Below are 72,089 nucleotides of genomic sequence, written 5' to 3'. Positions count from 1 at the left end.
TTGAGATCGCCTTAGTGACTTGCAAGCAACTTACTGTGCTTTGGTACTGGACTAACTGAATTTATAATTCAGGGACGGAAGGCTCTTGGGCACAGTCAAGTACTTGCGAAGTCAGTGTGTGATCGAGATGGGATTGACCACTTCAAGAGTTGGAGAAGAATGAGTCGCTGTATTTCAATTTAGCAAAACCTTGGCCAGGGTAATCCATCAGATAGATTTGATATTTTAAAATACAATGTAGACAACCTGATCAGAGTTGACAGTTGAACTCTGGGGTGTCCTATGATCATTTTGGTCAAGGGGATGAATTATATGAAAATTATATCCGCATGGATTCTAAGGATGTTGTTCTACACATTCAACCTATCCGGTCGTCGGGTACCATTGCTAGATGGTCACTTCGATTGGTACAAAAATTTATTTCTGTGCTACCGACTTAGGTTCGGACCTATGAGGTCACACACATTAGAGTTCATGATCCGATCGGATGGTTGATCAACGATTAAGAATCATTCTAGGGTTAAATGATCAATACGATTGATATTTAACCCAGTGCAAGTATTGCAGGAGGATCGATTAGCAATTCGATCGCTAATTGGCTTAATTTGATTAATCCAATGGACTGAGATTAAGTCTAATTAAATATAATTTAATTAGATTTATTTTGGGCTTGATTGGATCAAGTCCAATTAGTTTATTGGATAAGCCAAATGCAAGGAAAAACTAGTCCTAGTTCAACTAGGACTTGGGTCAATCTAATTTCTAATTTGATTAAAAAAATAAATTAGATTTAAATATAATTTAATCTGATTAAATTAGGTTCTTAATTGGATTAAGACCTATTTTAATTAGGTTGATCTAATTTTGGTTTGATTTGGTTTGGGAAACCAAATTAAAACAAGTCATAAGATAGAATCCTAGTAAGACTAGGATTCCACCTTGCGCCACATAAGCCTTCCCCACGCCCTCTCTCTTATTCAACGCCAATCTCCACTTAATTTGTGTGACAAAATCCCTCTCTCAGGTCTCTCCCACGTTCACAAAAGGTTTCCTCTCTTCTTTCTTACATGGAAGGTGGTTTGGATCAAATCAAAAAGGAATAAGTTTGGATTTCAAATTCTATGAGATAGAGTTTTAGAAATCTAAAACTCTTTCAATTTTGCACCGAATTTATCCAAATTTTTTTCTTAGAATTTTCATGGATTTTAGGGTATACATTTTGCATCCTTTTCTGGTAATCCATACATAAAAATATGGAGGAGGTGCTCAAGAGTTGGGCGCCCCTTAACTTGCCATGTTTGGATAAGCCTTGACTAGGTATTTGACTGAGACAAGGATTCTATCATATCTCTCTATATAAAATGATTTTCTTCATGAAATTTTAGGAAAAGATAGATTTTTGAGAGTCCTTTGTTTCATCCAAACATCAGAGATAAATACCTTTGGGTCATGGAGATATAAAAGATGCAAGTTAGGGTGTCTACAGAGAAAAACGTGAAGAAGAAGAGGGTCTTCTTCTAGGGTTTTTTGTTTTCATATCTTTCCTCCCTCCATCTTGAGTTTCCTGAGAGTGTCTCAGATTTGAAACTCCTCCTTTTACTTTCCTTCTTTGGAAGAGTCCAAATCAAAAAGAAGGAGGCACCTGATCAACCATCAAAGAAGGATCAGCGCAGTACTAGCATACTGTGCTGATTTTCTGAAGCAGGACTTCTGATCGAGATTCGTGGGCTCGTGTGGATGACTCCTAGAGGCCAGATGCATGTGCGGCTTGCAACATCATCCTCAAGCCTGGATCAGCGAGGTTAGAATGTCTAACCTACAAGGTAATAGATCTGATCTATTGTTTAATACATACATTAGATGTAGTATAGAAACATGTTGATATGATCAACATGTAGTTCATGCTGTATATATATATATTTTAATTTTTGATTTAATACTATATAATAATCATGTAATAGGATCTTAGATCTAGAGATTTTCTAATTTTAAAAAATAAATTTTGATTTATTTTAGTCTTCCGTTGTATGATCTTGAAAAAGTTTCAAGATCTAACCCTGAAATCCTATATCTGGTTCCAACAGTATCCTCCTCTGATACTTATGTTGATTAGTCCCATACATCAGTATGTATTAGACCTAGGACATCGTTGGCTCTTTCACTTTTTTTCTTAAAAGATGACTTAGTCATCTTACCAAGTAAACAAGATTCGCAGGTTTGTAATGATTCACAATCATCTATTTCAAGGACACATTTCTTGATTGACTTGTTAATCTTATTTTTATTCACATGACCAAGCCTACAATGCCAAAGATAGGATTCACTGACATTATCTAATCTAGGGCATTTGCTGTTGTGTACATTATACTAACTGATCGTGATATTATGTATATGCCATGTTTTAATTGTCTACACATAATTATAGTATCATTCATCATGATATCATAAAAATTATCCTTTATTATAAACTTGAAACCAAGTTTGGTCAAAAAACCTACAGAGATGACATTCATCAAAAAGGAGGAACAATAATAACAATCATCTAACATGATACTATTGGACTTAAAGACAAGCTGCAAAGTTCTTAAGGCCAGAATTGGAACAAAGCTTCCATCTCCAATGTTAAGGAATTGCTCGTCCTCTTGAAACTTTTTATTTACCTGTAGTCCCTGCAACGAATTGCATATATTAATCAGACTTTCGATATCTAATACCCAGATAGTAGTATCATAAATAGAAAAACTACAAGGAGTTATCATATAAGTACCTTATAATGTAACTACTTGCTTCTTTTTCTTATTCTTAGGCCTGTTTGGGTCAAGGGTGGCTATATAAGCAGGATAATTCTTCTTCCAATGAACCAGCTTCTTACAGAAGAAGCATTCTACCTATCTCTTATCAACTTTTGATGATTTCTCTGTTTAGAATCGATGGCATGAGATTTCTACACCTTTTTCTTTCCTCTCTTAGAGGATCGATGCTCTGTAGATGAACCTCCCACTAAATTCACTGACTTTATATGGAGCTGGTAATCCTTCTCAAAAATCTGCAGTATCCTAGCAAACCATGGTAGTTTACTGCAGGCTTCGTTATTTTATAATGACTGAGAAACGGTAGGTAGGATTTTGATAGCGAATTGAGGATAGCATCCTTGTCTAACTGTTCATGCAATAGAAAGTCAAGTTTGCTAAGGCATTCAATCTACTCAATCATGTGTAGTACATGATCGATAACTGAAACCCTCTCTCACGTTTGGGTATTGAACACTGTGCAGAAAGTTTTGTGTCTCTCCATATCCTCAGAGGTATTGAAGGACTTATTCAACATTTGAATGATCTCCTTTGGCTGTGCATCCTTGAACTTATAGCTAAGCTCATCGTTCATAGCTACTCTCATCATACAACGCACAGTCGTGCGGTCATTGAGCCAGTTCACGTAAGTACCTCTCATAGCACGAGGAGTGTTGGCTGTAGGTTCTTTAGGTGCCTTATCCATAAGGATGTATAAAATTCTCTCGTGCTCCAAAATGATCTTCAACTTTCGATCCGATGAGCTCGTCGCTGTCCAACAGTGTACGGATGGATAATGTGTTGGCCATAACTGAAAGAAAAATATAAGCCTATTAGTATATGAATTATTTTTAATTTCAAAGATATAGACTTTAGTTTAAAGGTTCTTCTACTATTTTTAATGAATTGGTAGCCTCTACCTTCAACTCGAGAAATTACACTAATTCTTTAGTAGGTACTAGAATCCACACAGACTGCATTCAAGCCCGAGTGTGGCTCAGCCAACCCTAGTGCATCCATAGATAGGTTCATAATCAATTATTTCTCTAAATAACTTCTAGCAATTAGGTTTTGCTTCAGACATCCCTTCAGCAGGTGTGTGGCACCTTCACTAAAAATTTTGGTTAGATCCAACCATTAACATGACAACACCAAGTGCATCCAACAAATGGATGTCCAGGCCCGAGTGTGGCTCAGCCAATCTGAGCATTGATCTGAAGGCTTATCATGATGGTCATATGATGAAAGATAATTTTAATATATAATAGACATCAGGTGCGTGGCACCTCTAATGCCTATTTGAAATATTGGACTCATTATCACATACCTTAATGTGAGGCTATGATCAAGTTATCTCAAACTCTATTATTTTATGGACCTAATAATTTAGAGGATTTGATTTCATTGATCTTAGAATAAGAGAAGAAGATGATCTGCAAGTTGCAAATCCTCCCACTGACTTCACCAAGTCATATAGAGGTTTAAACAAAAGCTGGTCTAAAGATACCTAAATCTGTCACACTGATTCACCTTAATGGCATGGGTCTGTACGAATTGACTAGTGACCTAATCAAAATATAATCTACCATATCGGCCAGATAAGTGAGATCAATGAGATCAGTGAGAGGGATGTGCCCTTAGCTCACCGTAGATGCATCTAGGTAAATAACTCTCAATTAAAAATCACTTGATCGAATCTATCAAACTTATCTTAGATACCAACTAGTTAATTAGTTTCGATTTGGTCCATCAAAAGATTTGGGCTCAACCATAGAGCCATAATCATAGTCCATTTATTAGGGTCAAACATATGGACTTGATCAAATTTTAACTATTAAGATTGATTTAGAAAAATTCTAACCTAATCTAATTCAACACTTGATTAGATTTAATCAATTTCTCTGCTTGGTCCATATGTATTTCTAACCCTAGATCTAACCCATTAGAAGGACTTGACTCAAGCTAACCCATTGTCCATCAATTTATGTGGTGTCTTAATGATCTTCAATTCTCAAATCTAGATCATTCAAACTTAATTCAAAATTAAGTGTATGAAACGTGTGTTTCAGTCTGTAGAACTATTCTACCAAGATTTCAGGTGAAGCATACCATAAATTTCAATTCATGAAAATAAATTTTTATAATATATTTAATAATTAAACATACATAGGTATGATCTAAATTTCATACATACATCTCATGCATTATGATAATTTTTGGATCTATACCAATTACATCATATGTAATATGCTATTCAAATTTAAAATAATTTTATATCTAAATTTAAATTTTATTATAAAATATTATAAATCACTTTAGATCTAATCTAAATATATTTATGATCAAAATAATTCATAAGAATCTGTTTGCTTTTTTTCTTCATAAAATCGGATCACAATGACACCCCTACATATCATAAGAGAATCCATCGAATAGGTAAAAGAGAGATTAATCTCTTCAATCTCCTATGACCAGATGGTCTGGTGATCTCATCAATCTAAGTACTAGGCTACTAAGATCTAAAATCTAATTTTATATATAATTACATCAATATATAATTATTGACAAAACTATTTTAGATCATGAACATATCCTTGATCTTATCAATCATATTTTTTATCTAATCTAATTAGATTTGATGCATCATATACATCATATCAGATCTGAAATATATCTTATACTGATTATAAAATATTAATCTCAAATTTGATATCATATAAAAAATTAATTAGATGTAAATATGAATGCATAAGGATTGAATTTCTAATAAAATCTATTTTTGTATAGTACTCAATTCCAATAGGATTCAAATCTAAATATGAAAGGAATATGCCCTATAAGCCAATCAAAATTTATATTTTGATGAATTTTTCTTGTAATCTTTCAGACTCATGTATTGACTCTTTAAATAATAAAAGATATTTTTCATCATATGTTGCATTCTATTTTTGTAATGATTATGATGAAATCCATAAATCAGGATAATGGGTTTAGGGTTATGATAAGATCATATCTATGAGATCTAAAATCTTAAAAACTCTGATTTAGAATATTCTTAGTCATAAGAGCATTGAATAGGAGATCATTGTTTCGGATAGACTAGCACTTCCTATGTATGCTCGATAGAGAGGGTGGCTGATCTCATAAGCCGCTTGTGTGAGACACTAATACAAGAAAGTGGGTGCTTATTAGAGAATGAGTTCATGGAATTGATCCAATCTAAGAAACATCTTATGAAATTTACTTATCTGTCAAAAGATATTTTCTTATAGTGGGAGTTGTGCATATAATCCTTTGATTTGAGACTACCATAGAACCTTGCATACATGAATTCATATTTTTGGTTCATACTCATTCATGACTTAGTCATGTATAGGGTGTTCTGGATATGGTGGAATGTGCATAGAGATTATGAGTAGGTTAACATATAATTGGTCACTCCTGGTAAGAGGAGATTGCATCCTACTTGCTCTGATCGATTGATGATTCAGGAAACCTTTGATCAAAGTAGAATAAAAATTAAAAAGAGTTTCTAATATTTTATTAATTGAATCATCATTTAAGATTAAAAGAAATATGAGTATGATATTGGATTTGATATCATTCCATATCCAAAGTTATATTCGGAGTGCAGGGAGATCGTAGGATCGAATTGCACAGTAACTTTTCACTGAAGGATATTTTTGATATTTTTATCAAAATTTTATATCTTCTAGGTAGACATGATATGTTGCTAGATGTCAATCTTATCTTGTGAGTTTGATCAAATTAAAGATTTTAATTCAATCATCAATTAGAAAGAGTTCTAATTGCAAAAATCGGATTAGTTCGATTGGATCTAGATCGGTTAGATTAAATTCTAATCAAATCAGATCAACTTGCACTTGAGCTCACTACTAGCTAGAAAGAAACTCAATGGGTCACAAACAAATATAATTGATCAGGGGTCTAATTGGATTAGATCATGTTTGCAAAATAGACATGCTAGCACATGTTGCAAAAATTAGCTCTCTATTTCGAATTGGGTTTCAAATTGATTCCAGATTGGGCTAATTAAAGCTAAATTAATTCAAATGAATTTTAAGATTGAGTTGTATCAGCCTAAAGGCTACATGTACCATAGGGCCAAGAAACTAGGTCCCCACGCATCAAGAATTTTTCTTGCATGTGGGTGCAATTTTTGTGTGTAGAAATAGGTTTCATGTTTCATGAGATGGGATGCCCCTTCCTTGAGCTTATCCAATGTTCCATGATGAAATAAATTTTTTGATGATTTATGACTTGATTTTGAGCATAAATAATTTTTTTAAAGTTAAAATACCTTCTGGTTTAATTGTAGAAATTTATTGAATTTGAAAATCCTGCCAATCTAATCCATGCACCTGACCAAGAGTCCAACATATGAAGGACTCTAACCCAAGTGTCACGCCACATTTTAATTTCAGATTTTTCCCACACCATCAAGAAGTTAACACCTTCATTTTGGTTCATTGGATGGATAAAAGTCATTGATGGGTGGTGGAGAAAAATTACGCCAAGAGAAGTTGTGAGATGCATCAGAGAAATATCGAGAAAAAAGTTTCGAAGAGTCCTTCTATGTGAAGCATCTCTCAAATTTTTTTCTAAATGCTTGCCATATGTCATGAGACTCCTGATGGGCATGAAAAATTGGCTAGGGGTGTGAGAAATCTTTTGGGGCATGAGATGGTGCATGGAATGGGTGCGAATCATTCCCGAAGGCAACCCATCGTAAAGTATTTAAAGGGGGTGCGCCAGGGATTGGATTCATTCAGATTTTCAATTTCTTTTTTCTTTCTAACATCCTTTTCCCATTGTCCAATTAGTCTCTTCCTTCTCTTTTAAGATAAATCCAAAAATAGTAAGGACAAATCCGATTTTAGGATAAGAGTCTAGGAAGAGAATTAAGGAAGATAAGGAGAGAAGAAAGGTAGGGATAGGAAGGCTAGAAAAAGAGGATGAGGGTCTTGATGTTCTAGTGCCCAAGAAAATTTTTAGATTAAAAATTTTGGAGGAGGAATCATCTCAAGAAGTTGGTATCCTGGTCATGGCCCTGTGTGGATCATCGTTGGAGGGTGAACACTTGGGCATCTGGTGGAGGTTCTGTCAGAATTTGGATTAAGCGCTGTAGGTATTCTTCTATAGTTTGAATTTAATTTTTGAATATATGTTATATATGATTATTAATCATCAAAGAGATGTTGGTTTAAGAATTTAATATTTAAGATTTTTTAATTTAAATTTTGAAATTCATAATACTTTTGATGTGCATGTCCATCCTAAAATCATACAGTGGTATCAGAGCCAGTCTTGTTTGGTTCTATCATATATACATAATATTTATGTGATGCATAGTATAATTTATCTTATAAAATAATTTATATTATATATTATGCTTTCATATGATGATATGAATTGATGCATATATGATGCACCACTTCATCATCCTGACATAAGGTTGTCCTAGCATAACGGGGTTATGCTGCAAGGTTGTCCTAGGATGATGAAAGTCTATATGTTACACTTGCATATATAGAATATTTTAATACTGATATATAAATTAATATTATATAGTTAGAATGTGCATGAGACCAAATAAAAGATCTCATTAAAAATTATATTAAGTTGTAGTGATATACAACTAGGGGTTAACCAATTCTTGATCAATTGATCAATTGGTGTCTAGAAAAGTACTACAGATGGTTCTTTAATTGATTCTGTTGTCTGACCTGACTAATTTATTGATGTTTAAGAAAAGTAATGGGGGGACCCCCACCTTACTTACCAGGCCAATTTGATTAAGCGATCTTGATATTGAAAAACCCTAATATTGAAAACACTACTGGGGGCCTTCCTTCATACTAGATTAATGTTACATCATGAACTATGGCTAGCTTGTTGTGTTACCATAAGGCTTATCATAAAGATTGATATAACATAATCCTGGTGCATAGAAGATGCTTACGGCAATTTTGGATGTACTGCTTTGTTGTGTTAACACAAGGATAGTTATATTCAAATTTGACTGTATTGAAATGAAGGGTCTAACTTAACTAAAATATTATAACTTGTTATGTTAATACAAGGCTAATAATATTTTAGAAGCCAAGATATGATATTGAGAATTGCATGAGATGAAATTGAGAAAAATTTTCTACCTATGAACTCATGAGGGTTTGTTATGTTAACACAAGATCATTATGAAGAATTAGGATCTCAATCCTATTAAGATTAATATGTAATATATCTCGTTCGTCATACTAGAGGGTTATGATGTTCGATAAAATAGTGGGAGGCACAATTAAATCTAAAGACCTAATTTAATTATATCAATCAACATGAGTTGTTTGCTTATATAATATTCTTTATTCATTATAGATTAAATTCTATAAATGACATCTTCACTATCATTGTGAAAAATTTTAGATTTCAATAAATTGATCAATCCCAATTATGTAGACTGGTTGAGAAATTTAAAGATCGTACTCACTCAGAAGAAGCTCTTCTATATTCTTGATATCTCCAAACCACAAGAGGTTGGGGATGAGGCCACAGAGGAGGAGTTATCTACATATAAGATGTAGAAGAATGACAGTTTGATTGTCAAGTACATCATACTAGCTTCTTTGAACAATGAATTACAGAGACAGCATGAGAGCATGGATACTCAATCCATACTCCTCAATCTTAAAGAGTTGTATGGAGAACAGAGTAGGACTGCTAGATATGAGATATCTAAGCAGTTATTCCATACTAGAATGACTGAGGGGTCATCCATACAAGATCATATCCTAAAGGTCATTGATCTGATCACTAGATTGGGTCAACTAGGTTTTGTGACAAATGGAGAATTAAGTCAGAATTTGATCCTGCAATCTCTCCCCGAGTCGTTCGCTCAGTTTGTCATGAGCTATCATATGAACAAACAGAATACCTTCTTGTTTGAGCTGTTAAATATGCTCAAGACAGCTGAGAACCATATTAAGAAAGAAAAAGCTCCACTTCTTGTTGTGGATAAAATCTCTAAGAAGAGTCAGATTTTAAAGGTTCAAAGAAAGCACTGAATCCTAAGGGTGGCAAGATGAAGAAAAAGGAGAAGAAAATCTCCGGACAGAGTACCTGCTTTCACTACGGTAAGGCAGGATACTGAAAAAAAAATTGCAAGTTATATCTTGCAACTGTAAAGGCTGGTGGTGCAAGCGACGCACCAAAAGATATGTATAAGATACATACAATTTTGTCATTAAGTTCTTCTAATTCAGACTCTTGGGTATTGGATACTACCTGCGGTTCTCATATCTGCAAGTCATTATAGGGGCTGCAGAATATTAGAGTGCTGAAGAAGGGTGACTTTGAGCTCTACGACATTGGAGGAGAATCCATCCAAGCAGAGGCTATAGGGACATATATGTTGAAATTGCCTTTTGGAAAGATTTTAGAGCTAAAAAACTGTTATTATATGCCTAAGATCATTAGAAATATTATTTCTGTACCATTACTATTACAATGAGGTTATGAAATAGATGGAAAGAGTAATAGTTGCTCAATTTCTTTTTCTAATAAAATTTTTTATCATGACATTATTAATAATGATCTTCTGATTCTATCTAATGATAATATTTTTTATATTAATGAAAGTAAAAAGCAAAAGAGAGAAGAGTTGAATAATACTTTCCTTTGGCATTGTCGACTTAGTCATATAAGTGAGGCAAGGATTAACAAGTTATATAAAAAAGAGTTTTTTGAACCATATGATTATGAATCATTAGGTACTTATGAATCTTATCTTATGAAAAAAATAACTAAGACTCCATTTAGTGGACATGGAGAAAGGACAAGTGAGTTATTAGGACTTGTACATATTGATGTATGTGACCCTATGACAATAGAAGTCAAAGGAGGATACTCTTATTTTGTAACATTCACTGATGATTTATCTAGATTTAGATATGTGTATCATATTAAACACAAATCTGAAGTCTTTGATAAATTTAAAGAGTATCAAAGTATGGTCGAGAAACAAACTGAAAAAAATATTAAAATCCTTTGATATGATCGAGGAAGAGAATACTTATCCAATGAGTTTTTAGATCATCTTAAAAAAAATAAAATTCTCTTTGAATGGATCTCTCCCTATATACCACAGCTAAATGGTATAACAGAAAGGAGGAATCGCACTTTATTAGATATGGTGCGATCTAGGATGTGCCTTATAGATTTGTCTGTTTTCTTTTGGGGATATGTCCTAAAAATTGTTGTCTGTATCCTAAATATAGTACCTTCAAAATCTGTGCCAAGCACTCTATATGAAATATGGAGAGAAAAGAAGCCTAATCTTAAGTATCTTAAGATATGGGGCTATCCAACTTATGTTAAAAAAAATTTTGGACATAAGCTGAATGCTAGAGCAGATAAATACTTATTTGTAGGTTATCCTAAAGAGAGTATAGGATACCTTTTTTACCACCCTACTGATCAAAAAATTTTTGTTAGTAAACATGCCACTTTTATGGAAAAAGAGTTTATCCTAGAAAGAGACAGTGGGAAGAAAATTGAACTTGGAGAAGTTCAAAACCTACAAATGCAAGTACAAGATGATCCTCAACCAAAAATATCTATTAATGAAGTACAACCACAAAATACACCTCCTCTCCAAAGATGGATAGAGTGTAGAATGCATCTATAAGGTATGGGTTTATTGTTGAGAATAATAAAGCCCACATCATTGAGAATTATGAACCTTTGACCTATACGGAAGCCATCATAAGTAGAGACTCAGACAAATGGCTAAAGACTATGAAACCTGAAATGGACTCTATGTAGTCCAACTAAGTGTGGACTTTGGTTGATGCACCAGAGAGTGTGACCCCTATTGGATGCAAATAGGTCTATAAGAAAAAGATTGGAGTAGATGGCCAAGTTGAAACCTATAAAGTTAGATTGGTAGCTAAAGGTTTCAGGCAAAAATAGGATATTGATTATGATGAAACATTTTCACCTGTTGCCATACTCAAATCTATACAGATTATGCTTGTAATAGCAGCATACCATGATTATGAGATTTGGCAAATAGATGTAAAGATCGTCTTCTTTAATGGTTATCTTGAAGAAGAGTTTTACATATCTCAGCCAAAAGGATTTGTCTCAAAAGAGAGAGCAAATCAGGTATGCAGGCTAAAAAAAACTATTTATGGATTAAAGCAAGCCTCGAGGAGTTGGAACATCCACTTTGATGTTACAGTCAAAGAGTTTGGCTTTATAAAATATATAGATGAACCTTATGTATACAAGAAGACTAGTGGGAGTGCCATTGTCTTCTTAATTTTATATATGGATGATATACTTCTTATTGAGAATGATATCCCAATGTTACAATCGATCAAGACATGGCTATCAAGTAAATTTTTCATGAAGGATTTGGATGAAGCATCCTATATACTGGTATAACGATCTATAGGGATAGATCTAAGAGGATATTAGGCTTGTACCAATTCAGGTATATAGACTTAGTGCTAAAGAGATTTAGCATGGATGGAAGTAAAAGAGGTTACTTACCCATAAGTCATGGCATACATCTCTCTAAAAGGATGTCTCCTAAAACATTGGAAGAAAGAAATAGAATGAGTTCTATTCCCTATGCTTCGACAGTAGGGTCCATCATGTATGCTATGCTCTGTACCAAGCCTGATGTTGCCTATGCCTTAGGCATAGTTAGTAGATTTCAGGCTAATCCAGGAGAGAATTATTGAAAAATAGTGAAAAATATTCTTAAATACCTGAGAAGGACTAAAGATATTTTTCTGGTATATGGAGAATCTGATCTAAAATTAGAAGGTTATTCTGACTCTAGTTTCTAATCAGACCTTAATGATAGCAAGTCCACTTCAGGGTATGTCTTTACTCTTAATGGTGGAGCTGTTAGTTGAAAAAATTCTAAGCCACAGACTATAGCTGACTCAACCACTTAGGTAGAGTACATAGCTACAAGTGAAGCCGCTAAGGAAGCTGTCTGGATAAAGAAGTTCATCACTGAATTGGGTATTATTTCTGAGATTAAGAATTCAGTACCACTTTACTATGATAATACTAGAGTACTTGCTCAAGCAAAGGAACCAAGGTCTCATCATAAATCCAAGCACATTCTAAGATGCTTCCATCTCATTCATGAAATAATCGAAAGACAAGATGTCGTCATTGAATAAGTAGAAACAAAGAATAACATAGCAGACCCGTTCATTAAGGCTCTACCACAGCTGCAGTTCGATCGCCACCTCGATTGTATGGGGATAAAATATAAGGGCGATTGGCTTTAGTGAAAGTGGGAGATTGAAAGGAATATGCCCTACAAGCCAATCGAAATTTGTATTTTGATGGGTTTTTCTTGTAATCTTCTAGACTCATGTATTGACTCTCTAAATAAAAAAAAATATTTTTTATCATATGTTACATCTTACTTTTGTAATGATTATGATGAACTCTATAAATTAAGACAATGGGTTTAGGATTATGATGAGATCATACCTATGAGACCTAAAATCCTAAAATTCTTGATTTAGAATATTCTTAGTCATAAGAGTATTGAGTAGGAGATCAATGTTTCAAATAGACTAGCACTTCTTATATATGCTAGATAGAGAGGGTGGCTGATCTTATAAGCTACTTGTGTGAAATACTAATACAAAGAAGTGGGTGCTCATTAGAGAATGAGTTCACTGAATTGATCTGACTTAAGAAATATCTTATGAATTTTACTTACCTGTCAAAAGTGAGAGTTGTGCATATAATCCTTTAACCTGAGACTACCATAGAACCTTATATATATAAATCCATATTTTTGGTTTATACTCATTCATGACTTAGTCATGTACGGGGTGTTCTTGATATAGTAGAATGTGTACGGAGGTTGTGAATAGGTCAACATGAAATCGATCACTCCTGGTAAGAGAAGATCGCATCCTACTTGCTCTGATCGATTGATGATTCAGAAAGTCTTTGATCAAAGTAGAATAAAAATTAGAAAGAGTTTCTAATATTTTATTAATCAAATCATCATTTAAGACTGAGAGAAATATGAGTATGATATTGGATTTGACATCATTCCATATCCAGAGTCATATTCGGGGTGCAGGGAGATTGCAGGATCGAAATGCACGATAACTTTCCACTGAATGATATTTTTAGTATTTCTATCAAAATTCTATATCTTTCAAATAGACATGATATGTTACTAGACTTTAATCTTATCTTGTGAGTTTGATCAAATTAAAGAGTTTAATTCGATCGCCAATTAGAAAGAGTTCTAATTGCTGAAATCGGGTTAGCTCGATTGGATCTAGATTGGTTAAATTAAATTCTAATCAAATCAGATCAACTTGCACTTGAGCCTACTAATAACTATATATGTAACCCAATGGGTCACACATAAATAATTGGATTAGATCACATTTGCAAAATAGACATGCTAGCACATGTTGCAAAAACTAGCTCCCTGTTTCGAATTAGATTTGAAATTGATTCCAAATTGGGATAAGTAAAGATAAATTAATTCAAACTGATTTTGAAATTGAGTTGGATCAGCCCTTGGCTATATGTAACAAAAATCTAGAGCCAAGAAACTTGGTCCCCATGCATCAAGAATTTTTCTTACGTGTGGGTGCAGTTTTTGTGCGCAGAAATAGGTTTCACGTTCCATGAGATGGGACACCCCTTCCTCAAGCTTATCCAATGTTCCATGATGAAATAAATTTTTTAATTATTTTTGGCTTGATTTTGAGTGTAAGAAATTTTTTAAAAGTTAAAATGCCTTCTGGTTTAATCATGGAAAGTCATTGAATTTGGAAATCCTGCCAATCTGATCTATGCGCTTGACCAAGAGTCCAACTTATGAAGGACTCTAATCCAAGTGTCACACCACATTTTAATTTTAATTTTTTTTCATGCCATAAGCAAGTTAGCACCTTCATTTTGGTCTATTGGATGGATAAAAGTTACTGATGGGTGGTGGAGAAAAATTGTGCCAAGGGAAGCTGTATGACACATCAGAGAAACATCGAGAAAAATATTTTGAAGAGTCCTTTTATGCGAAGCATCTCTCAAATTTTTTTTAGATGCTTGTCATGTGTCATGATACTTCTAGTGGGCATGGAAAATTGATTGGGGGTATGAGAAATTTTTTAGGGTGCGAGATGGTGCATGGAAGGGGTGCGAATCATTCCCGAAGGCAACCCATTGCAAAGTATTTAAAGGGGGTGCACTGGAGATTGGATTCATTCAGATTTCTAATTTCTCTTTTCTTTCTAATATCCTCTGCCCATTATCTAATTAACCTCTTCCTTCTCTTGTTAGAATAAGTCAAGTTTGATTTTAGGACAAGAGTCTAGGAAGAGAATTAAGGAAGATAAGGAGAAAAGAAAGATAGGGATAGGAAGGCTAGGAGAAGAGGAAGAGGGTCTTGATGTTTTGATATCCAAAAAAAATCTCAGAGTAAGAATTTTGGAGGATAAATCATCTTAAGGAGTTGGTGTCTTGGTCATAGCCTTGTGTGGATCACTGTTGGAGGGTGAACACTTGGGCACCTGGTGGAGGTTCTGTCAGAATTTAGATTAAGCGCTGCAGGTATTCTTCTATAGCTTGAATTTAACTTGAATATATGTTATATATGATTATTAATCATCAAAGAGATACTGGTTTAAATATTTAATATTTAATTTTTTTTTAATTTAAATTTTGAAATTCATTATGCTTTTGATGTGCATGTCCATCCTGAAACCCTACAAAATATCCATCAAAATAGATCCAATTCAGATCTGAAATAAGTCCCACTTCTTAATAAAAATAATAATATTAAAATTTTATTAAAATAAATTTTAATTTACATTATTATTTCATCAAAAATTTAGCAACAATAAAATTTTATTATAACAAACTTATAACAACCTTAATCATTAATTGATTAGGCTCATCTAATCCAATTAAAATTAGATCAAAAATTTTATATAAATAGATTTAAATTAGATTGAATATCTAATATTAAATTTTAATTATATATAATATATAATTAATCCAAAAAAAATTAGTTATACATACATGTATTTCAGTACTGTTCTGATACCAATTGAAGGGAAGAGAAATAGTTTCTCTTCAGATAGTCCAGGTTGCATCTAAAATTTTTTTATTAATCTACATGAATAAAGATCAAATCCTTATTTGATTAGTAGTAGAACCAAAGATCAAATCTCTAAAAATCTAAAACAATCCTTCATGGAGACTTGGATGTGCAGACCCTCTACTTCGCATACACGTCAGACGCTGTAAGAAAGCAGGATGAACTCTGATCAAATCACTTTTGCAACCCAATCAAATGAGATAGGAGAGGTGCTGGTGAGATACCTCACACCAGTAAGAAGAATGCCCACAAGAGGGCCCACGGCAAGGGAGGAGGGGCGGCACCAAAGGGGAGAGGCCAAGGAGAAGAAGAAGGGCTTCTCTATTCTCATGCCTCTCTCTCTCTTTCTCTCTTCTCTCAATCTGATTTGTTTGCTATGCATCCATAGATAAAAACCCTCTCTATTTATAGATGAATCTCATGACTTAATAAGTATAAAATTTTTAATTCAAACATGCTTTAAATCAGTCCAATACTCATGAAAGAAGGATTCCTACATGAGGCAGTATTACCATCATATATGACAACTACATTGCACCCAATCTCTCACCCACATGGGATGCCCACAATGAGGAAGCTTCTAGGTGTTGGTTGACCTGCAAGAGAGAAGATTCTCAGTGCAAGTAGGATTTTTCATATCTCATCCAAAACGGATCTGATTCGAATCCAATTCGAAGCTGGTTAAAAATAATTTTGAAAGATTGTCAATCCCAAACTCCTTAGGACTTTTGTACCCAGTCTAACTTGAATTTTAGATCCAATTAAGTCTAATTAATTCAGATCTAATCTAAAATTAATCAGTACTTAAATTCAATCTTTCATATGCTCCATGGATCATAGATCAGAAACTATTCATCCTTGAGATCGAACCTGAACCTTATGTGTAGTGCTAGCTAGACATAGTCAACTCTTCAATCCTGTTTGATCTATAACTTAATTCTTAATCAAATTAGCTTATATATTCGATCAAATCAAGTACTTTCAAATTGGATATATAAATATAGGTCAATACTTTTCTATGGTGTCTGACTTATGTGTGTAACTCCATAGGTTCAAACACTAAGTCGATAGCACAGGAACCAATTCCTGCACTAATCGAGATACCATCTAGCAATACTTTCTGATGTCCAGATAGGTCGAATTATCATAAAAAAATATTTTAAAATCCATACACATGATTACCACATAATTCATCCTTTTGATCCTGAATGCTCTAGGATGGTCTCAGGTTAACTGTCAACCAAGATTGCTTCATCCACATTATATTTCAACCTTTTAAATCCATCTCATAGATTACCTTGACCAAGGCTTTACTAAATTAAAATACAGTGATACATCAACTCTAATAATTCGAAGGGGTCAATACCATCTTGATCCACATACATACTTCATAAGTATTTGACTGTACCCAGTAGCCTTTCATCACTGCATTAGAAATTCAGATAGTTTGGCATCAAAGCATGGAGTTGCTTGCAAGTCACTATGATGATCTCAGGTCTGAAGGATACTTATACCTATATGCTTCACGAATAATTTTTGACAGTAGAATACTTAGTAGGTAAGTTACTTGTTCAGTGATGATGTATACCTACGTCTCATCTATATGCCATACCAGTGTCACCACACTCCTTGGTTAAGAGGACAATCAATCTATATGGTACACAATGACCTCCACTCAATAAACATCATCGTCCTGTAATGACATATCATTAGGTTGTAAACATATTTAAGAACTATACGATAGATCCCCTCTTTATCGTACACTAACATAATTCTAAAGACTTCATCACAGCACAAGAGTTCAAGGAAGATATAACTTTATGATGAAAAATATCAAAATAACTATTATTCATTTATCAATAATTCATATATAAAGATAAACTCAATCATCATATGATTGATTCTAGGACACAATTCCCAACACCCAGAGTATTTCATCCATATTATATTTCAATCTTTCAAATCTATCTCATGGATTATCCTGTTGGAGTTTTACGGTTTCATGCATGCAAAATTTTTCAAAATAAGTATGCAGCAAAATTTATTTTTTTTTAGATTAAATCTAATTTAATCTAAGCATGCATAAGATCAAATCTTCAAACCATAAATAGAATCATCATATGTGAAATAAGATTTAGATATAAAAATTAAATAAAAAAAATAAATAAAGAACATACCTTGTCATGGATCAATTTTCATCACAAACTAATGATCATGGATTTCTTCCAAAGGTCTCTTGTAGCCGTGCAAGTGTCCGGTCTTTACGAGTATCCACACGAGACTCTGATCTGATCAGAAGCTTTTTGATCTCATCAGAATGCTAGCTCCCTTGCAGAGATTGCATCTTGATGGTTGAATTTTTTTTTTTCTCTCAAGATACTCTTAGAGAAGAAGAAGATGAGAGGAGGATCTTGATCTCTATGCTAGAGATCATGAGAAGAACTCTTTCTTCTCTTTTCTTCTTAAAATCTATACACCAATCTCTATTACCAATCTCTATAATAGAGATGTAAAAATTTTATCCAACTTTTGGATAAAGAGTAGAGGAGACATCCATATCCAAACATGGACAAAAAAGAAAAAGGAGATTGTCCTAACAACCAACCTTTGATTGTGTAAGAAAAAAGAGATATGAAGAGAGAAAATACCTCATGCCTTCCACCCTTCACATTGTGCCCTTTCTCTTGATCTTTCTCCACACAAATCCTATAGTTTTTGGCATCCACAAACTGATCTCTATTAGGTCTTACCCATCCCATATGGTGGTGTTTAAATAGATGAAGAAGAGTTTGAGATTGGATAGGAAATAAGAGTCCAAATAAGTTAGGACTCTTACATAATTCATGCCACCCTCCCTTATTTTTCTTTTATCCAATCTTACATGGTAATTCAAGGAGTGGCATGAACTTATTACACGCACAAAAGAAGTGGAGTGTGGAAAATTTTGGGGCATCCAATTTGGTTCAACGTGGGACCTATATGGCACATGGAAAGTAGGTAGTTTAATGCACATGAGACTCTCCTTTAGGTGGCTGTTTTAAACCCAATAAAACTCCAATCAATCCTAATCATATTAGACCCAAATAGATAGAAAATCAAATCTAATTTGGAGTCCAAACTATTTAGATTAGATGTCATCTAATTGGATAAGGAGTCCTAGTCTTTTTAGACTTTTGCTTGGTGTTTGAGTTAAACTCAATTTAATAATCCCATTAGAATTTGGTGCATCCATGAAAATGAAAATTTTTAATCCAAATAGAAACTCATACATTCTAGTCTAATTAAAAATAGAGTCAAACCCAAATCCTAATTCAAATAAGAATCATTCTCCCATGCAATTTAGGTTATCCTATAACCCAATCAGGTTTGATTAAATCAAACCCATATCAAGTCAAATTAAATCTAATTTAATTAGACTTGATGAAAGTCTCATAGCTCAATCAAATTAAACCACTTGGCAATCCAATTACCAATTAATCCTTCTTTAACTCACTAACTCTTTAGTGAGTTACATAATGCAACTTTTGTATTGGATCAATCATCAATCAAATTGATAATCAAATCCTGTTATGATTTATAATTGTAATTCAATCATTTGATCAGTCAAAAATCTCTTTTGTGTGTGATCCTATAGGTTCTATTCTATCTGATAGTGAGATATATTATGATCTCTACCACAATATCATTGAAATGCTTTTTAATGGATTAGAATAGTTTTAACTCTGTCCATCAAAGATCATCGATCATCAAGATGATGCTTGTGGGTCTCATAATCCACCAGTGACACCTAACAGTATGTAGTGATAATCCAGTAGAATAAAAAATGATGAATCTCTAGGTGCAGTTAATGCATGATACAGTCTCTCTATCGTGAGTTTCGATCGGATGGGAGGTCATGGATGATCGTCAAACCTCATCATCAGTCATATGATAGATTTAATCAACTCGAGTCCATATATGATTCTATAAAAACTCTTTTCCATCAATCACACTATTATGGCCATAGACTTAAAGACTCAGCTTCTTAAATCTCATGGGACTACTCCCTTCTGCTAGGATCGATAGATCTCATCTTGATGCACACCCCACTCTCACAGTGGACCAACTATCGTCAATATCTACAAGGGCCCATTGAGACCCATATTGATGTATCAGTCAAACTCCAGCAACCTTACTACGAGCAGTAGTGCCATCTCAAGTCAAAGGATCAGTCATACAACTGCAGCATCGAGAAAGTCACTAACGAGTGAGCAGACATCCATGTGACTTCTTATATTGGTCATGCTTAGTGCTAGTTGTTCTCTAACAACCACCTGCACTCTCGCTCCAGTATCTCTACACCGCAGACTCGAGATCCATCTGTCCAAAAGAAGCAATCCATGCACTAGTCTATCCGAATCAATCACCATCCCCATGATGATCCTATGACTAGGAGCAATTTAGGAATCAACCATCAATGACACATATCTTAAATTCTTAACTCTTTGAGAATATGTGTCATCATCTTATTAATCCCTTGGATGATTCATGGACATATAACATATTAATGGTAGTATAAATATTCAATAAAGTACAAAACTATATCCAAGAGATATAATATGAATCAATCAAGATTGGCTTCTAGGGTATACATCCAACAATCTCTCACTTGCACTAAAGCCAATCTGCTATGTACCAAGCCCCATCTTCAGAAGACAGACTTTGGTCTTAGGCTAGCTAAGTGACTTACCAGTGGATTATCCACATCACATGTAAAGTTTGCTCTCTGCACCTCTATGTATTTCTACTTGAGGTAGTCACGTGTTTTGCTACTCTATGTGCTTGGATATCCGGTGAGACCTAGGCTCCTTAGCAATGGCTATGGTACCATTATCTTTGCAGTATAGTGTCATGGCATCTGATGGCATGACATCCAATTCTGCAACTAACATTAGAACTAGAATACATCCTACACATCTACAATGTACTTAGCTTCCATCAATCAATTATTTGGAATCCTTCCAAAATATCGACACAGGAATACACCCTATGATGTAGATATTCTACCATCAATATCAGACATAAAATCTGAATTGGTGCATCCATCCACTTCTAGTTTTGATTCTTTTTTAAATTAAGAACAAATCTTTAGTTCTTCTTAAGAGCTTAAGGATGTTTTCACAGTAATCCAGCGCTCACAGCCTGGATACAACTGATATTTACTCGTGACATTCACAGTATTAACAATATCAGTTCAAGTACATAACATGGCATATATCTATGCCCGAGAGGATAACAGACCCCTTTCTTAGATTTTTATGCTGAATCCTTTCAGCATCTAGTCTCTGTACTTTATCTATGAAAATACAAGCATCCAGTTGCATCTATCTATATAAATCTTTAGGATGCTCACCTTATGTCTTTTATGGAAAAATCTATATTCAACCATATTTTAACTGGTGTTAGTATTGGACACTCCCACTGACCCTTTTGAAAACACATAATTTCTCTTTTTTGATCAAACAATTTGATCATATCATCGAAATGAATGTTCCAACTCCAAGATTATTATAGACTTTGTGATATCCTATCACTAGAAGTAAAATCATAGGCTATTTCATACAGAAATCTTCAAAAGATCTCTTCTTAGGAAAGCTATTTCACATCCTTTTCTTAGAGTCGATATCTCACATTGCCTCATTGTAGATTTTAGGATCATCTTTATGTTCCCCATCTCCTATGAGAAATAAATTTTTCTACATCCTCTGTTAAGCATACACAAGTACCTTTTGAGAAGATTGGAGATCCTACTATATGTACAAGGTAGAAGAGGAATATATATCTACTGGCTCATGATGAATAGGTTCTTAAGGTCTCAAAGCTCGTTGCTCTTCAGAGACACTCTCTTCGAGATTAGCTTTTCTTCCACTGCTTCATCTTGGTCAAATAATTTTTTAAGAAGATAGCATGTCGGGTCACAATCACATTATGATCCTATCAAAAAGTAGTATCCCAAACTTTTTTAGGATGGACTTTATAGACCTATCCTCTAACATATCCACCTGCTGTCTTTGACACAGGCTGGACATCCTTGGATCTCAAAATAATCAAGATTCAGTTCTCACCATGTCATATCTCATACAATGTGGGAGGAATAGGTTTAGAGTGAACCCAATTCCATAGAATTAAGGTATATCCCTGAAGAAATATAAATAAATTAGTAAAGTTCATTATAGACTAGACCATATCTCATATAGTCCCATGACTCTTCTTATCTTGTTGAGCTAAGATGTACTAAGAGCAGTCCAATATGAAACTATGCCATTTTATGAGATAATCGAAAATTTTTTTTCATTGGTATTGCATCCTCGATCCGATTGAAGTATCTTTCAAAATTTTTTGATTTACTTCTCTACTTTATATCTGAATTCTGAACCTTTCAAAAATTTTAAATTTGTATGTCATATACTTACCCATACCGTGATCGATCATCGGTAAAGATAACAAAGTAGAGACAACTCTTTGGTTAGCACATCATATGGGCTACACATATCAAATATGCACAAGGATAAGTATCTCAGTAGTCTTTTCTCACTTATCCCACAAGAGTAGCTTAGTCATATTTTTCCAAAGAGATGATGCATAAACTAGATTTGACTCAATAGTCAATGAGCCTAAAGCCCATTTTTCTCCAGTTTTTTAATCATTTCTTCTCTAATATGACTTAGCCTAAGGTTCCACATATATTTAAGGTTTATCTCAATTTTGGATCTCTCAGATCTAATATCATTCACTGCTTGCTCAATTAAGTTTACAGATGCATCACCATGCAAACAATAGAGATCGTCTTTAAGAACTAAATCCAAACGATAATCACAAAGGATAGATATCCATGGCCACAGCAGCAACTATTATCCTATAGCCAATTTAAGGGTTACTTTCTCAGTCCTCCACCTTTCCATTGACTTTACACTAGAGTCCACAGCTCAACCTGGAGAAGAAAAAATTGTAAGGATTGTATTGAATAATTTTGACATGCCTACTCTAGATGTGTCATTATTTCTTTAGGCTCTCTAGATATTTATCTCTGAACTCTTTCAAGGTTCCTTTGTTATCAACACTTTGACCAATTTAGATAAGGTGCCATGATGGTCATTCATATGGTAGTTTATCATAAACTATCTATATAAACTGATCAGGGATCGCAGGATCAAATCTACAAGCAATTCCTTATGCATGGTCATATCGAGCCTTTCAAGCTCCTTAATGTCCTTGATGATTATCAAATAATGATCATAGATTGACTGTCCATCACGCATCACATGCGTCATGCAACTCTGATCACCTCACAATATTTATAGATGAATCCATATGTTGTTGGCAGTTTATATGTGCTCATGCATACGTTGGAGTTCATCTAATATAGACTTTAATATTTAGCACCTATCTTATTTGTCATTGTCCATCTACTCATCAAGTATGGCTCGTTGACTATGGATGGATATGTTGTTAATATTAGAATAACTTGGTAGAGAATATAGCTTAATTTTCTTAAATTAAGAATAATTCTTTAGTTTGTGAGCCAGTCTATGTAATCGATATCGGTTAATCAGTTGATATCTAAGATTTGAGCTAGAGGGTTGGAAGCTGACATAATAAACAGCAAAGAGCAAATATTTTAATTAAATATTTATACTTATTTTATAATTTGCTCTAGAGATTTTTAGATACAAAAAGAGACGCCCACTATTTTATCAGATCTTCCACACTCTCTAGATGGAGAAACAAAAATTCTAACACGATAATTGAGTTTCTAGTGGGTGCTGTGTTCCACTGATGCTATGCATCTCACCTAACAGTTATTGGTAACATGAATAAACATCGATGCGTGGGCAACTCTTTATCCAGATGCTTCTCTAAGCATGTTGCAGCCACTTGATCCCTAAGTCATATGGGCTCACCTAACACTTATTGCTCACATTCCTTAGTTAAGTCAGACCCTCCGTTCACAAGCAAGTGCAAAGCCATCATTGAGTCCCTCACCTAACAGTTATTGGGTCCAATCCCATCTTTATCTTGGAGCAACTCTTTACTAATAGAGTGGTTGCGTGTTTCTGATGCAACTGAACCACTATGACTAGCCGAGAACAATCAATGCCGGTAGCACGTCCGCACATCTACAACAATGAAAAACCTTGAACTTAATATTTGTGGAGAGATTTGAGTTTAGATCTCATCTAATCAGTCATCACATGACTGATATAATTGGCATAGGCTAAATCAAACCACCGAGAAACCATATTTGAGACTCAATCTTTCAAATCAGCCAGATAAGTAAAGATTGATGGGGATCCCCCCTTTGCTTTCTTTAGACACCAATAAATTGGTCAGGTAAGTGAATGAAACTAACTAAATAACCACCTTTCAATTACTTATTTTAGATATCAATTGGATAATTGATCCGAATAGATTAGCTTAGGTGAATCAGATTCGATCCATAGAGCCAAATTATATCCTTAGGTTAATCGATTCTATATATGGGTGTCAATCGATTCGATCAATAATAATTGTATGATCTTGAGTTCTATTGACCTTACCTTAATCAATACTTGACTCAATTTGATCAACTGCTAAATCAATTTAGACTCAATATGATCAAATTAGAAATCTTTTGATGTAATCCAATTACATGACCTAATTTGGTCTACCCATGACCAATTCCTCATGCACAAACACTAATTTCAGATCTTAAATTTAAATTTTTAGATCTAAATTCTTTGTATGAAGAAGTAAATTTTGATCTTAAAATAATTTGAGATCATACATACAGAAATGTATCATATACATGAATAAATTTAGGTCATAGAAATAAATTTTAGTCCTAAATATACTTTCATATATCTTATATATGAATCAAAATAGATCTTGAAACTTTTTTTAGATCTAAATAACAAAACATATATCACATATATGCTAAAAAAATTAGATCTAAAATTCTAATTTAATTAAAAATTTTAACATCATTTTAGGACAATCATTCAGCATAACAAGTTATGCCAGGACAACCTTATGACTGAACGATATCAAAATTTTTTAGATCTAAAATTTTTCTCTACAAATTTTAGATCTAAATTTTAACCTCATACATATGACGTGGCTCTGATATCACTGTTGGAGTTTTACAGTTTTATACATATAAAATTTTTCAAAATAAGTATACAGTAGAATTTAAAATTTTTCAGATTAAATTTAATTTAATCTAAGCATGAATAAGATCAAATCTTCAAATCATAAATAGGATCATCATATGTGAGATAAGATTTAGATATAAAAATTAAATAAAAAAATAAATAAAGAACATACCTTGGCATAGATCAATTTTCACTGTGAACTGATGATCATGGATATCTTCCAAAGGTCTCTTGTAGCCACACAAGCATCCGACCTCTATGGGTATCCACATGAGATTCTGATCTGATCAAAAGCCTTTAGATCTCACTGGGGTGCTAGCTCCCTTACAGAGATCGTATCTTGATAGCTGAAATTTTTTTTTTCTCTCAAGATACTCTTAGAGAAGAAGAAGATGATAGGAGGATCTTGATCTGTCCACTAGAGATCATGAGAAGAACTCTTTCTTCTCTTTTCTTCTTAAAATTCATGCACCAAATCTCTACAATAGAGATGTAAAAATTTTATCCAATTTTTGGACAAAGAGAAAATGAGACATCCATATCCAAACATAGATAAAAAGAGGAGAGGAGATTATCCTAACAACCAACCTTTGATTGTGTCAGAAAGAAGAGATATGAAGAGAGAAAATACATCATGCCTTCCACCCTTCACGTTCCATCCTCTCTCTTGATCTTTTTCCATGCAAATCTTCTAGTTTCTAGCATCCATAAATTGATCTCTATCTGGTCTTACCCATCCCATATGGTGGTGTTTAAATAGATGAAGAGGAGTTTGAGATTGGATAGGAAATAAGAGTCCAAATAAGTTAGGACTCTTACATAATTCATGCCACCCTCCCTTATTTTTCTTCTGCCTAATCTCATATGATAATTCAAGGAGTGGTGTGAACTTATTAAATGCACAAAAGAAGTGGAGCATGGAAAATTTTGGGGCATCCAATTTGGTTCAACATGGGACCTATATGGTGCATGGAAAGGAGGTAGTTTAATGCACACGGGACTCTCCTTTAGGTGGCTGTTTTAGACCCAATAAAACTTTAATCAATCCTAACCATATTAGGATCAGATTAAATCTAAATAGATGAAAAATTAAATCTAATTTAGAGTCTAAACTATTTAGATTAGATGTCATCTAATTGGAGGAGTCTTAGTCCTTTTAGACTCTTGCTTGGTGCTTGAGTCAAACTTAATCTAATCCTAATCCAATTAAAATTTGATGCAACCATGAAAATAAGAATTTTTAATCTAAATAGAAACTCATACATCCTAGTCTAATTAAGAATTAAGTCAAACCTAAATTTTAATTCAAATAGAAATCATTCTTCTATGCAATTTAGGTTATCTTATAACCCAATCAGATTTGATCAAATCAAATCCATGTCAAGTCAAATTAAATTCAATTTAATTAAACTTGATGAAAGTCCCATAGCTCAATCAAATTGAGCCACTTAGTAATTTAATTATCAATTAATCCTCTTTTAACTCACTAACTCTTTAGTGAGTTACATAATGTAACTTTTGTATTAGTTCAATCATTAATCAAATCCTGTTATGATTCATAATCATAATTTAACCATCTGATTATTCAAAAGCTTTTTTTGTGTATGATCCTATAGGTTCTATTCTATCTAGTAGTAAGATATATTATGATCTCTATCACAATATCATTGAAACTCTTTTTAATGGATTGAAATAGTTTCAACTCTACCCATCAAAGATCATCGATCATCAAAATGATGCTTGTGGGTCTCACAATTCACTAGTGACACTTAGCAGTATGTAGTGACAATCCAGCAGAATAAAAGGTGATGAATCTCTAGATGCAGTTAACGCATGATACAGTCCCTCTACCGTGAGTTTCGATCGGATGATCGATCATGGATGAATCGTCAAATCTCATCATCGATCATATGATAGATTTAATCAGTTTGAGTCCATATGTGATTCTATGAAATTTTTTTTTCAATAATCACACTGCTATGGCCATAGACTTAAAGACTCAGCTTCTTAAATCTCATAGGACTACTCCCTTCTACTAGAATCGATAGATCCCATCTTAATGCATATCCCATTCCTACAGTGGATCAATTGTCGTCAACATCCACTACAAGAGCTCATTGAGATCCATATTGATATGTTAATCAAACTCTAATAGCCTCACTGTGAGCAGTAGTGCCATTTCAGATCAAAAGACTAATCATACAACTACAGCATCGAGAGAGTCACTAACGAGTGAGCAGACATCCATGTGACTTCTCATGTTGATCACGCTTAGTGCTAGTTATTCTCTAACAACCACCTATACTCTCACTCCAGTATCTCTACACTGTAGACTCGAGACCCATCTGTCTGAAGAAAGTGATCCATCAATGATCTATCTAGATCAATCACCATCCCCATGATGATCTTATGACCAAGAGTAATTTAGGAATCAACCATCAATGACATGTCTCAATTTCTCAACTCTTTGAGAATATGTGTCTTCATCTTGTTAATCCCTTGATGATTCATGGACACATAAGACATGAATGGTAACATAAATATCCAATAAAGTATAAAACTATGTCTCAAAGATATGATATGCGTCAGTCATGATTGACTTCTAGGGCATACATCCAACATACCCTGGTCAAGATTTTACTAAATTGAAATACAGTGATACATCAACTTCTATAATCCAGAGGGATCAATTCCATCTTGATCCACACATAGATTTTGTAAGTACTTGACTATATCCAGTAGCCTTCCATCACTGCATTAGAAATCTAGATAGTCTGGCACTAAAATATAGTGAATTGCTTGCAAGTCACTATAATGATCTCAGATCTGAGAGACACTTATGCCCATATGCTTTACGAGTAGCTCTTGACAGCAGAATGCTTAGTAAGTGAGTCAGTAATGATGTACTCTTACATCTCACCTGTATGCCATATCAGTGTCACCACACTCTTTGGTTAAGAGTATAACCAACCTATATGGCACACAATGACCTCCACTTGATAAATATCAACATCTTATAATGATGTATCATTTGCTCACAAACATGTTTAAGAAATATATGATAAATCCTCTCTTTATCGTTCACTAATATAATTCAAAAGACTTCATCATAACACAAGAGTTCTATAAAAAAGATGTAATTTTGTGATGAATAATGTTAAAATAATTTTTATTTATCAATAAATAATTTATATGTAAAGAAAAACTCAATCATCATATGATTGATTTTAGGACATAATTTTCAACAGATAGTACTTTATCTGAATTACTGAACATGCTGGTAACAGCTGAGAGCACCTTGAAAAGTTCAAAGGATATAATTCTGACTGTGGAGTAGGCTTCCTCTAAGAAAAAATATTCTTTCAAGAAGAAGAAGAAGCCTACAAAGAAACAAAAGAATGACACCAAGCCCGAGAAGCAGATTTCAAAAAAGGCTAATGATAAGAAAAAGTATTTCCATTGTAATGTTGAAGGCCACTGGAGAAGAAACTGTCTGACCTACCTAGCGATTGTCAAGAATAGAAAGAAGGATGGACCTTTTAAAGGTACATTTGACTTGCTCGTAATTAAAACTAATCTAATAATTTTTTCTTCTTCTAGTTGGGTTCTAGATTTTAGTTTAAGTGCTCATCTGTGTACTTCTATGTAGGGTCTTAAAGAAGTTAGAGGGCTGAGGAAAGGCGAGATCATTCTCTGAATTGGTGATGGAGCAAGAGTTGCTGTTGTAGCCATCGAGACCTACCCTCTGTGATTACCATTAGGAATTAGTTTAATTTTGAAAGACTGCTATTATGTACCTATAGCCAGAAGAAATTTAATTTTTATATCTGTGCTGGCACAGAAAAATTATAATTTTTATTTCAATAAAGATATATATGCAATTTATTTTGAAAATGAAGTTATTACACATGCTTTCTTGATTGATGATCTTTATCATTTGCATATTGATGCGAGTGTTAATATTAATGAACAAACTATGAAGGCCATAGGGTCTAAGAGACTTAGAGATAAGAATAGCCAAAAGTATCTATGGCACCTTAGGCTAGACCATATTGGAGAGGACAGACTCAACAAACTGAAGAAAGATGGTCTTCTTGGGCCACTGACTTTCGAGTCTTATCCAGTTTGTGAGTCCTATCTTCAAGAAAAAATAACTAAGCTGCCCTTTGTGGGACAAGGAGAAGGGCCAATGAGATATTAGTCATGGTACACACTGATGTATATGGTCCATTCAATGTACAAGCCAGAGATAGCCATGTCTACTTTATAATTTTTATCGATGATTATTCATGATATGGATTTGTGTATTTGATGCATTAAGTTTGAAGCCATTAAAAAGTTCATAGAGTTCAGATATGAAGTAGAAAAACAATCGAAAAACTCATATAGGTTCTTCGATCAAATCGGAGAAGAAAATATCTTAGTGGAGAATTTTCGATCTATCTCAAAGATAATGGCATAGTCTCACAGTGGACACCTCCATAGACACCTTAACTCAATGGGATATTTGAAAGGAAAAATTGGATCCTATTAGATATGGTCCGATCAATGATGAGCTTCACAGACCTTTCTATCTTTCTCTGGAGACATGCATTACTTTTTGTGATTCATCTTTTGGATCAGATTCTCTCTAAATCCATTCCTACTATATCATATGAGTTATGGCATGGTAAGAAGCCAACTTTTGGATACCTCAAGATTTAAGGATATCCAGCCCATGTCAAACAACAGCAAACGAATAAGTTAGAGGCTAGATCTTTTAGGGCTCGCTTCATAGGGTATCCTAAGAAAATCATAGGATATTACTTCTATCTTCTTGAGGATTGCAATATGATTGTGAGCCATCATGCCATCTTATAGCATGGTAAGAAGCCAACTTTTGGGTACCTCAAGATTTGAGGATATCCAGCCCATGTCAAACAACAGCAGACGAATAAGTTAGAGGCTAAATCTTTTAGGGCTCGCTTCATAAGGTATCCTAAGAAAACCATGGGATACTACTTTTATCTTCTTGAGGATTGCAATGTGATTGTGAGCCATCATGCCATCTTCTTAGAAAAAAAGTTTATCCAAGATGGAGGCAGTGGGAGGAAGATTGAGCTCGAATAGAAAGTCTCTGAAGAGCATTGAGTTCAAGAACCTGAACTCAGTAGTGAGCCAGTAGATGTGGTACCTCCTCCACTCATAGATCAAGTAGGGTCTCCTATCCTCCTGAAAGGTACTTAGGTATTCTTACAGAGGATTTAGAGGAAGCATTCCTTATGAGAGATAGGGACATTAGGAATGATCTCAAGACCTATAATGAGGTAATATTAGATATTGACTCCGAAAAATGGATGGAAGCAATGAAGTCAGAAATTGACTCTATGCATTCCAACTAGGTTTGGTCCTTAGTAGATTCACCTGAAGGTATTGTATCTATTGGGTATAAATAAATTTATAAAAGAAAAGTTAGATCGAATGGTAAGATAGAGACCTATAAGGCGAGGTTGTTGAAAAAGGTTATAGTCAATGCGAAGGCATTGACTATCATGAAACTTTTTCATCCGTGGCCATGCATAAATCCATTCATACTCTGCTTGCCATAATAACTTTTCACGATTATGAAATTTGATAAATGAATATGAAAACTATCTTCTTAAATGGATATCTTGAGGAAGATATCTACATGGAGTAGTTTTTGGGTTTCACATCCAGTGATAGTGATCACAAGATCTGCAAGCTGTAAAGATCCATATATGGACTCAAGCAAGTATCTCAGAGTTGGAACACTGGCTTTAATGATGTGATCAAAATATTTAATTTTATTAAAAATAAGGAGGAGCCATATGTGTACAAAAAGGTTAATGGGAGTACTGTCACATTATTCATATTATACGTGGATGACATCCTCCTGATTGAGAATGATATTCCCATGCTGATATCGATCAAAGTATGGTTGTCAAAAGAATTCATCATGAAAGACCTAGGAGAAGCTTCCTACATTCTTGGTATAAAGATTTATAGAGATAGATCTAAGAGAATGATAGGACTCTCACAGTGAATGTACATAGAGGAGGTTTTGAACAGGCTTAGCATGGAAAACTTTAAGAGGAGATTTTTTTCTCTTAGACATGATATTCATCTCTCCAAAAAGATGTGCCCTGACACACCTGAGGAGATCCAATGCATAAGCAAAATTTCATATGCTTCAGCAATAGAGAGCCTCATATATGCCATGTTATGTACACGACCTGATATAGCCCTTGCTGTGAGTGTCACGAGCAGATATCAGGTGAATCTAGATGAAGAACACTGGATTGCTGTAAAAAACATCTTTAAGTACTTGAGAAGGACTAAAGATTTGTTATTGATCTTTGGTGGAGGATCGAAGCTGAAAGTTGAGGGATACATCGATTCAGATTTTATGACTGATATCGATGATAGAAAGTCTACATTAGGATATATTTTCTTGTGTAATGGTGGTGTGATTAGCTGGAAGAGTTTCAAGCAGTCGATTATTACAGATTCAACCATGAAAGTCGAGTACATCACCATCTCTGAAGCTGCTGAGGAAGCCTTTTGGTTCAAGAAGTTCATTATGGAGCTGTATGTAATGCCATCAGATGCCATTGTACTATACTACGATAATAACGATGCCATATCCCTCGCTAAGAAGTCTAGATCTCATCAGAAGTCTAAGCATATAGAGCGGCGATTCCACATCATATACAAATACCTCGAGAAGAAGTTCGTTGAGATGTAAAGAGTCGACTCTACATAAAATATGGTAGATCCACTGATCATGCCTCTCAGTCAGTAGAAGATCGAAGCTCATCTTGAGAAGATGGGCATTAAGTATATAGCCAATTAGCTTTAGATCAAATGGGAGTTTGTTAGATCAGTGCCCTAAAAGTCAATTCTTGGCTAACATATTTTGTAATTTTAGGACTTAATTTTATATTTATAATATTTTTATTATTAATAAAGGATTTTTCATTCTAATCATGTTTATGTATCCATGATTTGTCTTAAAAATTATCAAAGATGATTTTTGTATATTCTCAAGGTGTTGAGAATTTGAGATATACATTAATTAGTGGTTAGTTTCTAAATTCTTCCGATCAAAAAATTATCACAGAGGATAGTGATCAATCCATTCGAGATTAGTGCACAGTCACCTCCCTTGTGGGCAGATGAGTCTTTAGTCTGCAGTGTAGGGACACTGAGTGAGAGTGTAGGTGGTTGTTAGAGAATAACATGTACTGAGCATGAGCAACATGATAAATCACTTGAATGTCTACTCACTTGTCAGCGGTTGACTCAATGCTGTAGTGGTGTGAGTGGTCCTTTGACCTGTAATGTCATCGGCTATTCGCAGCGAGACTACTAAGTTTAACTGCATATGTTGCCCAGCTATGCAACCCAAGAGGGAGGGGTGAATTGGGTTTTAAAAAATTTAAGCTTAACTAATTACTTATGAAAACTATTTGTTAAAAGCTTGATGAATGAGGAGAAAGACTTTAGTTCAAGATTAATTACCTAAAGCAAGAATGCAAGGATATAATAAAGAAATAAAGAGAAACAATAAAGCACACCACAAACACAAGGATTTATAGTGGTTCGGTGCCAACCTTGCACCTACATCCACTCCCCAAGCTTCTACTTGGGAATTCCAATCCACTATACTTGTATTCAACCCGAATACAAACGTCGGAAACTCCGACACTAGCTATCCCAAGCTAGTCCACTTGTTTTCCGGGTACAAGCCAACCCAAAACACTCTAATTTCAGGTTCGGATCAACCTTCCCTTGTTTTGGAAACCCTCCAAAAATAAGAACAATTACTCACAAAGAGTAAGACAGTTTAGAGCACAAATAAGTACAAGAATAGCTCCTTAAATGAGCAAATATAATAATAAAAATACTTTACTCAAATGAAGAAGCCCCTTTTTGGATTTTCTCAAGGTGGATGAAGAGTTGAATGAACGCTTGAGGAATAGGTGAGCTTCGATTGAAGGCTTCTTGAAGGCTTTGAAAGAGCTCTTGATCAAGGTTGAAAAGTTGGCTTGAGAAACCCTCTCTTTGAATGCTCTTGAATGCCCTTTTGAACGCTCTTGCTTTTCTCTTTCAAAATCTCTCGTATGTCTCTTGTGTATATTGTAGATCTCCTGTATCTCTCGTGTATATTGTAGATCCCCTTTTTGTTTTTCACCTTTTGAAACTTTTTATAACTTTAAGAAACAAGGGAAAATATTTTAAGCAGAAAAAGAGCCGTTAGAGCATTTAACGTGAGCATTAAAGGCAATTAAAACGGGCAAAAAACTAGCCATTGCGGATAATTCTCATCGCAGGGGTCGACTCATGAGTCGACTCATGCTTCAGGGGTCGACTCATGAGTCGACCTCTGTTGCAAAAACCAGAGATTTGGGTTTCTGGATATTTTGGCCCAAAATAGCAGAAGTCGACTCATGAGTCGACTCATGCCTTGTGGGTCGACTTATGAGTCGACTCACAGGTCTTGCCAAGCCAAAAAACCAGCGTGCCAAGGGAAATTTTAGCATACCAAGCAGCTCATTGTGCCATGAGTTGACTCATGAGTCGACTCATGCACTTCAAACATTCATAACTTCAAAAATATAAGTCCAAAAATAATGAAATTTTCATCAATAGATTATAAATCATTTGTTCTACCAAATGATACTTTCAAATCAGGATTTTAGTAAAATTATGATTTTGCCCCTGAAGAGCATAAAGACTTTTTCAAATAAAAATATTTGTATCCCTTCAATCTGCTTTGTAATCATCTAAATCAATCTAGGAGCAACAATCTCCCCCTTTTTGATGATGACAAAATACTTGAACAAAAGCATTTATGTGAATGTATTATAGATTTATATGCTTGAAAAGAGTATGATTCTTTTGGCATGTGATATAAATGGTCATATGCAAGAATAGTTTGCCCATTTGCTTAAAGATTTGAAGATATGCTCATTTGATTATGTGATTTTGGTGTTAGAGCAGAAAACTTATTTTTGTTATCAGATCAAGCTGTATTTTGAAAATTTGCTCATTCTCATTTGATTTTAGTTTTAGCATTAGAGTAAAAAATAATTATGTGCTTTAATTGCTTTTGATACAAAAAATAATTATGTGTGCCAAAGCATGTTTAAGAGTTGATTTGGAAAGTTTATTAGATCATTTTGAGTTTAAGATGTATCAGAGCAAGAGAAAAATAAATTTTGCAATGTATTGGAGCAAGAAAAATAATTTTACAATGTTATCAGAAAAAAAATTTACAATGTATCAGAGCAAGTTAAAAATTTTAAGATGTATCAGAGTAAGTTAAATTTCTTAAGATGTATCAAGGCAAGTTGAATTTCTTAAGATGTATCAAGGTAAATAAAATTTCAAAAGATGTATCAGAGCAAGTTGGAATTTTGAAGTATATCAGAGCATATTTAAATTTTTAAAGCAAATCAGAGCATATGTAAAGAAGTAATTTAAAAGTTACTTATTTGCATTGTACTTAGCATTGTACTTTTGATATTGTTCTTTAAATTCTCCAATTCATTCATTAATTTCTCATAATTTGTAGTTTTCCTTTTGATGGGTTGCTTTTTCTTTAATTGCTCATAATTTATGGTTTTTCTTTTGATGGATTGTTTTTTTTTTTTTTTTTTTTTTAATTGCTCATAATTTATGGTTTTGCTTTTGATGGATTTTTTTTTTTATTTAATTTCTCCCCCTTTTTGACATCATCAAACATGGTTAACTCCTCCTTTTTCTGAAACATTCTTTAATTTCTCCCCCTTTAGAGTTTATCACAGATGTTTGTTCCCCCTTAATACAGCAATTATTAACGGCAAACAACAACAAAGAGAAGACAATATTTCAACAAGGAGAATATATATAACCAAAATATGATCGACATCATTACAAAAGGTAGAAATATAAGTAAAAGATGATACCATAAAACCATAATTGTTTCAATACATAGTTCATAATATAAAAGTCAACCAGCTAATTGTCAATACATGGCCCTAAAATACGGATCCTAGAACAAGACACTAACACCTAGGATCTAGTAATGATCAAGACAAGTCATGGATCGGAGTCATCAGATATGGGATGAGAAGCTGATGGATCTCGATCAGAAGTGCGTCCTCTACCCCATCTGCCTCTTGGCATGAGCAGGAGAGCGAGATGAACTGGGTGGCTGAGAACGCTGAGAGGCTAAGGACTGAACAGAAAGGATGAGTCTGATAGAATCAAGTACGTTCAGTGCTCTGGAAACAGACTGAAGTAGAGCAGTGAACTGAGTGGATGCATGCTCACTCGATCCTCGGATCTCTCTCCTCAGTAACTCATATCCACCCTCCAGTGCTCCTCTGAGCCTGCCAGCCTCTGCAGTGAGGTCTGTGACCTCAATGGTGGACTCCTGTGGCTGAGGATGGGCCAAAGCAAGGACTTGCCCCTGCAAGTCAAGAACTCTGCCAGTCAGTCTCCAGACGGTGTCCTCAAGCTGCTGAATCCAGATGGACTGATCTGATATCATCTAAAACATAGTGGATATGTGGGGAGTCATGGTCTGATCAGAAGAAGTGGCTCCTGGTGCAAAAGTAGTACTGCTCCACTGACTAGATAGCAAAGAGGCCACACGCTGTGATATCTGCTCGATCTGATCGTCAGTCAGTCTGAACTCTGATTGAGGTGCTCTGCTCTCTGGCTGATACACTGGTGTGGGCATCCTAGTAAACTCTGAAGGGCCAGCCTCTGTATCAGGAATGAACTGGATATTTGGTGATGCTGCCCTGAAGTCATGGATAGGAGATGATGGACCTTCTTCTTCAGCTCTGTCTTCAACTCTGTCTTCAGCTCTCTCCTCAGCTCTCTCCTCAGCTCTCTCTTCAGAGCCGTTGATCCAACCACCATCAGTCTTTGTAAATCCCATTCGGTGCAGGGTGTGTTGGTTGAAAGTGTCCACATGAGAGAGCTTAGTAGAAGCCTCCCCCTCACAGCTAACTCCAAACCTCCTAAATACTCGAGTAAGGGCCATACCAAAAGGCAAGTGTGCCTTGGATCTGTTCAAAGTCTCTCTCATGGCCTCTATCATAAGTGCAGGGAGGTTCAGGGGGGTCTGAGTGATGACATGAAACATGATACAAACATCTCTGCTGGAAAGTAAATCATGCCTACCACTTCTAGGAAAGAAGAGCTTCGTTACCATCTGATGCAGGATCCTCATCTCAATGGACAAAATCTTTGCTTCCAATTTATTTAAACTCCCTGAATAAGTTCCCCCTAGAATAACTCTGATCCCCTCTTCTTTTACTGGGAGTTCCATATAAGAGTAACCCTCACTAGGCAAATGAAGTATTTCTCCCAATATACTAGAATCCAAGCAAATATCAATACCCTTGACTGTTGAAGTCACTGATCCATTTCCATAATGTAGATTCTGGTAGAATTCTCTAACTAGGTCAACATAGGTGACTTCCTTAAGGGAGCAGTAGAAACCCCATCCTTGGTTTTTAATCTTGGTTGCAAATGTAAAACCCTCTTTTTCAAAGAACCGAAAATCTATATTCTTCCCGGTTTCAACTTTTCTATCAGATAGAGGATTCTTACTGGGGCTTAGGGAGGATTGAGGGGAACCTTGAGCAGATACAGAAGCTGGAGTGGGAGCAGTGGAAGACTGAGCAGCTTGCCTTTTCTTTCGGACATTTTCTTCAAGCTCACGGACTGACTTTCTTCTTTGGGGAAGCTTCATCTTCGGAGCCATATTCACTACAGTAGTAGGCAAGGAGACTTGGAGGAACAAGTGAATGAGTGGAGGAGGGATCACAAGAGAGTGAAGAGGGATTTTGGTGGAGAAAAGAGGTGGATTTGGGAAGAAACGGTGGAGTGCTAGGGCACGCTCCAACCGTGCCAAACAATGGTAGAAAGCACAAAAATCCCTTTCCAAGGTGGCGATTTTTGGTGGAGAGGAGGAGGGAGAAGTGCCTCGAGCTAGATCCTTGGATTTGGAGCAAAAGGAAATGGGGAAGTCGGCTTTTGGAAGGGGGAAGATGAAAGGATGAGTCGGCTCATGAATAGGATCCCGTATAAAAACAATGAGCCCGTGGGAAGTTTGAGGAAATAACAAGTTTGCCATTGAGTCGACTCATGGGGGTCGACTCATGAAGTTCAGAAATTCAAAAAAATGTGAATAAATTTCCGAAAAATTTAAAATTTTGGGAGAAGGAGTTTTGCTCAAAGATAAGTTTTTAGAATGATAAACTTGAGCTTTTGAGACCAGGATAGATGTTGAAAATTGAGCTCTAAGAATTTTTGACATCAATTCTTAGAAATTGAGAAAAATTTAGGCATATGGATCTAGAATTCCTAGATTTCTCCTAATTTTACAGAATCTATCCTCACTAAGGGCCTTTGTAAAGATATCAGCTAATTGATTTTTAGTGCAAATATATTCAAGAATTATATTTTTGTTTTGAACATGTTCTCTTATAAAATGATGTCTTATTTCAATATGTTTCGATCTTGAGTGTTGAATTGGATTTTTAGATAGATTTATGGCACTTGTGTTATCATATCTTATTGGTGTTTCATTAAGTTTGATTCCAAAGTCTTCAAGTTGTTGCTTAATCCATAAGATTTGAGCACAACAACTTTCGGCTGCAATGTATTCGGCCTCAGCCGTAGACAGTGCCACCGAATTTTGTTTCTTGCTAAACCATGAGATTAGGTTAACTTCAAGAAATTGGCAAGTTCCACTTGTGCTTTTTCTATCTAATTTACATCCAGCAAAATCAGCATCTGAATATCCTAATAAATCAATTTGTGAGTCCTTAGAGTACCATAACCCTAGAGTTTGAGTACCATTTAAGTATCTAAGGATTCTTTTAACAGCATTCAAATGAGATTCTTTAGGATTAGATTGATATCTAGCACATAAACAAACACTAAACATGATATCAGGCCTACTTGCAGTTAAATATAATAATGAGCCAATCATACCTCTATAGTATTTTAAGTCTACACATTTACCTTCATCATCCTTGTCAAGCTTACATGAGGGACTCATTGGTGTGCCAATTGGTTTGCAGTTCTCCATTCCAAATCTTTTGAGTAGTTCCTTGGTGTACTTGCTTTGGGTGATGGAGATTCCCTCTTTTGATTGTTTGATTTGGAGTCCGAGGAAGAAGGTGAGTTCTCCTATCATGCTCATCTCGAACTCCCCCTGCATAAGCTTAGCAAAGTCTTGACAAAGGGATTCATTAGTAGACCCAAAAATTATGTCATCAACATAAATTTGTATAACTAGCATATCATTTTGATTTCTTTTAATAAAGAGGGTTGTATCTACATTACCTCTTGAAAAACTATTATTTAGTAAAAATTTGCTTAGCCTATCATACCATGCTCTAGGTGCTTGTTTTAATCCATATAAAGCTTTATTTAATCTAAAGACATGATTAGAAAAAGCATGATTTTCAAATCCAGGGGGTTGTTCTACATATACTTCTTCAGCAATATATCCATTTAAAAATACACTTTTAACATCCATTTGAAATAATTTGAATTTCATAAAGCAAGCATATGCAAGTAGAAGTCTAATAGCTTCTAATCTAGCAACAGGTGCAAAGGTTTCATCAAAATCAATTCCTTCTTCTTGATTATATCCCTTAGCAACCAGTCTTGCTTTATTTCTAATTACATTTCCATGCTCATCTAATTTGTTTCTAAAGACCCATTTTGTGCCAATTATTGAATAATTTTTAGGTCTTGATACTAAGGTCCAAACATTATTTCTTTCAAATTGATTAAGTTCCTCTTGCATTGCATTAATCCAATTATGATCATTTTCAGCTTCTTCAAAAGTTTTAGGTTCAAGATGAGATACAAAAGCACAATGATTAACTATATCTCTAAGTGAAGAACGGATTTTTACCCCATGCATAGGATCACCAATAATTAACTCCTTAGGGTGGTTGTGAACATACCTCCATTCCTTGGGTAGGTCATTTGTACCTTGAGGTTGTTCTTGAATTTCTTCACCTCTCTCATCTTGTTTGTCTTCTTGATCCTTGTCTTTTGGAGTTGCTGAATTTTTCAGAGTGATCTCCTTCATACCTTCTATTAGTGGATCTGCATCATCAACACCCTCATTCTTTCTTGAAGGAAGATCGTTAGATTCATCAAAAACAACATGTATGGACTCCTCAACTACTAAAGTTCTTTTGTTGAAAACTCTAAATGCTTTACTAATGGAGGAGTAACCTAGAAAGATTGCTTCATCTGATTTTGCATCAAATTTACCAAGTCTTTCTTTGCCATTATTTAATACAAAACATCGGCAACCAAAAATATGAAAATATGCAATATTTGGTTTTCTTCCTTTCCAAAGTTCATAGGGGGTTTTCTTTAAAAATTGTCTAATCAAAGCATGATTTAAAATGTAACATGCTGTGTTAATTGCTTCCGCCCAAAAATATCGTGGAAGGTTGCTTTCACAAAGCATGGTACGGGCCATTTCTTCTAAGGTTCTGTTTTTCCTTTCAACTACCCCATTCTGTTGGAGTGTCCTAGGAGCAGAGAAGTTATGGCCAATTCCATTTTCATCACAAAAATTTTCAAAGTCTTGATTTTCAAATTCAGTTCCATGATCACTTCTAATATTTTGAATTGAAAATCCTTTTTCATTAGTGACTTTTCGGTGAAATTTAGTGAAAATATGAAAAGTTTCATCTTTGTGTGCCAAAAAGAAAACCCAAGTAAAATGAGAGTAATCATCTATAATTACAAAATCGTATCGTTTTCCTCCTAGACTAGTGGTTCTAGATGGTCCAAATAAGTCCATATGCAAGAGCTCTAAAGGTCTAGAAGTTGAAACAATATTTTTGGATTTAAATGAAACTCTAGTTTGTTTACCTAATTGGCATGCATCACAAATTCTATCCTTTTCAAAATTCAGTTTTGGCAAACCAAGAACTAATTCTTTCTTAATTAATTTTGAAAGAGAATGCATGCTAATATGTGCATGTCTACGATGCCACATCCAACTAGTCTCATTAACTTTAGCATTCAAGAATACTAGGCATTGCATGTCTAATTTGGCTAAATCATTCAAATCTACCATATAAACATTGCCATACCTATGTCCTATAAATTTAATGCCATCGTTAATAGGACTAGTCACAATGCAAACAGATGATTCAAAAATAACTTTATACCCTTTATCACAAAATTGACTAATGCTAAGTAAGTTATGCTTTAAACCTTTAACTAACAAAATATTTTTAATGTATTTGGAGGGAGTGATACCAATGTTATCTATCCCGATGATCTTTCCTTTGCCATTATCTCCAAAGGTGACCATCCCTCCATCCTTAGCATCAAGCGTGATGAATTGTGATTCATCACCAGTCATGTGTCTCGAGCATCCACTGTCAAGATACCATTTCCTGTTTCCTCCTTGGGATGCTAGACACACCTGCAAGCAAAAGTTAAGTTTCTGTCTTAGGTACCCAAGCTTTCTTGGGTCCTTTTAGGTTAGTCAAAATGGTTCCTTTTGGAACCCATATTTTCTTTATAGTTGTGTTTGCAGATTTGTTAATAAGGCATGTGTATGATTTATGTCCTATTCTACCATATTTGAAACAAGTAATATTTGTAGACTTGTTACTTGAATAATTTACATAAATATTCTTCAGAAATTTTTGTTTCTTCAAGGGGTTATAGCCAAGTCCAGCCTTATCATATACAGCTTTTTGATTATCAAGAATCATATTTAGTTTGTTTGAACTTAAGGTGAACTTATCTACTATAGGTTTCAGCTTGTTAATTTCATTCTTTAAGCTTTGATTTTCTTGAATCAAGGTGGATTTTTCAATTGAAAGATTTTCAGCTTGTTTCACTAAGGACTGATTTTCCAATTTTAGTTCTTTATTTTTCATCCCTAGTTTCTTTAATTCATCAATTAAATCATAGAATGCTTCATGCAATTCTTCAAAAGTAAATTCACTAGGGGATTCAGAAGTTACCTCATTTTCGTGTGCCATAAGGCACAGGTTGGCTTGTTCTGTTGAGGTTTCCTCATCGGAGCTTGAGTCATCACTCGCACTCCAAGTCGCCATCATTGCTTTCTTTTTGAACTTTTTGGGACCTTTCTTCAGTTGTGGACATTCGGATTTGAAATGTCCCGGCTTCTTGCACTCGTAGCATATAAGGGGTTGATCTTTCTCTTTCTCTTTGCTTTGTTCCCCTTTTGTGAATGACTTCTTTCTCATCCCCTGTTTTCTTTTTCTTAGAAACTTCTTAAATCTCCGGGTGATGAGTGCCATCTCTTCATCCTGTTCTTCATCTTCAGTGTCATCCGTTTCATCATCAGGCGAAGCTGTGGATTTGAGGGCAATGATTCTTTTCTTTTTGACTTCATTCTCTTGATGTTGCTTCATGCTAAGTTCATGAGTCATCAAGGATCCAAGAAGCTCTTCTAGAGGTAGAGTGTTCAAGTCCTTAGCTTCTTGGATGGCAGTCACCTTGGCTTCCCAAGTTCTTGGCAATGACCTGAGAATCTTTCTTACAAGCTCACTGTTAGTATAAGATTTGCCAAGACTCTTCAAACTATTAATTATATCAGTAAAATGAGTAAACATAGCAGTTATGGACTCATCATGCTCCATTTTAAACAATTCATATTTATACACAAGCATGTTTATTTTAGACTCTTTTACTTGATTTGTTCCCTCATGGGTTACTTCTAACCTATCCCATATTTCTTTAGTAGATGCACAAGTAGAAATGCGATTAAATTCATTTGCATCAAGTGCACAATAAAGAATATTCATAGCTTTAGCATTTAATTATGCCAATTTCTTATCAACCTCATCCCATTCTTTCTCGGGTTTGGTTGACTCCTCACCATCTATAATCTTGGTGAGTGTGTGAGGACCGTTCACAATAATACTCCACATATCATAGTCGAGTGCTTGTATGAATATCTTCATCCGAGCTTTCCAATAGGTGTAATTAGACCCATTGAAAAGTGGAGGTCGGTTGGTAGATTGCCCCTCGGCTAGAGAAGTACCGACATGGGTTGCCATAGATCTTTGGCTCTTTGATTGTTAGATCAAAGAAGGGCTAGAGCACCGGGCTCTGATACCACTTGTTGCCCAGCTATGCAACCCAAGAGGGGGGGGTGAATTGGGTTTTAAAAAATTTAAGCTTAACTAATTACTTATGAAAAGTATTTGTTAAAAGCTTGATGAATGAGGAGAAAGACTTTAGTTCAAGATTAATTACCTAAAGCAAGAATGCAAGGATATAATAAAGAAATAAAGAGAAACAATAAAGCACACCACAAACACAAGGATTTATAGTGGTTCGGTGCCAACCTTGCACCTACATCCACTCTCCAAGCTCCTACTTGGGAATTCCAATCCACTATACTTGTATTCAACCCGAATACAAACGTCGGAAACTCCGACACTAGCTATCCCAAGCTAGTCCACTTGTTTTCCGGGTACAAGCCAACCCAAAATACTCCGATTTCAGGTTCGGATCAACCTTTCCTTATTTTGGAAACCCTCCAAAAATAAGAACAATTACTCACAAAGAGTAAGACAGTTTAGAGCATAAATAAGTACAAGAATAGCTCCTTAAATGAGCGAATATAACAATAAAAATACTTTACTCAAATGAAGAAGCCCCTTTTTGGATTTCGTCAAGGTGGATGAAGAGTTGAATGAACGCTTGAGGAATAGGTGAGCTTTGATTGAAGGCTTCTTGAAGGCTTTGAAAGAGCTCTTGATCAAGGTTGAAAAGTTGGCTTGAGAAACCCTCTCTTTGAATGCTCTTGAATGCCCTTTTGAACGCTCTTGCTTTTCTCTTTCAAAATCTCTCGTATGTCTCTTGTGTATATTGTAGATCTCCTGTATCTCTCATGTATATTGTAGATCCCCTTTTTGTTTTTCACCTTTTGAAACTTTTTATAACTTTAAGAAACAAGGGAAAACATTTTAGGCAGAAAAAGAGCCGTTAGAGCATTTAACGTGAGCATTAAAGGCAACTAAAATGGGCAAAAAACTAGCCTTTGCAGACAATTCTCGTCGCAGGGGTCGACTCATGAGTCGACTCATGCTTCAGGGGTCGACTCATGAGTCAACCTCTGTTGCAAAAATCAGAGATTTGGGTTTCTGGATATTTTGGCCTAAAACAGCAGAAGTCAACTCATGAATCGACTCATGCCTTGTGGGTCGACTCATGAGTCGACTCACAGGTCGTGCCAAGCCAAAAAACCAGCGTGCCAAGGGAAATTTTAGCGTACCAAGCAGCTCATTGTGCCATGAGTTGACTCATGAGTCGACTCATGCACTTCAAATATTCATAACTTCAAAAATATAAGTCCAAAAATAATGAAATTTTCACCAATAGATTACAAATCATTTGTTCTACCAAATGATACTTTCAAATCAGGATTTTAGTAAAATTATGATTTTGCCCCTGAAGAGCATAAAGACTTTTTCAAATAAAAATATTTGTATCCCTTCAATCTGCTTTGTAATCATCAAAATCAATCTAGGAGCAACAGCATATTTTTTTGGTCCCTAGTTATTCAAAACCTTACTGTGTATATTGGCTACAGTAAGTTCAAGTTCGCTATTAAGAGTAAGATGCACCTAGATAAAATCTATCGATCTTGGTAGAAAAAGAGAAATCCTATGTGATTTATAAGACTGAGTTTAGAAAGTCTTTGGACAAAGCAAATATGAGTACTAGAAATGAGTTTCTACAGGTGTCACAAATGGACTCGAGTTAAGTCAATCTAGTATATGACTGATGATGGGGTCTGATGAGTTCTCCATGACCTCTGTCAAGTTGAGACTCATGATAGAAGGACTAAATCATATGATAACTATACTTAAGGATTTACACTTTCATTCTACTAGATTGCCACTACATACTATTTGGTGTCATTCATAGATTATGGGACTCATTGGGTATCATCTTGATAATCGATGACCCTCGAAGGATAGAGCTAAAATTATTTCAATCCATCGAAAAGAATTTCGATGATATTATAATGGAGATCACAGTATAGCTCACTATCAGATAGAATGAAACCTATGGGGTCACACATTAAGAAATTTAATCTTGAATTAATCAATTGGACTTGTGAAGTTCTAATTGGATTAGGATTTGGTGAAATGCTATTGGATTTATGAGAGCCATGCTAGCACATGGTTAAACCTAATTCTTCTCTGAACTTTGATTTCTTATTAGATAAAAATTGGATCAAGTCCATTGCTTTGAACCTAATCTAAATTCATTTTGATTTAGAATTAGTGGGGCACCTATTTTTGATCCCAAAAGGATTGGATTAAGTCAATGAGTTGGCTAACTAATCTCTTATTTTCTTCCTTATTATTTCTTAATTTGATGTTAAATTTATTGGAAAGAAGAGATGCCACCTGCCCTTGGATAGGACGTGAGATAAAGAGAGGGGCCCACTTCCTCTCTTGCTTAGGCATGGAAGGAGAGAGAGAGAGGGGCCATGCCCCCTCTCTTATGCATAAAAATCCTAAGGGGGTGCTAAGTGTTGGTGCCCCAACTACCTATCCCTTTTGATTAGGGGCAACCACTCAGTCCGCCTATTTTGAGTAGGGTGCCCCATCTACTTGCCAAAGGAGGTGAAGCCCATATCAATTAAATCTAATTTTTTTAAAAAATAATCAGATTAAAAAGGTAGAAATCCTTATGAGATAAGGACTAGCCTTTTTTGATTGATTGGTTCTTGATTTGAAATCAAGAAAGGGTCTATATAAAAGGATGGTCTCTTAGGATTTCATAATGATTAGAATTTATTGATTAAAATCATATCTCTCTCTCCTCTCCATGACTCACCCTCTCTCTCTTCTCTCTTTCCCATGCCCAAGGGTTGGGCGTCCATCATCCCACATGTCTGACTTGAGAGGTATCTCTTCTACAGCAAGGAGCGAGGAGAAAAAAGATACAGTTCAAGGATTGAGGTTGCAGTCAAGATTAATTGTTGATCCACAAGTAATCCAGGTTCAAAGAGGCTAAGATCCTTATTGGAGAAGAAGAATCTATCATAAGAAGAAAGATTCAAGATTGATCCCGATGGATACTTGTAGAGGCCAAACATGTGCGCGGTTCAAAAAATTTTGGATCTAAGATCATTGGTAGTGGTGTATTTCAACCCATGCAAAGATATTGAGATTTGGTCTCTTCTTTATTTTAATTTTTAGATTATTTGCATGTCTTTATTCTTGGACTCAGATAGGATTAGATGAAATCAAATGTATGTGGGGTTAAAGGGTTTAATCCAATTCATTTTCGCTGCTCTTCAAAAATATTTTGAAATCTATGTATGCAATTCTATCCGATTTTTTTATATGGGGTCATACATTAAGAGATTTAATCTTGAATTATCCAATTGGACTTATGAAGTTCTAATTGAATTAGGATTTATTGAAATCCTATTGGGTTTAAGAGAACTATGCTAGTGCATAGTTAAATCTAATTCTTCTCTAGACTTGGATTTCTTATTAGATAAGGATTGGATCAAGTCCATAGTCTTGAACCTAATCTAAATTTATTTTGATTTGGGTTTAGCTAGGCACCTATTTGAGGGCCCAAAAGAATTGGATCAAGCCAATTAGTTGGCAAACAAATCTCCTTATCTTCTCCCTTGATTTTTCTTTTGTGATGAGGATTAATTGGAAAGAAATAGGAGGCGCATGCCTCCCTTTTTGGAAGGACCAAGGGTGCATACCTTGGAGTGGGTGGATGAAAGAAATAGAGGCCCACCCCTCTTTTGTTTAGGCATGAAAAGAGAGAGAGAGAGAGAGGGGCCATGCTCCCTCTCTTGAGCACTTAAAACCCTAAGGGGACATCAAAAGTTAGCACCCCAACTACCTGTCTTATAAATCAAGTGGCACCTCTCATCTTGCCTTATAAGATGAGGGTGCTACATCCACTTGACATTTGAGACAAGAGCCTTTACAATTGGGTCTGATTTTCTTAGAAAGAAAACCAAATTAAAAGGGAAGTGACCTTATGAGACAAGGACTAACCATTTTAGCCCGATTGGATAATGATTTAGAATTAAGAAAAGGCCTATTTAAGAAGACAGTCTCTTAGGATTTTAGAAAATTGAATTTTTGAGATTTCAAACCTCTCTCTCCTTCTCCATGCCATCACCCCTTCTTCCTCTGTTTTCAAAGCCCAAGAGTTGGGCATCCTATCTTCTTATACGCCCAAGTTGAAGAGGATGATTGCCTCTACATCAAGAACGAGGAGAAAGGCTGCTATTCAAGTGTTGAGTTTGTGGTCAAAGATCAAAGGTTGATCAAAAGTTCAAAAGACTGAGATCTTACTTGAAAAAAAGGATCTACAATGAGAATAAAGGCTCAAGATTAATCCCGGTGGATACCTGTAGAGGCCGGACACGTGTGCGGCTCAAAAACTTTCAGATCCAGGGCTTGAAGAAATTATTGAGATCTGATCTCAATTTTAATTTTTAATTTTTAGTTTATATGCATATCTTAGATCCAGAGCTCGGATAGATGTAGATTAGATCTATAGCATGTGAGATTAAAGGGTTTAACTTAGATCTGTTTCTGCTGTTATTTTAAAATATTTTGAAATCTATGTATGCTAGTCTACCCAGTTTTCTAATAGCGGTTAGAGCCAAGTTGTTCTTTAAGATATGTATAATCTAATTTTTATGTTAGATCTGAAAGTTTAGATGATTTAATATTGATCCAGTGCTGGTATAAGATGGTCTAGGTATAGGGTTTACCCCCTATATTGAAAAGATTGTCCTAGCACAAGATTGATTGATTTTAAAAATTATTTTTGAAATATTTAAATCAATCTTTTAGATCTTAAAATTGATGTACATGATATGTCTTTATTCATGTTAGATCTAAAATTAAAATGATTAAATATTCACATCAGACTGGTATAAGGTTGTCCTGGTATAGGGTTTACCCCTATATTGAAAAGGTTGTCCTAGTTTGATGCAAATCAATTTTTGAAAAATATTTTTTAAGTATTTTAATCATTATTTTAGATCTAGTTATGCATATATTTAGCATGTATAAATTTAATTTTAGATCTAAAAAATTAATATATATGTGACATATATTTATAGTTTAGATCTAAAACTTCATATATATGATATATGACATTAGGTTAAGATCTGAAACTGTTTCATGATCATAAGCCACTAATGCATGCAATAAAATATAATCTAAAAAATATTTTTAAAATCTAAAAATTATATTATTGCATGTGGGTATGAGTTGAACAAATAAGATTTAGTAATCAAACTACAACTTGGATCAATTATTTAGATCAGGCTATAACCCATTATCGATTTTGAGCAGTTGATTGAACCTAATCAATTATTGGTTAGGATTAGGTCAAAGGGGCTTAAAGTTAGTTTTAGTTATAGTTGGTCACATCAATTCATATTTTGATGTGAATTAATTAACTTAAGATATAATTTAGCTCAATGGTTAGGGCTCATTTCAATAGATTAACCTGATCGATTCTAATCGACCAATTTGATGTCTAAGGCAAGTATCTAAATGGTGGTTATTTAATTAGTTCTGTTGTCTGACCTGATCAATTCATTGGTGTCTAAGAAAAGTAATGGAGGAAACCCCACTCATCTTAACTTACCTGGTCATTTTGGAAGATTTAGTTTCGTACTAGGTTATTTGTTGATTTGAGTTCACCTATACCAACTAGGATGGTCAGACATATGGATGTGCTGACCTGAACTTGATCGATCCGATATCATATCTGCTGATTTAGAAAAAATCTAAACCTAAATCTTCTCACTAAATATTAAGTCTAGAGGTCTTCTATCATTGTAGAGATGCGGATGCCTTCCTAGCATTGATCATTCTCGGCTAGTTACAGTGGTTCAGTTGCATCAAAAAGGCACAATCACTCTATTGGCATTTGATGCCCTAGTGTAAAGATGGGGTTGGGCCCAAAAACTATTAGGTGAGGATCCTAATGATGGCTTTACACCTGCTGGTGAATAATGGGTCTGACTTAACTAAGAAATATGTCAATAACTATTAGGTGAGGCCACAGGACTTAGAGACCAAACCTATTGCATCCTTCTTAGTGAAGCAGTGGGTAAGGTGTTGTCCACTCATTGGTCTATGCTCATCAATAACTATTAGGTGAGATGCATATGGATCAATGGGACCACAATACCCACTAGAAACTAATCATGTATAGATTTTCATCTCCACCCGAGGAGTGAGGGAGATTTGAAAAAATAGTGGGAGCCTTATTTTTTTTAAAGCCCCTAGAATAAATATTTAATAAGTATAAATATCTAACTAGAAACTATTCTCTCTATAGGTAACCATATCGAGTGCCAACCCTTTGGTCCATATCCTTGACACCAATAGGTTGATCGAGATAAACAACAAAAACTGACTCAAGAACTTGAGAATTATTCTTAGTTCCAAAAAGCTAACTCATGTCCTAGACCAAGATGCACCTGTCTTATCAACTCATCCATCCCCTGATCAACGAGCTACACTTGAGAAGTGTATGGATGAGGACAATAAGGTGAAGTGTTATATTTTAGCATCCATATCCAACGATCTTCAGTGATAGTATGAAGACATGAAGACTGCCAAGAAGATACTGACTCACCTGTAAGAGTTGTATGGTGAGCAGAGTCACACAGTTCATTTTGAAGTCTCTCGAAAATAATTCAGAGCAAAAATACGTGATGGGCAGTCCATCAATGATCATTGTTTGACAATGATCAAGAACATCGAAGAGCTTCAGAAGTTTGGGATGAACATGAACAAGGAATTGCATGTAGATTTGATCCTCCAGTCTCTTCCTGATTCATATGGGCAATTCATTATGAACTACCATATGAATAAGATTGATAGCACTTTGTCTGAATTGCTGAACATGTTGGTAATAGCTGAGGACACCTTAAAATGTTCAAGAGATATGGTTTTGACTGTGGAGCGGGCTTCCTTTAAGAGAAAATCTTCTTTCAAGAAAAAGAAAAAGCCTGCAAAGAAGAAAAAGAATGAGGCTAAGCCCAAGAAGCAGGTTCTAAAGAAAGCTAACGATAAGAAAAAGTATTTTCATTACAATATCGAAAGCCACTACAGAAAAAACTATCCAGCATACCTGGTGACTGTGAAGAACAGAAAGAAGAAAAAGCCTTATGAAGATATGTCTGACTTGCTTGTAATTAAACATAATCTAATAATTTTTATTTTTTCTAGTTGGATTCTAGATTCTAATTTAAGTGCTCATTTGTGTACTTCTATGCAGAGTTTTGAAAGAGTTAGAGGGCAAAAGAAAGGTGAGATCACTCTCTAGATCGACAATGGAGCAAGGATTGCTGCTGTAGCCATCGGAACCTATCCTCTATGATTACCATTAGGAATTAGTTTAATTTTAAAAGACTACTATTATGTACTTACAGTCAGTAAAAATTTAATTTTCATATCTATGCTAGCACAAGATAACTATAATTTTTATTTTAATAAAGATATGTATGTAATTTATTTTGAAAATAAAGTTATTGCATGTGCTTTCTTGATTGATGGTCTTTATCATTTGCATATGGATGTGAGTGTTAACATTAACGAGCAAACTCTACATATCATAGGGTGTAAGACTTAGAGATAGGATTAGCCAAAAATATCTATGACATCTTAGACTAGGCCATATAGGAGAGGACAGACTCAACAAATTAAAGAAAGAGATCTTCTCAGGCCATTGACTTTCAAGTCTTATCCAATTTGTAAGTCCTGTCTTCAAGAAAAAAAATCTAAGCTACCCTTTATGGGACAAGAGGAAAGGGCCACTGAGATATTAGCCCTGGTACACACTGACGTACGCAATCTATATTAGGAATTATATCCTAAAACCAATCATGTGATGATTGAGTTTCTCTTTATATATGAGTTACTGATAAATGAATAAAAATTATTCTAATATTTTTTATCATAAAGTTATATCTTCCTTGAACACTTATGTTGTGATGAAATCTTTAGAACTATGTTAGTGTATGATAAAGAGAGAATTTATCATATAGTTTTTAAATATGTTCACAACTAAATGATACATCATTACAGGATGATGATATTTATCGAATGGAGATCATTGTGTGCCATATCGGTTTGTTATCCTCTTAATCAAGGAGTATGGTGACACTGGTATAGCATATAGGTGAGATGTAGTAGTACATCATCACTGAACAAATGACTCACCTATTGAGTGTTCTGCTATCTCATGAAGTATATAGGTATAAGTATCCTTCAGACCTGAGATCACTATAGTAACTTACAAGCAACTCACTGTGCTTTGGTGTCAGACTATCTGAATTTCTAATGTAGTGATGGAAGACTACTGGATACAGTCAAATACTTATAAAGTCTATGTGTGGACGAAAATGGGATTAACCCCTCCGAATTATTGGAGTTGATGTATCGCTGTATTTTAATTTAGTAAAATCTTGACCAGGATAATTCATGAGATAGATTTGAAAGGTTGAAATATAATATGGATGAAGCAATCTCGATTGACAGTTAATTTAAGACCATCCTAGAGTATCCAAGGTCAAAAAGATGAATTATACAGTAACCATGTGCATAGATTCTGAAATATCTTTTTATGATAATTCGATCTATCCAGACGTCAGGAACTATTGCTAGATGGTAACTTCGATTAGTGCAAGAATCGGTTCTTGTGCTACCGACTTAGTATTTGAACCTATGGAGTCATGCACACAAGTCAAACACCATAAAAAAGTATTGGCCTGTATTTATATGTCCAATTTGAAAGTACTTGACTTGATTGAACATATAAGCTAACTTGATTGAGAATTAAGTTATGGATCAAATAGGATTGAAGAGTTGACTAGGTCTAGCTAGCACCACACATGAGGCTTAGGTTCAATCCTGGGGATGAATAATTTTTTATTTATGATCCATGGAGCATATGAGAGATTGAATTTAAGTACTAATTAACTTTATATTAGATCTAAATTAATTAGACTTAATTAAATCTAAAATTTTAAGTTAGACTTGGTATAGAAGTTTTAAAGAGTTTGGAATTGACCACCTTTCAAAATTATTTCGAACCAGCTCTGAATTGGATTTGAATCGAATCTATTATTGATGAGATATTAGGAATCCAACTTGCACTGGAATTCTCCTCTCTTAGGCCGACCAGCACCTAGTATGGTGCTAGTTCTGGGTGTCCCATGTGGGTGTGGGAATGGGTGCATTATGGGCACCTTGTGTGGTTTCAATTTTATCTCATGTAGGAGTCCTTTCATGAGTATTGGACTAATTCAAAATATGTTTGGATTAGGAGTCCTGTACTTATTGAGTCATGAGAATCATCTATAAATAGAGAAGGTCTCTACCAATGGATACATAAAAATCAAATAGCAAACAAATCAGATTGAGAGAAGAGAGAAGAGAGACAGAGAGAGAGAGGCATGAGAAAAGAGAAGCCCTTTCCTCCTCCCTTGGCGTCTCTCTTGTGGTCGCCCCTTTCTCCTTACTATGGGGCCCATCTTGGGCATCCTCCTTACTGGTGTGAGGCATCACACTAGTACCTCTCCTTCCTCGTTTGGTTGGGTCGCGAAGGTGATGTGATCGGAGTTTATCCCACTTTTCTATATTGTCTGGCATATATGCGAAGTAGAAGATCTGCACTTCCAGGCCTCCATGAAAGTTGATTCCAAATTTTTAGAGATTTGATCTCTATTTTTATTGCTATTCAAATAAAGATTTTCTTTATTCATATAGATTAATAAAAAATTTTGAGATGCAATCTGAGCTATCCGAAGAGAAATAGTTTCTCTTCCCTTCAATTGGTATCAGAGCAAGTCTTTGAGTCATACATGCATAACTAATTTTTTTTGAATTATTTACATATTGTATATGTTGGTGCAAAAATCCGCCTGTGCCGGAGAAGCTGGAGTCGAGGGAGTCGCAGTCGCCGGCGGAACCTGCAAAAGAATCTAAACCGGAGGTGGGATTGCTCCAACAAGACCCTCCGATACTCAAGTCAGTTCTCTGCCTCAACAAGAATGGAGTACTCGAACGGAAATTTTAGCAGAGTTTTGGGATAGAATTTTGAGCTTAGAGAATAACGTATCTGGGGTCCCCCTTTTATAGGCGGAGGGAGCAACAGACTGATAGCGATGTCTGTAACCGTCTGGCAGTGGGCTGCCCAGAGTTAGGAGGAGTTTGTTGCGAAGAGTAGTGGAGTGGAATCGTGGCTATCACCGGGACATGCCACGTGGAGTCTGTCGCGGGGAGTGGAGCAGCATCCATTGTCGCGATTTGCTAGAGGATGGAAGAATCATGCGGTATCCATCACAGGAAGTGGAGCAGGATCGTGGGCATCATTGCGGTCTGCCAGGGAGTAATGGAGCCATGCGGAATCCATCGCAGGAAGTGGAGCAGAGTCGTGGCCGTTACTGCGGCATGCTAGGGAGTGCAGGCCTATCGACTGAAGTTCGACTGGAGTGTCTGGCAGAGAGAGGTGGTTAGCTACCCGTCTGAGAGGAGCCCGGAGTCCGACTCCCGTAGGAGTCCGGATGAAGTCTTCCTTCAATCGAAGTCAGGGACGAGATCCGGCTCCCATGGGAGTCTGGACGAAGTCTTCCCGTAGCTGGAGTCGGAGATGAGATCTGGCTCCCGTAGGAGCCCGGGCAAAGTCTACCTACAATCAAAGTCAGGGATGAAGTCTGGCTCCCTTAGGAGTCCGGACGAAATTTACCAGCAGTCGAGGTCGAGGACGGAGCCCGGCTCCCATAGGAGTCCGGGCGAAGCCTTCCAGCAGTTGAGGTCGGGGACGAAGTCTGGATGGAGTCTTCTTGCAATTGAAGTCAGGGGTGAATCCGGCTCCCGTAGGATTCCGGACGAAACTTACCTGCAGTTGAAGTTGGGGACGGAGCCTGGCTCCCGTAGGAGTCCGGGCGAAGTCTACCTGCAATTGGAGTCGTGGGCGGAGTCCGACTCCCGTAGGAGTCCGGGCGAAGTCTGCCTGCAGCCGGAGTCAGGGACGAGGCCCAGCTCCCGTAGGAGTCCGGGTGGAGTCTTCTTGCAATTAAAGTCAGGGGCGAAGTCTGGCTCCCGTAGGAGTCCGGACAAAACTTACCAGCAGTTGAAGTTGGGGATGGAGCCCGGCTCTCGTAGGAGTCCGGGCGAAGCTTTCCAGCATTTGAGGTCGGGGGTGGAGCCCGGCTCCTGTAGGAGTCCGGGCGGAGTCTACCTGCAATTGGAGTCGTGGGCGGAGTCCGACTCCCGTAGGAGTCCGGGCGAAGTCTGCCCGTAATTGGAGTCGTGGGCGGAGTTCGGCTCCCGTAGGAGTCCGGGCGAAGTCTGCCTGCAGCCGGAGTCGAGGACGAGGCCCGACTCCCGTAGGAGTCCGGGTGGAGTCTTCCTGCAATTAAAGTCAGGGGCGAAGTCCGGCTCCCATAGGAGTCCAGACGAAACTTACCAGCAGTTGAAGTCGGGGACGGAACCCAGCTCCCGTAGGAGTCCGGGCGAAGCTTTCCAGCAGTTGAGGTCGGGGGCGGAGCCCGACTCCTGTAGGAGTCCGGGCGGAGTCTACCCGTAATTGGAGTCGTGGGCGGAGTCCAGCTCCCGTAGGAGTCCGGGCGAAGTCTGCCCGTAATTGGAGTCGTGGGCGGAGTTCGGCTCCCGTAGGAGTCCGGGCGAAGTCTGCCTGCAGCCGGAGTCGGGGACAAGGCCCGGCTCCCGTAGGAGTCTGGGCGGAGTCTTCCTGCAATTAAAGTCAGGGGCGAAGTCCGGCTCCCGTAGGAGTCCGGACGAAACTTACCAGCAGTTGAAGTCGGGGACGGAGCCCGGCTCCCGTAGGAGTCCGGGTGAAGTCTACCTGCAATTGGAGTCGTGGGTGGAGTCCGGCTCCCGTAGGGGTCTGGGCAAAGTCTGCCTGCAGCCGGAGTCAGGGATGAGGCTCGGCTCCCGTAGAAGTCCAGGCAGAGTCTTCCTGCAATTAAAGTCAAGGGCGAAGTTCGGCTCTCGTAGGAGTCCGGATGAAACATACCAGCAGTTGAAGTCGGGGACGGAGCCCGGCTCCCGTAGGAGTTCGGGCGAAGCTTTCCAGCAGTTGAGGTCGGGGGCAGAGCCTGGCTCCCGTAAGAGTCTGGGTGAAGTCTACCCACAATTGGAGTCGTGGGCAGAGTCTGGCTCCCGTAGGAGTCCGGGCGAAGTCTGCCTGCAGCCGGAGTCGCGGACGAGGCCCGGCTCCCGTAGGAGTCCGGGTGGAGTCTACTTGCAATTGGAGTTGTGGGTGAAGTCCGGTTCCCGTAGGAGTCCGGACGAAGTTTACCTGTAAGTGAAGTCGTGGGCGGAGTCTGGCTCCCGTAGGTGTCCGGACGAAGCCTGCCTGCAGCCGGAGTTATGGGCAGAGTCCGGACGAAGTCTGTCTGCAATTGGGGTCATGGGCAGAGTCTGGCTCCCGTAGGAGTCCGGACGAAGCCTGCCTGCAGCCGAAGTCATGGGTGGAGTCCAGCTCCCGTAGGAGTCCGGACGAAGCCTGCCTGCAGTGGGAGTTGTGGGCGGAGTTCGGCTCCCGTAGGAGTCCAGACGAAGTCTGTCTGCAATTGGGGTCGTGGACAGAGTCCGGCTCCCGTAGGAGTCCGGACGAAGCCTGCCTGTAGCCGAAGTCATGGGCAGAGTCCGGCTCCCGTAGGAGTCGGACGAAGCCTGCCTGCAGCCGGAGTTGTGGGCAGAGTCCAACTCCCGTAGGAGTCCGGACGAAGTCTGTCTGCAATTGGGGTCATGGGTGGAGTCTGGCTCTCGTAGGAGTCCGGACGAAGTCTACCTGCAGCCGGAGTCATGGGCGGAGTCCGGCTCCCGTAAGAGTTCGGACAAAGTCTGCCTACAGCCAGAGTCACGGGCGGGGTCTGGCTCCCGTAGGAGTCCGGGCAGAGTCTTCCCGTAGCTAGAGTTTGAGACGGAATCTGGCTCCTGTAGGAGTCCGGGCGGTGCAATGGGAGTTCGCCATCAGCAGCCGAAAGTCGGAGGAGTCTTGCGAGGGTTAATCCTGTTAAGAACTTCGGCTGAGGGTATTTTATACCCAACACCAATCCCCCTACTTCTGAGTTTGAATTTTGAATGAAGGAAGTACAGAGAGATTTTCACAATCGAAGTTGTCCCTTTGAATCCCGTGCACGATCGCCCCCAGATTTGTTGGCATTAAATGCGCGCGTACTGGAGTCTTTTCGAATCGGGGCGATACGAAGGGACCTTTCGAAATTCCCACTGGTACATTGGCCTAGGTATGGCACAGTAATGGCTCTGTCAGCCGTCAGCCACTTTTAGCCGCCTGTCGTGGCAAGTAGGACACGTGTCGAGTGCGGGCTGGTCTGGGGGGATTCGCGATCATTATGGCACCGGATCCCAAGGTCTATTTAAACCCGCCCTTCCGCCTTTAGGGTCCCTATTCCGCCTGAGAGTTCTATCGGTCTCCGCCTTTTCTTTGAGGGTCCTGATTCTCCTTGGCGTCTTCCTTGGCCCTAGGCGTCCTTCGAGTCATCCCTATCCTCGCCCCTCTGCATCCTTCAGAGCGATCTAGGTTAGTCTTGGAACCTTTGTCTTTCTTCTTGCCATTTAGGGGCCTTTTCTCCTCCATTTTCTTCTGTCGCATTTCTCTGATTTGGTCTCCCGCAAACACTCGTTCCTTGTCCCGCCTGATTTCTCTGGGATCTTTAGGGTCTTCGCTTGAAATCATTCGAAATGTCTTCCAGCACTTCTGCTTCCAGTGGTTCCGGGAGTTCTTCTGCCTCTGCCCCCCAGGACCCCCACTATATAGATGAACCCACATCTGGGGCTGGGCTTCGTCCGGTTTTTGCACTGGGTGCCATTCCCTGCTCCCTGACTCCGGATGAACTCCTTCTGATAAGGGTTCAGTATGGAGTTCCTTCGGAGTACGACCTGGAGCTTCCTGGCCCCTCCGACTGGGCTAGCACTCCTCCACCCGATCATTTCTGCCTGTATCAGGAGGCTTTCCACGCCGGACTCCGGCTTCCGCTTCCCCCCTTTGTTGTCGCCCTTTTCCGCTTCTTAGATATCTCTTTAGCTTCAGTTGCTCCGAATTCCTTTAGATTTTTGATAGGGTTTCTCTCCCTTTGCCATGTAGTCGAAGTTCAGCCATCCCTTTCTTTGTTTAGGCATTTTTAGACCTTCAAGCGTCACCCTTCGGCGAAGGACTGGTGGTATTTCTCCCTCGAGTTTGGCAAGATGGGGTTACTGAAAGGTGCTTCCTCTTCAATCCACAACTGGAAGGGGAAGTACCTCTTCATCCACTGCCCGACCTTAAGGCTTGGACTGCCCCCTTGGGACTCTCTGAGGGACTCTGTCCGTCGGGCTCCCAGCCTGGGGGAGGACGACCTCCAGGCCGCCCGAAAGCTCCTTGCCTATTCCGCTCCTTCCCTTCCTAACCTTCTGAAGGAGCAATTTTTGTTCAACATCGGCCTGAGCCCCCAGGATCCCGCGAGTATTTCATCTTTTCTTTTCTCTTCTTTTCTTCCATCCTTCTTCTTTTTTTTTTTTTTCTCTTTTTTTCATGTGGCACTTCTTCCTTTTTCACCACATCATCAATTTTTGATTTGATTTTTTTTTTTTAGGAATGGATGTCGAGGCAGCACGGATGCTCGCCCAGGGCCTTAAGGCCCACAAAAGAAAAGGCGCCACGACCTTCGGATCAGCAAAGAAGGCCAGAGTGGAGGAGACAAGCTCGACCGTGCCTGTTTAGGTGGCCCCCATGGTCGACGTTCCTTCGGACGCCGAACCACCCACTCCCCGGGCCTCTTCAAGGAGTCCCCCCACTGGGGCTCCCGTTTCGGGGGTCCGTTCCATGGAGGCGCCTGTAGTTGAGAGGGGGAGGAGAAGGAAGTCGGTGGCCCGCAGGGTGAGTAGCCGTCGAGCCGCCGTTGATGAGTCCCTTGGTTCCGAAGAAGAGCCGAAGAATCCCTTCAATGACAGGGACTTGATCAAGCGGTTGATCGACGGCTGCATTCTGCCTGAAGTCATCGAGAGGATCGATCGCATTGATCCTGAGCAGCGGGTTTGGGACTCCCTAGGGTCCTTTCTCGAGGTAAACAAATCTTCATTTAATTGGCTTTTCGATCCTTGTTCTGATCCCCTAGCTGCCCTTGCAGATCGGGCACCAGCTCTTTGCCAATATCGAGGCAACAAATCGGGCGAGGAGGGACACCATTCAGGCGGAGGAGCATCGTCGGGCCGAGGTCGCTCACCTCAAAGAAAAGGCAGCCGAAGTAGTTACCCTCCAAGAGGCCCTGGAGAAGGAAAAGCAGGCCCAGGAGGAAGAGAAGCAGACCTCGGAGGAGACGGTGAGGAAGGCGGAGGCCGAGGTCGCCAACTTGGTGGAGCAGATTTCGGTCCTGGTCTCGGAGGTCAGGGTTCTTGCGGTGGAGGAGTTCAAGGCCTCTGCGGAGATGAGGGACCTGAACTTTAGGTTCGGCCAAGAAGCATTCATCAAGGGATTCGAGCTCTACCAGGAGAAGGTGGCCAGAAAATTTTTCGAGCTCGATCTCAGCTTCTTGGGCGAGGAATTCGAGGATGAGGCCGGCCCCTCTCCTGCTGCTACTGCTGCCGCAGCCCCCCTCCCAGGGACACCGAGCTCCCCAACTCCTGCTTCTGAGGTCTGAGACCTCCGACCTTGTATCTTTCTTTTACTGCAATTTTTTCTTTCCTTTTTGTCTTTAAGAAATATTCAATCAATAAAGTTAAATTTCTCATTGTGGATGGCTTCTCTTCTCCTCCTTCCTCCTTTTTTATTTTTCTTTTTGTAATGAGACGTGTCTTGACGCTTTTGTCTCCGGATGGCAGTGTCCTGTCGAAGCGCTTCCCCTACCACAGGGGATTTCGCTGAAGTCCACAATCCAGTGGCTGAAGAAAGAAGTCCTTCATTTGACAAAAATGTCGAAGAAGATGGAAGGCGAGCTTCGCAAGTTGAGAGAGAGTCACTCTGAAGCCACCGCTGAGGCCACCCACTTCTGAAATCTCCATGTGAAGGGGATCATGGAGTACGGTCAGAGAAAGGCAAACTTTAAGAAGGAGCTCGAGGAACACAAGAAGCGCGCCAGTGACCAATCTTGGGCTCAGGCTGCCAAGATTAGTTCTCTCAGAGTGGAGCTATCGGCTGCCCAGGAGAGGATTGGCCAGCTGGAAGGAAGTTCATCCCGACTTTTGACTCAGGCCGACAGTGACCGGGAGTGGTCGAAGAAGGTCTCCGACCTTCAGCAGCAGCTCCAGGATGCCGAGGTGAGCTATGATGCATACCGAGCCGGCTGGCGCAAGCAGGTGGACGAGTACAAGGGGAGGCTCAGGATGGCGACCGACGAGGTTGCCCGCCTTCGAAGGCAGCTAGCTGAGGGGGCTCAATCTACTTCCGCTCGGGATTCTGACGAACTCCAATCCCTGAGGAGGACCACAGAAGAACTATCCATCACTCTTAGGGAGGGGAAGGCCGAGCTGCAGCAGTTGAAGATCCAGCTGGTGTACGAGCAGCGGGCAGTCAAAGACGCAGAGGCAAAATTCGAGGTCCTGAGAAAGAGGCATCGAGAGGCAGAGAACGAAAGCCAGCGACTTCGTCGGATGTTCCAGGACATGCTGCTGAAAAAGAGAGAGCTAGAAGAAGAAGTTGAAAATCTGAGGCAGTCCTTGATAAGAAGTGAAGCAGATAATTCGAGGTCGGAAGGAGCAGAGCTTCCCTAGAGCTCTTTTTGGCCTTCCATCTTTTCATGTATATATTTTCTCTTTTATCATTTTTGTTCTGTTTTTGTGGTTTTGCTTTTCTTCCTTTAGCCTTCTGGGCTTCGTAGTGTATATTTCGTGAATGAAATAAAAAGGAGATTTTGTGTTACCTCATCCGTGCATTGTATTAAATTGTCACCCGTCGAACTTCTTTCGTCTTTTGACTTGTTCGACGTCGACGTCGTTTGGAGGTGCCCAATCATCGCCACGCTGATTTGCTTTTCCTGTCGTCCATGGCCGTAGGCTTGAGCTCGGTGGTCCGAACGTCGCATTACCTCAAAGGGGTTATTATTTTATTGACCTATGTCGGGAGCCTTCTTAGAGGTCGGGGATGTATGACAGGAACTTCCCGTCTTTGTTGAGACGAGGTTCCCTAGGTCCTTGGTGTAGTTTATCTTTCATCTGTTGCCGATGTAGCTCATCGCTTTCCTTTTTAATTTTTCTCCTCTTTTCAGAGTGAGGGTCATCTCCTTGCTCTTTGTGGGGTTGCGTAGAAGTGTAGAGGTGCCATTGAGGGGACTTTTTCCCTTATCCAATTTTGTTGGGCGATGGGGTTTTTGTCATCGTCAGGATGAGGTTCTCCTTCTGTTCTTGACGTAGTCGATCTCAGCTCAGGTTAGGATGAGGTTCTCCTCCTGTTCCCAACGGGGCTGTGGGGGTGCATAAGGGCCGTTGCTAGGGCCTCTCCCCCATCCGGTCTAAAAGAATCGGGCTTTTGACTTTGCTCATGTAAGGATGAGGTTCTCCTTCTGTTCCCAACATGGCTGTGGGGGCACATTAGGGCATTGTAGGGCCTCTCCCCCCATTCGGTCTAAAAGAATCGGGCCTTTGACTTTGCTCATGTTAGGACGAGGTTCTCCTCCTGTTCCTAACATGGCTGTGGAGACAAATTAGGGCGTTGTAGGGCCTCTCCCCCCATCCGATCTAAAAGAACCGGGCCTTTTACTTTGCTCATGTTAGGACGAGGTTCTCCTCCTGTTCCTAACATGGCTGTGGGGGCACATTAGGGCATTGTAGGGCCTCTCCCCCCATCCGGTCTAAAAGAATCAGACCTTTGACTTTGCTCATGTTAGGATGAGGTTCTCCTCCTGTTCCTAACATGGCCAAGGGGGCACCTAAGGACCGTTATATGGGCCTCTCCCCCGATCTGATCTTAAAATAATCGAACTTTCATTTTGCTCATGCTAGGACGAGGTTCTCCTCCTGTTCCTAACATGACCATGGGGGCACCTAAGGGCCGTTATATGGGTCTCTCCCCCGATCCGATCTTAAAATAATCAGACTTTCATTTTGCTCATATTAGGATGAGGTTCTCCTCCTGTTCCTAACATGACCTTGTTTTGATTGTTTGAAGGGGTTATCCCCCGTCGTAATAAGTCCATGCCAAAAAGGGAAAGACATGCAAAGTCGAAAGGAATTTTGATTCAAAGCAAAGTCGTTAGTAATACATTTATAGGATTTTCAAGTCCCATGGTCGTGGAAGGTCTGCTCCTCCTTGAGGTCCCTCGGTGACGGAGTTGATGGTCTCGATTGGAGGTTGATCTCTGGGCTGCTCTTCCCTCCTCGGTGGTTCAGGTGGCGGCAGGGCCCTTGGCCGATCTTCTCTACCCTCAGGCCGACGTCGAATGAACCTATCGAGTCGACCTCATCGGATGAGCTCCTCGATCTCGTCTCGGAGCTGGATGCATTCCTCCATGTCATGGCCGTGGTCATGATGGTAGAGGCAGAACTTGTTAGGATTGTACTTTTCGGGGTGTGTGCGCATCCTCTCTGGCCTAGGGAGCTGCTCTCTGACCTCCATCAGTACCTGGGCTTTCGATGCATTGAGGGGGGCATAGTTGCGGAACCTTCCTGGGGCAGAGCCCCGTCGAGCTCGATGCTCTGGGCTTCCCTGCCTACGCGCTCGCAGAGGAGTCTGGGCGCGCTTGTGCCCGGGAGGAGTTCGAGAATGGGGCCGAGCTTCTCTTGCCCCTTTTCCGACTGCGGGCTTACTCGAGTCTTCCGCCTGCCGCTCTCTCGCAGTCTCCTCATCCTTCATCTTGAAGGCTTCTTCCGCTCGGGCATACCCTTCGGCCCGAGCCAACAGGTCAGCAAAATCTCTGGGGTACTTCTTCTCCAGGGAGAACAAAAGGTCGTTCTTCTGAAGGCCGCCTTTCAAAGTGGCCATTGCTACCGACTGGTCCAAGTTCCGGACCTCCAGCACAGCGACATTGAAGCGATTGATGTAGGCCCGAATGGACTCCCCCTCCCTCTGCTTGATGTTGATGAGGGACTCCGAACCCTTTCGGGGGTGCTGGCTGTTGACAAAATGAGCCACGAATTGATGGCTCATCTAATCGAAGGAAAAGATGGTACCCGACTTCAGCACCGAGTATCAGTTTCTTGTCGCTCCCTTCAAAGTGGACGGGAAGGCTCGGCATAAGATGGCGTCGGGCGTGCCATGAAGCAGCATCATTGTCCGGAAGGCCTCTAGGTGGTCAACCGGGTCTGAAGTCCCGTCGTAGCTTTCGAATTGAGGGAGCTTGAAGTTTGGTGGGATTGGCTCCTGCATGATCATTTGAGAAAAGGGAGGGTCAGTACAAATATCCTCACCGTAAGTGGGGGGAGCGTGGCGGAGTTCTTTGATCCATCGGTTCATCTCCTGAAGTCTCCAGTCCAGAAAATCCTCTCGACTACGGGTCTCGAGGGTCTTTTGGCAAGATGGAGGTAGAGATCTTCCGGGGGTGGAATCGTGGTCTGATTGGGGGCTTTCCACCCTTGGATTCATCTTTCCAGGAAAGACTGGGTGGCTGGTCCAAGTGGCCCATCCCACCGCTGGATTTTGGAGTTCTGGCGATGCTCTTTCTAGTCGCACTGACGCCTGCGACTGCTGCTGCTGTTGCATGGCTTGCACAGCTTCAGTGAGGCCCCTGACCTGCTGCACCAGTAGGTCGAATTGCTCCGTGCCAACCGCCGTTGTCGGAGGAGGAGGTAGAGGCTGGGAGACCGGAGGTGAGGCCGGAGCCTGAGACCTGGCTGCGGAGGTCGTGGATCGTCGTGTGGACGCTTTGCGGGGAGGCATCGGGCGAAGATCAAGTAGGGGAAGGAAAAGTGGATGTCGGAGAAGATGACCAGAGGCGATCCCTTTGAGCGCTCCTTTAAGAACAAGGGTACTGCGAAGACACCCCCTTCCTCTAGCGCCAATCCTGTTGGTGCAAAAATCCGCCTGCATCGGAGAAGCTGGAGTCGAGGGAGTCGCGGTCGCCGGCGGGACCTGCAAAAGAAGTCTAAACTGGAGGTGGGGTTGCTCCAGCAAGACCCTCCGATGCTCAAGTCAGTTCTCTACCTCAACAAGAATGGAGTGCTCGAACAAAAATTTTAGCAGAGTTTTGGGATAGAATTTTGAGCTTAGAGAATAACGTATCTGGGGTCCCCCTTTTATAGGCGGAGGGAGCAACAGACTGATAGCGATGTCTGTAACCGTTTGGCAGTGGGCTGCCCAAAGTCAGGAGGAGTTTGTTGCGAAGAGTAGTGGAGTGAAATCGTAGCTATCACTGGGACATGCCACGTGGAGTCTGTTGCGGGGAGTGGAGTGGCGTCCGTTGTCGCGACTTGCCAGAGGATGGAAGAATCATGCGGTATCCGTCGTAGGAAGTGGAGCAGAATCGTGGGCATCATTGCGGTCTGCCAGGGAGTAATGGAGCCGTGCGGAATCCATCGCAGGAAGTGGAGCAGAGTCATGGCCGTTACTACGGCATGCAAGGGAGTGCAGGCCTGTCGGCTGAAGTTCGGCTGGAGTGCCTGGCGGAGAGAGGTGGTTAGCTACCCGTCTGAGAGGAGCCCGGAGTCCGGCTCCCGTAGGAGTCCGGATGAAGTCTTCCTTTAGTCGAAGTCGGGGACGAGGTCCGGCTCCCGTGGGAGTCCAAATGAAGTCTTCCCACAGCTAGAGTTGGAGACGAGATCTGGCTCCCGTAGGAGCCCGAGCGAAGTCTACCTGCAATCAAAGTCAGGGACGAAGTCCAGCTCCCTTAGGAGTCCGGACGAAGTTTACCAGCAGTCGAGGTCGAGGACGGAGCCCGGCTCCCGTAGGAGTCTGGGCGAAGCCTTCCAGCAGTTGAGGTCGGGGATGAAGTCCGAACGGAGTCTTCCTGCAATTAAAGTCAGGGGCGAAGTCTGGCTCCCGTAGGAGTCCGGATGAAACTTATCTGCAGTTGAAGTTAGGGATGGATTCCGGCTCCCGTAGGAGTCCGGACGAAGTCTACCTGCAATTGGAGTCGTGGGCGGAGTCCGGCTCCCGTAGGAGTCCGGGCGAAGTCTGCCTGCAGCCGGAGTCAGGGATGAGGCTCGGCTGCCGTAGGAGTCTGGGCGGAGTCTTCTTGCAATTAAAGTCAGGGGCGAAGTCCGGCTCCTATAGGAGTCCGGACGAAACTTACCAGCAGTTGAAGTCGGGGACGGAGCCGGGCTCCCGTAGGAGTCCGAGCGAAGCTTTCCAGCAGTTGAGGTCGGGGGCAGAGCCCGGCTCCTATAGGAGTCCGGGCGGAGTCTACCCGCAATTGGAGTCGTGGGCGGAGTCCGGCTCCCGTAGGAGTCTGGGCGAAGTCTGCCCGCAATTGGAGTCGTGGGCGGAGTTCGGCTCCCGTAGGAGTCTGGGCGAAGTCTGCCTGCAGTCGGAGTCGGGGATAAGGCCCGACTCCCGTAGGAGTCCGAGCAGAGTCTTCCTGCAATTAAAGTCAAGGGCGAAGTCCGGCTCCCATAGGAGTCCGGACGAAACTTACGAGCAGTTGAAGTCGGGGACGGAGCCCGGCTCCCATAGGAGTCCGGGCGATGCTTTCCAGCAGTTGAGGTCGGGGGCGGAGCCCGGCTCCTGTAGGAGTCCGGGCGGAGTCTACCCGCAATTGGAGTCATGGGCGGAGTCCGGCTCCCGTAGGAGTCTGAGAGAAGTCTGCCCGCAATTGGAGTCGTGGGCGGAGTTCGGCTCCCATAGGAGTCCGGGCGAAGTCTGCCTGTAGCTGGAGTCGGGGACGAGGCCTGGCTCCCATAGGAGTTTGGGTGGAGTTTTCCTGTAATTAAAGTCAGGGGCGAAGTTCGGCTCCCGTAGGAGTCCAGAGGAAACTTACCAGTAGTTGAAGTCGGGGATGGAGCCTGGCTCCCGTAGGAGTCCGGGCGAAGTCTACCTGCAATTGGAGTCATGGGCGGAGTCCGGCTCTCGTAGGAGTCCGGGCGAAGTCTTCCTGCAGCCGGAGTCGGGGACGAGGCCCGGCTCCCGTAGGAGTCCGGGCGGAGTCTTCCTGCAATTAAAGTCAGGGGCGAAGTCCGGCTCCCGTAGGAGTCCGGACGAAACTTACCAGCAGTTGAAGTCAGGGACAGAGCCCGGCTCCCGTAGGAGTCCGGGCGAAGCTTTCCAGCAGTTGAGGTCGGCTCCCATAGGAGTCTACCCGCAATGGGAGTCGTGGGCGAAGTCTGGCTCCCGTAGGAGTCCGGGCAAAGTCTGCCTGCAGCCGGAGTCACGGACGAGGCCCGGCTCCCATAGGAGTCCGGGCAGAGTCTACCTGTAATTGGAGTTGTGGGTGAAGTCCGGCTCCCATAGGAGTCCGGATGAAGTTTACCTGTAAGTGAAGTCGTGGGCGGAGTCTGGCTCCCGTAGGAGTCCGGACGAAGCCTGCCTATAGCCGAAGTTGTGGGCGGAGTCCGGCTCCTGTAGGAGTCCGGACGAAGTCTGTCTGCAATTAGGGTCGTGTGCGGAGTCCAGCTCCCGTAGGAGTTCGGACGAAGCCTGCTTGCAGCCGAGTCGTGGGCGGAGTCTGGCTCCCGTAGAAGTCTGGACGAAGCCTGTCTGCAGCCAGAGTTGTGGGCGGAGTCCGGCTCCCATAGGAGTTCGGACGAAGTCTCTCTGCAATTGGGGTCGTGGGCGGAGTCCGGCTCCCGTAGGAGTCCGGACGAAGCCTGCCTGCAGCCGGAGTGGTGGGCGGAGTCCGGCTCCCGTAGGAGTCCGGACGAAGCCTGCCTGCAGCTGGAGTTATGGGCGGAGTCCGGCTCTCGTAGGAGTCCAGACGAAGTCTGTCTGCAATTGGGGTCGTGGGCGAAGTCCAGCTCCCGTAGGAGTCCGAACGAAGCCTGCCTGCAACCGGAGTCGTGGGTGGAGTCCGGCTCCCGTAGGAGTCCGGACGAAGTCTGCCTGCAGCCGGAGTCACGGGCGGGGTCCGGCTCTCGTAGGAGTCCGGGCAGAGTCTTCCCGCAGCTGGAGTTGGAGATGAAATCTGGCTCCCGTAGGAGTCCGGGCGGTGCAATGGGAGTTCGCCATCAGCAGTCGAAAGCCGGAGGAGTCTTGCGAGGGTTAATCCTGTTAAGAACTTTGGCTGAGGATATTTTATTCCCAATAGTATATAATTAAAATTTTATGTTAGATATTAAAACTAATTTAAATCTGTTTAAATAAAATTTTTGATCTGATTTTGATTCGATTAGATGATCTTAATCAATGGTTGATTAAGATTGTTATAAGTTTGTTATAACAAAATTTTTATTGTTGCTGAATTTTTATTGAAATAATAACATAAATTAAAATTTATTTTAAATTTATTTTAATAAAATTTTAATATTATTATTTTGATTATGATGTGAGATTTATTTTAGATTTAAATTGGATCTGTTTTGATGGATATTTAGATCTGAATTCAAATAAAATTCAACACTACACCAAAACAGATTTTAATCAAAAATTTGATCCTCCTGCATTCTTATTTGCATCTAATTAATTTTCTATATGATATCAAATCTGAAATTGATATTTTGTAATTAGTGTAAAATGTGTTTCAAATCTAATATGATGTATGTGATGCATCTAATCTAATTAGATTGGATGAAGAATATGATTGATAAGATTAAAGATATTTTCATAACATAAAATTATTTTATTAATAATTGTATGTTGATGTAATTACATATGAAATTAGTTTTTAGATCTTAGTATCATACTACTCGGATTGATAAGATCACCAGACCATCTAGTCATAAGAGATCGAAGAGATTAATCTCTCTTTTGCCTATTCGATGGATTCTCTTATGACATGTAGGGGTGTCATTGTCATCCGATTTTATGAAGAAGAAAAGTGAATAGATTTTTATAAATTATTTTGATTATAAATATATTTATATTAGATCTAAAGTAATTTATAATTTATTACAATAAGATAAAATTTAGATATAAAATTATTTTAAATCTGAATAGTATGTTACATAAGATGTAATTGGTATTGATCTAAAAGTTGTTATAATGCATGAGATGTATGTATCAAGTTTAGATCATACCTATGCATGTTTAATTGTTAAACATATTGTGAAAATTTATTTTTATGAATTAAAATATATGGTATGCTTCATCTAAAATCTTGGTAGAATAGTTCTACAGACTGAAACACATATTTCACACACTTAATTTTGAATTAAATTTGAATAATCTAGATTTGAGAATTGAAGATTATTAAGACACCACATAAATTAATGGGCAAAAGATTAGCTTAAGTCAGGTCATTCTAATGGATTAGACTTAGGGTTAGAAATACATATGGATCAAATAGAGAAATTGATTAAATCTAATCAAGTGTTGAATTAGATTATGTCAAAATTTTTCTAAATCAACCTCAATAGTTGAAGTTTGATCAAATCCATATGTTTGATCCTAATAAATGGACCATGATCATGACTTTGTGGTTGAGTCTGAATCTTTTGGTGGATCAAATCGATATTAATTAACTAGTTGGTGTCTAAGGTAATTTGACAAATTCGATCAAGTATTTTTAATTAAGAGCTACTCACCTAGGTGCATCTACAGTGAGTTAATGGCATATTTCTCCCACTGATCTCACTTATCTGACCGACATAATAGATTATATTTTGATTAGGTCACTAGTCAATTTGTGCAGACCCATGCCATTATGGTGAATCAGTATAACTGATTTAGGTATCTTTAGATCAGCTTGTATCTAATCTCCTACATGACTTGGTGAAATCAGTGGGAGGATTTACAACTTGCAGATCATCTTCTTCTCTTTTTCTCAAGTCAATGAAATCAAATCTTTTAAATTATTAGATCTATAAAATGATAGAGTTATGAGATAACTTGATCATAGCCTCCCATTAAGATGCATGATAATGAGTCCAATATTCTAAATAGGTATTGGAAGCACCACACGCTTGGTGTCTATTACGTATTGAAATTATCATTCATCATATGACTATCATGATGTACCGTCAGATCAATACTCTAGTTGGTCAAGCCATACTCAAGCCTGGATATCCGTTTGTTGGATGCACTTGATATTGTCATATTAATAGTTGGACCTAACAAAGATTTTTAGTAGAGGTGCCACACACCTACTGAAGAGATGTCTGGGGCAAAACCTAATTGCTAGAAATTATTTGAAGAAATAATTGGTTATGAACCTTCCTAAGGATGCACTAGGGTTAGCCGAGCCACACTCAGATCCGAACGAAGTCTGTGCGGATTCTAGTACCCATGAAGGAATTAATGTAATTCCTCGAGTTGGAGGTAGAGGCTTTCAATTCATAAAAATAATGAAAGAATCTTTACACTAAAGTCCATATCTTTGGGATTAAAAATAATTCATGTACTAATTGATTTATATTTTTTTTTTCAATTATAGCCAACACACTATCCCTCTGTTCACTATTGGACAGCAACAAGCTCACCGGATCCAACTTTGATAGCTGGTATCGAAAGTTGAAGATCGTCTTGGAGCATGAGAAGATTTTATATGTTCTTACGGATGAGGTATCTAAAGAACCTACTGCCAACACTCTTTGTGTCGTGAGAGACACTTACATGAAGTGGCTCAATGACCGCACGACTATACATTGCGTGATAAGGGCAGCTATGAACGATGAACTTAGCCATAAGTTCGAGAATGCGCAGTCAGAGGAGATCATTCAAATATTAAATGAGTCCTTCGGCACTCCTAAGGATGCGGAGAGACATAAAATCTCCTGTGCAGTATTCAATATCCATATGCGAAAAGAAGCCTCAGTCACCAATTATGTATTGTATATGATTAAGCAGATTGAATGCATTAGCAAACTTGACTTTTCGTTGCATGAACAGTTAGGTAAGGATGTTATTCTCAATTTGCTACCAAAATTATACCTACCCTTTCTCAATCATTATAGAATGATGAAGCCTACAGTGAACTATCATGGTTTGCTAGGATTATTGTAGACTTTTGAGAAGGACCACCAGCTTCAGAAAGAGCCGATGAATTTAGTGGGAGGTTCATCTGCAGGTCATCGATCCTTTAGGAGAGAAAAAAAGAAAAGATACAAAAATCCCATGCCATCGATGCTAAGCAGAGCAAAATATCAAAAATTAATAAGAGCTAGACAGCATGCTTCTTCTGTAAGAAGCTGGGTCATTGAAAGAGAAATTATCCTGCTTATATAGTCACCTTTGACCCAAATAAGCCTAGAAACAAGAGAAAGAAGCAAACGGTTGCTTCACAAGGTACTTATATGATAACTCCTTGTAATTTCTTTGTTTGTGATACTACTACTTGAGTATTGGATATCGAAAGTCTGATTAATATATGCAATTCATTGCAGGTACTACAGATAAGTAGAAAGTTTCAAGAGGGTAAGCGATTCCTTAGCATTGGAGATGGAAGTCTTGTTCCAGTTTTGACTTTGAAAACTTTATAGTTTGTCTTTGAGTCTAGTAGTATCATGTTAGATGATTGTCATTATTGTCCCTCTTTTCTGATGAATATCATCTCTGTAGGTCTTTTGGCTAAACTTGGTTTCAAGTTTATAATAAAAGATGATTTTTGTGATATCATTATGAATGATACTATAATTATGCATGGACAATTAAAACATAGTATATACATAATATCAAGGTCTGTTGATGTAATGTACACAGCAAGCAAACATCCTAAGTTAGATAATGTCAGTGAATCCTACCTTTGACATTGTAGGCTTGGTCATATGAACAAAAGTAGGATTGATAGGTTGATTAAGGAACGTATCCTTGAAATAGATGGTTGTGAATCATTGCCTATCTACGAATCCTGTCTACTTGGTAAGATGACTAAGTCACCTTTTAAGAAAAAAAGTGAAATAGCCAACGATGTCCTAAGTCTAATACATATGGATGTATGCGGACCTATGAATATAAGTACAAGAGAAAGGTACTACTACTTTATTACGTTTAAAGATGACCTATCGAGGTATGAGTATATCTATCTTATGAAGCATAAGTCAGAATCATTCAAAATGTTCAAATGATTCCGTACAGAAGTAGAAAAGTAGACTGAAAAGAGTATTAAGATCCTTCGATCAAACTGAAGAGGTGAATACCTCATCAGTGACTTTCTAACATATCTGAAAGAGAATAGGATTCTCTCATAGTGGACCACTCCTGGAACACCATAATATAACGAGGTATCTGAGAGGAAGAATCAAACCTTTTTAGTATTAGATATGTGCCCTAGATGCCAGATCGGCTGACACATTCCTATACAGATCTAAGGGCAAATTTATAATTTTGACTATAAATGAATAAAAGGGTTATTCTTCTATCACATTGTGTATATTGTGTCTGTGATACATCCTTTGAGTTAGTGGGAATGTAAATTCATATTTTCAAAAGTTAAAAATTTAAGGTATGAATTTACATAACTAACTCATAAACAGCTCCTGACCATAGGATCATCATGAGGATGGTGATCGATCCGGAATGTTGGTGTACGATCGCTTTCTTAGGATAGATGTGTCTTGAGTCTACAGTGTGGAGACACCAGAATGAGAGTACAGGTATTCATTGAGAATAAGAGTACTGAGCGTGACCATATCGAGTAGTCATAAGGAAGTCTACCTTTTCATCGATGACTAGCTCGATGCTGCATTTGTGTGTCTAGTTCTTTGACCTGAGGTGCATCGACAGTTCACCTTGAGTGTGTTATAGTTTGACTACACCATAACTCGATCTCCTAGCCATTCAGAACCCTGAGGTGTATGTTGGCTGTAGCATATTCATTGTAGGAACTAGGTCGCACCAAGATGGGATCTATCAACCTCGACAGATGAGAGGAGTAGTCCTATGATAATTGAAAGATCGAGTCCTTAAGCCTATGGCCATGGCAGAGTGAAATAATGAAAAAGAGTTTTCCATTAAGGTTTCACATTGGACTCGGATCGATCGATTAACTCATATGACTGATGTTGGGTTTGATGAGTTCACCTTAACCCTAATTCAAGTGGGACTCATGATAGAGGAACTCAATCACACAGGTAACTGCACCGAGAGGTTCATCTTCAGTTCTGATGGGTTGCCACCACATACTGCTAGGTATCACTGGTAGATTTTGGGAGTGATGCATAGTCATTGATAGCATCAAAAATAACTCTACTCACTACATAGGTAGGATGAGTCAAGATCATATCCTTAGGGACTTTGAGCTAAGTTGAGATTGCAAAATAAAAGAAAGAAGCATTGTTTTGATTTAAAAAATAAATTATCTTAAAATTGATGTAATTAAAAAATAAAAAGCTCGAGAGTTTTGAATTAATTTTGTACTAGTAGAGTTGTATCTCTTTTTTTATATTTAAATAGATGCGATTAATCTTAGGAAAAATACTTATCTTTTCTTGGTACGCCCCATACCTGTAGGTCATGGTGCATCTCCAAAAAATACTAGGTAAACAACTCTTCTTTTCTCGACACAGTGCGTACCCGTAGATCATGGTGCATCTCCAAAAAATAAAAGTTGTTCCTAATATTAATCTAACAAGAAAGCATAAATAAAAGCATATGAAAGAGAGCAAATAAAGAACTCATGATGATTTAAATAAAAAATATAATCTTTATTACATATAAAGAAATACAAGAAAGTTTAGACAATAAACCCACTCTATGTAGTTACAAAATTTCTTCTCCACTCCCGAGACTGCTAGCCTAGCTGCTCATGGAGTAGTCCCTTTCTCTTCCTCTATGCAAGGCTCTAGAAGAATTTTTGGGCTCTCCCTCCAATGGGAGTACAAAAGCCTTTTTATAGATGTTAGAAGGGAGGAGTTTTACATGGTTTTTCGATGTGGGACTAAAAAAAATACTAAGGACTAAAAGATGGATGGATGAGATGGAAAGATCATAAGCAGATAAAGAAAATATAAATTCTTCCTCTTGAAGTATTTCCAAGTATATATTTTTTTCCTTTAATTTTCAGATCCATCGCCCGTCTATTCGCCACTATGTCCACACGCACAACTCCTCACGAATCTGCCATGCCGCGCGAACCCGCTGTGCCGTGCGAACCCACCGTGCCACGCCCGCCGTGCCGTGCACCCGCCCGCACGTCCGCCCACGCATCCGCTTCCACGTGAACCTTCCGTACGCCTGACCATTAGCTGTTTACGCTCCAAATTACAAAAAGAAACTTTTGTTTCTTTAAAATAACGTCTATATCCTTTTTGGGTTCCTTGCATAGTATCTTCATTTTCTATAATATCGTATGCATCCTTCTTTTATTTAAATTTTATTTTAAGTCTAATTTTCTTCAAACTTGAGTCTTTTTGATCTACGAATTGGACTCTTTGTATCGGCTATCATCTTTCCTGTAAAATATAAAAAGAAGCATTAAATTCTTAATAAATAAAATAAATTAAATATAATTTTTTACTTTAAATGACTTAAATTAAGTGTTTATCACACCCCCCAACTTGAATTTTGCTCGTCCTCGAGTAAAATAGATATATCGATATTGTGTACCGACTCGATCTTGAATAAAAAGTTAGGTTAGGCATCCCAAAAAATAGATGATACCTAGTCAGACCATTAAAGAGATATTTCATTGGATTATCAATTTGACCCAATTAGTGGCTGAGTATTAACTAAAAAAATTTCAAGAGCTTTTCTTTCACCAACTCTCCACTTTACTCTTTAAATTCTCTAACTTAATATGAGAGAGGTTTATTATCTTCTTATAATTTAGTCTCCTTATTATCGACTATTTTTTTAACATTGCCCACCTTTTTATGCGAACCACAACGCTTACTTAGGCGAAAGAGCCTGGTTACTCAGTAGGAAATCAATGTTTGTTTGTTTATTTTTTTTTTTTTTAAGTAA

This window comes from Elaeis guineensis, chromosome 6, assembly GCF_000442705.2.
Source record: "Elaeis guineensis isolate ETL-2024a chromosome 6, EG11, whole genome shotgun sequence".
NCBI lineage: Eukaryota > Viridiplantae > Streptophyta > Magnoliopsida > Arecales > Arecaceae > Elaeis > Elaeis guineensis.
This window is presented reverse-complemented; position numbering follows the sequence as displayed.